The sequence below is a fragment of the Halichoerus grypus genome, chromosome 1, assembly GCF_964656455.1.
Source record: "Halichoerus grypus chromosome 1, mHalGry1.hap1.1, whole genome shotgun sequence".
Taxonomy (NCBI): Eukaryota; Metazoa; Chordata; class Mammalia; order Carnivora; family Phocidae; genus Halichoerus; species Halichoerus grypus.
In genome coordinates this window covers 195603349-195671772 of record NC_135712.1, presented here as the reverse complement: position 1 = coordinate 195671772, position 68424 = coordinate 195603349, and the positions used below count along the sequence as shown (strand labels likewise).

General features: G+C 48.7%; 1 protein-coding gene across 3 annotated transcripts; it reads right to left on the bottom strand.

The window, feature by feature from the left end:
* Positions 1-15574: 15574 nt before the first annotated feature.
* Positions 15575-67609, bottom strand: RFT1 (RFT1 glycolipid translocator homolog). Of its 3 annotated transcripts, none has more exons than XM_078077103.1 (13): positions 67483-67609; positions 63456-63541; positions 61294-61410; positions 59981-60170; positions 59267-59368; positions 55895-56032; positions 49713-49791; positions 46181-46231; positions 44411-44541; positions 43142-43286; positions 35059-35164; positions 29080-29329; positions 15575-17641 (listed from the first exon to the last, which is right to left on the bottom strand). In XM_078077103.1, the coding sequence occupies exons 1-13, from the start codon at positions 67543-67545 to the stop codon at positions 17525-17527; spliced, it is 1575 nt and encodes a 524-aa protein (XP_077933229.1). In that variant the 5' UTR covers positions 67546-67609; the 3' UTR covers positions 15575-17524. The 3 variants fall into 3 exon arrangements, with proteins under 3 accessions (XP_077933229.1, XP_077933231.1, XP_035958451.1); XM_078077105.1 differs by lacking the exon at positions 15575-17641 and adding an exon at positions 23860-24058; XM_036102558.2 differs by lacking the exon at positions 15575-17641 and adding an exon at positions 27506-28751.
* Positions 67610-68424: the final 815 nt, after the last annotated feature.

Below are 68424 nucleotides of genomic sequence, written 5' to 3'. Positions count from 1 at the left end.
TTTGTGATTTTATTGCTTGAATACTGACAAAATGAGCTTTCTTCCACCCATCTGATGGTCTCTTTTCTGCTAGTTTTCTAAAATTTCATTTTATATTTAATTCTTTGATGATAATCCATCCCAAGTTTTTTTCCTGTGTGGAATAAAATATGGACTTAACTCACCACCAGCATACCAGTTTTTATTGCTTATGCAATCATCATTTATTAAATAATTTTTCCCTTACCCTTTGTATAGTAAAATCTATTTTTACAGTAGGCTTTTGATTCGGGTCGATCTGTTTCTCCATTTCTTTTCACAGACCTCAATTTGAGCAGATACCATATGGATCTAAATATTGGTTCTTTAGAATGGGTTCTAACATCTAACAGGGCTATCTTGCCTTTCACAGAGTTTCCTGTTATTCAGAATATCACTTGGTAACCACACCAGTTTCTGTGTCCATACACATCCTAGTTAACATACAAGGATTAAGAATGCTGGCTTTGAAGATGGGACCATCCAGGTCCAACGCTTACCAGCCCCATGACCTTGTTAAGTTACTTATCCCATCTAGGCCTGAGGGATCTATAAAATGGGGATAAGAGTAACACCTGCCTCACAAGCTCAATGCTAGACACATAGTAAATGTTCAGTAAATGTCAGCTGTTGTTACTGACATTTTTAGTTCTAAAAAAAAAAATTGAGGTTTTTGCACGGAATTGCATTAAACTTATGAATTAATTTAAATAGATCAAATATCTATAATATGTCATTTTCCCACTGGGACATGTGCTATCTCTCAATTTATTTGAATATTTTAAAACTCAGAAACCAGGTTTCTTGTTGACTCCAGCCTCCCTCTACTTCTTGACCCCTGAGGAAGAGGAAGAGCGGAGATTTCAAGGAATCTCTATAGTGGAGGAAGATTTAAAACCTACCATTTGAGAGTCTGCCTTGTGCCTGGCTGGTGCGGGTGTGGGCGTGGGCGCACACGCACGAAATCTCCTCTAACCCTTGCACCATGCCTCGGGGTAGATCGTGGTGTTCCCAGTAGACAAAGAGCAAACCGGAAACTTCCAGGTCACTTAGTGAAAGGCAGAGCTAGGCCACAAACCAGGTATGCCAGTTTCTGCTGCTTGGAAATTCAGGTGGGAGTCATGCACAGAAGAGACCGCCCCCAGAAGAGCATGAAGAAAACGGGCTTCTAGTCATGGCACAGCCCTGCCCCAAAGCCTCCCAGGGCTTTCCACCGCTACGTCCAAAAGACCTACTTTAGCCTGTGAGACGAGCCCTGCCCTCCGTCCACACTTACCAGTTACCACTCATCTGCCTTGCTCGCTGAGGTTCAGCTGTATCTGTCTCCTTTCCACCCTGTAAGTATGTCTAGGTCCTTCCCACCACAGGGCCCTTGCACACATTGTACCCAACGCCTGGTACACTCTTCATTTCGCCTCCTGCACCCACCTTCACGTAGCTGGTACCTTCACCTTGTTCTCGTATCTGTTTAACAAGGTGGTCTCCTCAGAGAAGACGTCCCTACCTATCCCACATAAACAGGTTCTGTCTCTCTCAATCTCCTTCCCTCCCTTCCTCCCTCCTGATTGTTTCTTCACAATTACTTTTTATAATTTAATCCATATTTGTCATTTGTTTGGGTTCTGTCACCTTGTCTAATCCCACAGAAAGATGTCAGTCCCCTGAGGGCAAAAAGGAAGCTAGCCCTTTCCCTGACAGGCAGTGGGTGGATGAGAGGGGGTCTACTGGACAGCTGGTAGCATCTAAGACCAGAGTTTGGCACGCCATGAGGCACCTTGGCCATTTCCAAACTATGTATCTCTTACTGGCTCTGTGGGGTAGAGGTTTTACCCCCTGTCCTCACTGACCACGGGATGAGTGTTTAAACGTCCCATATGAATGCCCTATCCCTCGAACCCTTGCCTGCTGTCGCTAGGTGGGCCTGTTCTCTGCAGTTGTATTGCCGCCCAGGACCTTGCTCTGGATGAGAACATGAGGGCCAGGCCCGGACCGTAGGTACCAGGAGAGCCCTCGGCCATGGCTAGGGGCTGTTTTCAAGCCCAGAAAAACTCAAGTTCTGAAGCCTGCCAGGCCCTGCTGTCAGCCATCAGCAGGCCTCCATTGCCACTGGGCAGCCAGCTCCCTTTAATCATCAGCCCAAGTGAGACAAGTCCCATAATGACTCCCCGTGGCTAATTACCCAAGTGATCAAGTGATTACCACCACCAAGTCACCGCTCACATCATGCTACTGTCCACAGAGGCCTGGTCCACTTGTTGGCCCTGCTGCCTTGGGGCACAGGCCACCTGCCCTGCTCCACCTCCACGTCTTAGCTCCTGCAAATGTCCCCGTCAGGCATCCCTCTCTCCTATCCTGTGTTGGAATGGAAAAGACTTCCATCAAGTCCAGATTTAATCATCACTTCTTTATGGGACCTTCTTTATGGGACCCCTTCACCTCTCTGGGCCTTAGTTCCCTCATCTCTGTAAAATGGGGATGAAGCCACCTGTCTACCTGGGTCCCGACAATCCAAGGACATAATGTTTGTAAATACTCTTTGCGAACTATAAACAACAGAGTTATGAGAAATAATTGGCCTGGTCCCAAAGCCACTCCTCCAGGAGACCTCTCAAGATCTCTCCATTTCTTTCTCTGTCTACCTAAGTCACTTAGCTTGTTTTTCCCCAGTTGCCTATTTTGGGAAAGGCACAGGCCCGGACCCCATTTTCCAACCTTGAGTGCCACAAGCCCAGGGCCATGCCCCATTCATTCCCAGGGGAATCTCTCTGCCTCTACATCCCTCTTTTCGCAATTGATGGAGGAAAAATAAATTAATGGGCACAATGTTTTCAATTTTATATTATTGGGCATGCATTTTTGCACCTTCAACTTCTTATCTGCTAACAAGAGCTCACAGGTACCAAACAGGTGACCAAGGACTCTCAGCAATGCAAGGGCAACCGGGCTGGGGTTTCTCTTGGGGGTGGTGAAATGTTCTAAAATTAGATGTGGTGGTGGTTGCACAACTTCATGTTATATTAAAAACATAAAATTGTACAATTTAAAAGGGTGAATTTTATGGTATGTGACTAAGACCTCAATTAAAAAATTGTATGAGAGGGATGCTTGGTTGGCTCAGTCAGTAGAGCATGTGACTCTTGATCTCGGGGTCGTGAGTTCAAGCCCCACACTGAACATAAAGCTTACTTAAAAAACAATGTAGGGGTGCCTGGGTGGTTCAGTCGATTAAGCATCTGCCTTCGGCTCAGGTCATGATCCCAGGGCCCTGGGATCAAGCCCCGCATCGGGCTCCCTGCTCCATGGGAAGTCTGCTTCTCCCTCTCCCTCTGCCTCCTCCTGCTCATTCTCTCTCTCTCTCTCTCTCTCAAATAAATAAATAAAATCTTTTAAAAAAAATTTATGGGAAAAGTCTATAGTGACTGCCACAGAGAACAGAAACTGGTAACCCTTGGATCAGCTGCAACCCACATAGTGCATTGCTTGGGCAGCACAGTGAGGTTGTTCACAATACTCCTTTTTTTTTTAGGTATAATTTGCATACAATAAAATGCACCCATTTTATAGGTGTACAGTTCTCTGAGTGCTGACAGAGGTGACCACCAGCACAATCAAGATATGAAACGTTCCATCGCCCCAGAAAGTTCCTCTCATCCCCTTCCAGGGACTGCCCCACTCACAGGCAACCACTGGTCTGATTTCTATCTCTGTAGATAGATAAAAATTAAAAATTCGTCATAGAGTAGTACTCTTTCGTGTCTGTTTTGAGATTCACCCATGTTGTTAGGTGTATCAGAAGATGATTTCTTTTTATTTTATTTTTTTTAAGTAGGCTCCATGCCCAACATGGAGCTTGAACTCATGACCCCGAGATCAAGAGTCACATGCTCTACAGACTGAACCAGCCAGGCGCCCAGATGATTCCTTTTTCTTTTTTTCCCCTCTAATGTTTAACCACTCCTTTATTTCAGGTTAAATAATATTATTTCAATCATACAGAATGCCCAAGGAATAGAAGTTCAGCAGCTCCTTATTCTACTGGTCTTCAAAATATTGTGTCCACACCAGTGACATTTTGAGTACATATCCTTCAGTATGTTTACTTCTGTTTAAATCATATTATTTTATACATATATACTATTTTAGTAAAATATCACAGACATTATAAAACATATGCTAAATATAGAAATTTTAAAAGGAAGATGAGAAAATACTACTTTTAAATAATTTTTATTTGTCAAAGGATATAACCATTGTGCCCCTCCTAAAATATTATATTAAATGATTATATAATAATGATATTAAAGAAAATTATGAAATCAATGATATTGTTAAAGAAAGGAATGTGATTGAAAATCACATTTTTTACATTGCCAAAGTATATGAAGACATACAATAGATTACACATATTTAATTGTAGAACTTGATTAGTTGGTTTTTTTTTAAGATTTTATTTATTTATTTATTTGATGGAGAGAGAGACAGCGAGAGAGGGAACACAAGCAGGGGGAGTGGTAGAGGGAGAAGCAGGCTTCCCGCCGAGCGGGAGCCCGATGCGGGGCTCAATCCCAAGACCCTGGGATCATGACCTGAGCCGAAGGCAGATGCTTAACAACTGAGCCACCCAGGCGCCCCTAGAACTTGATTAGTTTTGACATATAACTATACCTATGAAACCATCAGTACAATAAAGAAAACACAGATTTTCATCATTCCCCAAAGTGTCTTCACATCTCTTTGCAATCTATCCCTCCCTCCACCACCCGCCCCCAGGCAGCCACTGGTCTGCTTTTTTAAACTACAGATTAGGTTGCATTTTCTAGAATCTTACATAAATGGAATGATACAGTAGGTACTCTCTTTTGCCTGCCTTCTCTCATATAGCATCATTTTGAGATCCTTTCATGCTATTGCATGTAGTAGTAGCTGATTCCTTTTTCTTGCCAAGTAGTATTCCTTGTATGGATATACCACAATTTGCTTATCCATTCCCTTATTGATAGGCATTTGGGTTCTTTCCACTGTAGGGCTACCATGAACAAATATTTAGTAATTAGTAATATAATATATTTATGAAAATAAATAATAAAATTTAATGTGAAATAATAAGTGAATATGTATATGTAATATGAAATATGTAATGTGTAAATGAAAATATAGTGTAATTATATAATAATATATAATATATGATAATTATATGATATATAGCATGCATTAAATATATTCAATATATAATAAATGCCTCATTAACAGTCATATATATAAAAATATATGTATACACACATGCACACATACTTATATATGTAAATATATAAATATACACACACACTTTTATTTAACATGTATGTCTTTAATGGGGCATTTAATCCCCATTCCTTGCAGTCCTCTACCCATTTGCTCTGGGTGGCACATTGAAAAAAGGCAGTCACCCAGGCTTCACCCCAGAGAGGCAAATTCTAAGACCCGGGGGTCAGGTTGGGGCTGAGGGGCTGGCATTTGAAACCAAGACACCAAGTCTCCCTATGCTGGCCAAGGACTCCTATCTCTGGCTGCTTGCAGCCCAAGAGCCAGGAGGGAGTCGGGAGCAGAGCCAGCTCAGCCATAGAATGTTCTCCAGGCCTGTCATGGCCCTCCTAGAGGGTCAAAGTTGGGAGATTCATGAAGAGAGCTCACTATTGGGCCCTTGGAAAGGAGTTGGCAGCTCAAGCCCACCAGGAGAGGAAAAGGTAAAGGGAGATATGACCATGGACCCTCCCTGTCTCTCCCCAGAGCCACCTGCGTGGCTTGGGCAAACATAGCCTGAATCCACCTGATGCTCAGGGTCCTCTCTCCACACCCTGCCTGCTTGCTGTAACTGGAGACCATGGTCCCCACCTATTATCGACCTTGTATCCCACTCCCCACCCCTTCCCATGCTGCCATTTTTCCTTTTTTTATTAAGGTTAGCTTATATATAATAACTGTTAGCATATCGGTGTGAATCTAAAATGTTAACAAGGACATTTAATATGTTTGCTCGATGCCCCTTATAGCAACAGGGCACCTTAATCTCCCTGATGAACAAAAGCCTCACAGTTACCCAGCTGGGCTTAGCGGCCAAAAGCATGATGCCACCTCTAGGCCCCCAATTTGGTCCCTGCTTGTCAGCACTGGGTCGATTTAGGAGGAAAGAATTTTCTGCATAATACAGACCAAGTCAGGAAAAACGCCAATGGACCTTGCTTTACCCAGTGACTTTGTACAAAATGAAGTATGGTCAATTGAATCCTAATTTTCTCATTACTTACTTTGTAATTCCTGAGATGTGTGCTCTTCATTCCTGCTGGGTCTTGCTCCTAAGGCTTCCAATTTCCACTCTCCATTGTCCTCCTCCAGGCAGATCTGGAGTACAAAACTCGAGGCAGTCACTTAACATCTTGATATCAATTACTTTATCCTTAAAATTCGGCTAGTAGTGCCCGGGCTACTAAGCAGAGCACGGCGCTCCAAGATGTCTGGAGATTCTTTTAGCTCCCAGATCCGGGATTGAGCTGTGAACACACTTGTGAATATTTCAGAGAAAGAGTTTTCTAGCATGTTCCCAAGCAGCAGAGCCAGACTAAACCAGTCATCCATCCTTCCTCTTACTGATCCCTGCTGTGTGCCTGAGCGGGCTGGATTGAGTCCTCACATGCCCTGCCCCCAGAGGTGCTCCCAGCTGGGTGACGCTCTCCCTAGGGCTGGTTCCGTGACAGAGGGGTATAGACAAAGCCCCCCTCCAAGGGAGGAGGCCTGATTTCCTATCCTGAGAAGGAAGCAGGAAACCTGAGTCGTAGCCCAGCTCTGCTTATAACTGTGGGGCCACAGTCCCTTCTCTCTCAGGGCCTTGCTCGTCCTCTGCGCAGGGGGGTGGGGTGGGCAGCTTGGAGAGAGTCTCTATAGACCTTCTCAGTGCCTTTGTGCTGGGTCATGTACTAGATCCAATATGGTGGCAGGGGAAGGGCTGCTAGGGACCGGCAGCCTTGGGGACAGGCTGTCTTCCAACAGCAAATGTCCTGTGTGCCTTTCCTGACAGGACGCCAGCAACCAGAGGATTCGGTAAGAGCATGTACCTAAAGGCCTTCGTGTGGTGCTTGATTTGTAGTTGGTTATCACATGTGAGTACCCTTCTCCCTCCCAGAGGGTGCAGGCCACACCTGCCCACATCAGCCAGACCCCTCCATTGCAGTAGGATTCTGGGTCCCCCTGGAGGATGTCTGCCACTCCTAACAGCCAGGCCCATCTCCAGATGGGGCAAGGAGGTGGGCTCTTTGAGGCACCTGAGGATCTGGAGCAGAAGGACTTCCAAGGATAAACAACTGAAATTTGCATACATCGCTATTGGCAATTTCTTATAAAGTTCAACACGTACTTACCCTGTGATCCAGTTTCTCCACTCATAGGTGGAGAAATGAAACCACAGAAATAAAAACATGTCCACACACACAGGCTTGCCCAAGAATATTCACAGCGCTTTTATTCATTATAGCCGAAAACTGGAAACCACCCAAATGCCCACCAACGGAAGCATAGATAAACACCTTGTGGTACGCCCATACAATGCAATACTACCCAGTGATAAAAAGGAATGAACAAATGTCACACAGAACAAAAAGGATGAATCTAAATAACATTGTACTGATCAAAAGAAGACAGACCCAAAAAAAGAACATACTGTATGACTACATTAACTTGATAGTCTAGGACAGCAAAACCAATCTCTGATGATAGAGGTCAGAATAGTGGTTAATTCTGGGGTAGGATATATTGATTGGCAAGGGACACAAGGGAATTTTCCGGAATGATGAACCTTGCTCAGGGTCACAGTTACACAGGTGTCTGTCCGTCGAGTTGTACAGTCATGATTAGTGCTCTTTACTGAATGTAGGTTATTCCTCAGTAGGAGAAATGAACCTCCAGTGTGTGCTGTTGGAATGGGGAAGCTCTAGGGAAAAGCAGGCAGGGGCTCGTGCCTGCACACCAGGACTCCCTTCGTCCAACACACCCTGTAGGACCCTGGCTGGGAATTCATCCCCCTGGTGCGGGTATCAGTCGCAACCCAACGCCTAGCCCACTGGCTGGCGAATGAGCTCATTAACAGGTAAGTACAGTTGACAGCATGGAGGCCTTGGAGGCTTTTCCCCCCGCCACGCCAGCAGATCACAGCCTGATGGGCCACATCCTGCCCTCAAATGAGCTGGGCCACCTTTCAGCGTTGGACCCCAGGGCCCTTCTGAGGCCCTCGGACTGCCTGACCGGGGTGGGACATGAAGGCCAGCCGTAGCCAACCTTGCTGGGAGGGGGTGCTCAACATGACCCTCTCCTGAGGGTCCACTCTGGTGCAGGAGGCCACAGGGCTGGACCCCGATAGACCTCAGCCACTGCACCCACCCTGGGGTCACCTGTCTGTGTTTATTTCTGCCCTGTTTTTCCCCCAGCTCGGCCTGTCCGCTCTTCCCTCCGCCTGAGCACCAGCCTTCCGCAGACCCCCCACCTGTTACCTCCTGAGCGCCGATTCTGCGGGAGAAATGATCCCCAGGGACCCGCACCCACACCTGTGCCGAGACATGGTTTCCTCACAGGGGAACAGACCCCCCCACACACACACCTCCCGGGAGGACCCCCAGGTAAGGCATGGATTTACAGGTGTACATGGGTGCCTTTGGCATGGGCCCACAGACAGCTGGCCCCGGGATGCCAGTCACCGCTTATTGGGCATCTATCTACTAAACCCCGGGCAATTTTGGATGAATGAGGGCTTGTGCCGCACCCCCCCCCCCGATACGTGTGCGGCACCGCACTGGGTGGTCTGTTCATGCGCCGGCTCATTCGGTTCTCACCACAGCCCTGTGACGTAGGCAGTATTCTGCCCCCTTTACAGATTGTGAAGCAGAAGCTCAGAGAAAAATCACCTGCCCAGACATTCTCTAACATAACCCCCAAAGTGCCTCAGGCAGGCAGGAGGCCCGTCCTGCCCTCCCCGCTGCTCTCCCTCTCTACCCACCCTCTCCCACGCAGGGCCTTCTTTGGACAGAAGAAAGTGAGCCCAGGGCCTCCTAAGAATGGCCTTTTCTGAAAGCCCATTTCCATTATCAACTGGCTTTGCCCTCTCTTGCCCTGGGGCCCTTGGTGGCTAGCCAGAAAGCTCCAGCGCTCTTTGCTGGCGGCATGGAAGAGGGACAACAAGCTCAGGGAGGGTCTGCAGAAACACCTGAGACAGGTCCAGGACACTTCAGCCTCTCCCAGCACCTAGCCTGGTGGATACTAAAATCCACACTGAGCTCCCAGGACCTGGGCCCCATCTTTCAGCTGCCTGAAGCACCCACCTGCCCATCGCCTCTCTACTCTTGTTCCAGGTCCCCCTTCACCCCATTTTCTGGAGGCCGAAAGTAAAGCCAGAGAGAATGAGATTGTTCATCCAGAGGCAGAAGTCCAGGAAAGGTTGACCTTTTCCAATGGGTCACTTTAGGCCCAAGCAAGGACCATGCCAGCCACATCTTCAGCCAGCCCTGCTGTCAGATGTCAGGGAGAACTTGGGGACGGGGTGTAGTCCAGGTCCAGCCTGGAGGAGAGGGCCCCTCAAGCAGCTGACCCCAATCTCCAGGGTCTCTTGGGCTCGGGGAAGGAGCCGAGGTCAGGAGTCGGCAGGCTGTGCTTTAGGACAGGGCTCACCAGATAGCTCCTGCCTCAGTAGACACATAAGACCTTTGGGGTGGGACCAGGTGCCTCCCACTCTGTAATCTGGGCACATTCCATGGGGTTGGGCAGAGGTCAGGCCGTTGGGTGATCTTCCCAGCTCTGCCCCTGCCCTTCCATGTGAGCTGAGTGTGAGAGGTAGTAGTAGTGTGAGGTTCGGTAGTTCGGGTAGGAGAGCAGGATAGGCTGCAGGCCCCAGTGAGATCTGCTGGTGGGCCAGAGAGCAGGGGAGGCTGACAGGGATGAGAGACACCTAGCTTCCATCCCCGAGAAGAGCACCATCCATGGGAAGACCAGCCAGGCCCCAAATCACAGTAGCTGAGGATCAAGGGCATGGGTGGGCCTCAGGACAGGGAGAGAAGTGGGAGAGGTCCTGGAGTGGGATGGGGTGAAGGGGCCAGGTCTCAGCCAATGGAGGGGGATGGAAATTTAGTGGGGGTAGATTAAGAAATTGTGAGAGGCTTGGGGCGGGGAGGGACAGAGAAGAAGAGTGAGACAGGCACCCCAAACCAGCAGCCGAGCTGGGTCTCCATTCTCATCAGCCTCATGAGCCCTACGGTCCACAGCACAGCAACAGCTCCACAAATAGGCCCCCAAGACCCCCTCGATCTCCGGTTCTCCCTGGCAGTATTGGGAAAGCCAGGATCAGCCTCACTGGGGATATGATGCCCAGCAGTTCCAGGGCCCGAGGGCCTCTCCCTCTCTGTCCCAGGGCAGGAGTGAGGCTGCCTGAGCCAGGAACTACTCATCCCCTGCCCTGGTCAGAGAGCTCCAAGCTTGGCTGGAAGAGTGAGGCCAACCAAGGGGCTCAAATGCAGGTCCTTGATCTCCATGGCTGCAGGCGGGGCTCATGAGGCCAGCAACCTGCGATTGGTGCCTTTAATGGGCACCCACTTCCTGATAACACCAAGTGGCCCTACATGAGCAGTGGCCAGGCATGGAGCAGCTTCTTGCACGGCTCCTCCTGCCCAGGGGAGGGGGTGGGCATCCTCACGGAGAGCATGGGCAGCGCTCCTTGGCCTCACGGTTGGTCAGGTCCAGATGAAGGCAGATGGCAGGTGCCTGGCACCCCGTTCCTGCCACACCCACCAGGGGCCCTGCATGCACATATTCTCGACAGGAGGGTCACAGGAGGATGTCTCTGCTCGGCTGTTACCCTGCCGGGGCTGGAATCCAGCTACCACCCTCGCTATGGGATCTGAGGCAAACGAAAGCCTGTCTGAGCCTCAGTTTCCTCATCTGCAAAAGCAGGGTGATTCCAACAGCAACGGCCCCGAGGAGTTATGATGGGTGCCCGGCTTATGGTCAGCCCTCAGGAAATGTCTACCCTAACCCAGCTGACAGGGTGCAGTCAGGTGAGTCCTTCCCTGCCTCACTTTCCTTAATGTGCCCAGAGGAGGCTGGAGGGCCTCTCCCGCTGATGTTCTAAGAAGGGAGAGTGACTGGGCAGGCTCAGGACTGGGCCAGCCGGAAGTGAAAGCCTGAAGGCATAGGGAGGTCTTGTGGGGTCTGGGGCCCAGGTGGACTTCTGGCCAGCGTCCCAGCCTCCGCTGGAGCTAAGAGCTGTCCTGCAGCCTAGGCCGTCCACATCCAGGGGCCCGCGGCGCCATTGTTTCCTTCCGGCCCTGCTCAGCTCTCGAGCCTTCTGGAGGAAACACACGGGAGAGTTCTGCCCTCTAGTGGCCACTGGTGGCCGGGCCGCTTCCCAGCTCCTGGGCCTCAGAGGAGCCCACTTCCCCTCTGCCTTCTCCAAGTGCCTGCTTGCTGCACAGAACAGGCCCATTTCACAGGGGCTGAAACTGAGGCTGGTCCCTGGAGCCAGCACCCAGGAATCTTAACCTCTGAGCACCTTTGAGCTCTGAGGTCCCTGCTTCCAGATGTGAGCCCCCCAGCCCGAGGCTCTGGGTGGTCCTAGGGTGACAGGGCCTGAGTGTGCCATGAGGGATGGCTGCCTGTGCCCAGCATGAGGGCATGGCACTCACAGATGATGGTCAGTACGAGCGCTCTAGGGGTTGGGAGAGCCTTAGCTCTGGAATGGGGAGTGTGTTTCTGCCTGGCTGGAGTGGGGCCTTCCCTGAGTACATACAGCCTCTGACATCAGGCTGTGGCCAGTGCCCATGGGTGGGGAAATATCACTGGAGTTGAGGATCTGGCCTAGGGCTTGACACAAAAGGTGCTTTGCCTCTGGACACCCCCATCTCTGCCCCAAGCCCCAAGAGAAAGGGGACAGGGGACATGGGGGAGGACGGGAACGTAAGGGGAAATCCCACCTCTCCAGGGAGGCAAGAGTGTGTGCCTGGGCAGACAAGCAAGTCTTTCCTTGCCTCTACTGGGCCATGGGCTGAGGCTAAGACCTCAGCCTCAGGAGACCCCCAGGCCCTCCGTGCCAGGCCCTGAGCCCCCCTGCCCTCCCTTTCCAGCATCTGAAAGTGTGAAGAGTCATGACTCTTGCCAGGCACAAGATTCAGCATGAACAAGGTGGGCCCGCCCATCCCTGGGGGCAGCTCGCACCAGGATAGGCAGTGGCCAGGACGCCCGAGCTGCAGCGGCTCAGAGCCTTCCCACCTGGGTCCTACAGGAGACCCCGCAGCTCTGGGGAAGGGCCTGCTCCAGGAAGCATCTAGGTTCTGCCCAGGACATCAGAGCTCCAGCTCCCCGCTCCCCCACGCACACTTCCTGCTCCCAATTAGCACTAATTGGACAAGAGGGAGAACCCACAGACCGTGCAGCAAAGCATTCATGTCTGCAGGGGCCCAGGGAGGCAGGCCCCACCAGGGCCCAGGTGAGCCAAGCTTTGGGGGATGGGCCCTGGGGTCTCTGTCTCTCTGAGGGGGGATCAAGTGACAAGGCCACATCTGCCAGGGACCCCAGTGGTCCCACTGGAAGATGCGAGCTTCTTCAGGGCTAGGGCAGAAGTTGGGGACGGGGAGCCTGACACACAGCCCCCTCTCAGCCTAGCGTTTGAGGCCTTCACACCAGCTACTCACGCCAACCTGGCCTCTCATTTCTTCTGCTTCTGGTCCTCACACATCCACCCATCCATTCATGTATTCACTCATTCCTTAATGCATTGAGTGTCCATGGAGCCCCTCCTATGGCCAGGCCCTGCAACCACAGAGGATGACATGCAGCCATCGGCAGGGCCTTGGAGGCCTGCTGAGGGCCAGGACCTCCTCCTCAGGGCCCTGGATGGTCAGAGGCAGACCAGTGATAAGGTGGGCCTCAGGGTAGGAGGTCCCTGTGCTTAACCCCTCCACCGGAGCAGCCCTCTCCTCTACCACTCACCCCCACCCAGGCCTGGGCCCAGGTTGGCATGGGCCACCCTGGCAACCCACTGGGCTGGCTCCATTTCATTCTGGGTGAGGAGAAAAGGCCAGGCCGGCAGCGTGGTGTGCTTGTGAGTGGAAGGATCGGCCCCATATCCTCCTCCATGCGGCCGTGGTTGGCCCTCTCTGGTGAGGCTGTTCCCTTGATCATCCGGATTGGACTCCGGGGCTCTGCCATCCATGAGCAGGCCTGAGGGCACAAGCACGGCAGGAAGGCCCAGGACTCGGGGGTCAGGAGGAGCAGGGGGCTCCAAGTCCAAGCTGCTACGCGGTGGGGCTGGAACACGGATGCCTGAGCCCCCTGAGCCCAGCCCCCAGAGTGCGGGCCCTGAGCCAGCCAGCCCCCTTGGCACTCCACCACATGGCTCAGGCCCGCAGTCCCCAGCTGGGGGGGGCCAGGAAGAATGCAGGTGGGTCCGGCGGGGCCCCCATTCCCCAGAACATCCCCACCAGGGAGAAAGAAGCTTGGCTCTGCTCCCCTTCCTTCCCCACCTTAGACATCACCCAGTCCTGGGCAATTTGGTGTTGCCATGACAACCACACACTTTCTTCTTCCCTAGTTAGCAGATTGAATCTGAGTTGCAGATTAAATCCTGGTGAGCTGTCTGTTTAGAAAGCGTGCGGCTGCTTGGAGAGATGTATGCATCTTCAATTTCCCAAGCGCCTCTGAAGCCCACTCCTTGTTTCTGATGGCTGAGGCCAAGGAGGTGCGCCCCGCACTGCTCCCTGGGGTGCTGCTCCCGGGGGTGGTCCCAGCCCAGTGGCAGACCCCCGAGATCTGGCTTCCCACCGGCACAACCGCATGGACACTCTGGTGTGTCGCCTCCGAGGGAAGCTGGACAGTGGCCGTCAGCGGCCCCAGACAATGCGCAGGCCTCTTTGATGGCAAGAGCTCTGGACTCAGGAGGCCCTCTCCGGCCCCTTCAGGGGAGTGTGGTGCTTTTAGGGACTCAGGCAACCATGGCTGACGGTTGCCTTTGTGTGAACAACCGGATGACTGGGCCCTCAGGCCCCCAGAATGACCTTAACCTCCGCACTTTCCCCAGAGCCGACCTTAACCAACCCTGACCAACAAAGATCAGAGCTCACCGGGAGTGGGGTCAGAGCTCAGCGCCCTGATGAAGCAGACCTGGGAGGGGGGACGAATGGCCCTGTCTGGAATGAGGGGTGGCGGTGCTGGTGGCCCTGGGAAGCATGCAGGGCACTTGGGCAGGGGCATCATGGGCACCGAGTCCTTCTCTCCAGAGGGCTTGGGCTGTCATTGGTCACCTCCTACCCTGGATGCCAGTTGTCCCCAGGGCCAGGCAGGCCCACTTTGTTCGTGCCGAATGCTCGGTGCCTGGTCTGGAGCCATGACTCGTCACAGTTTCAGCCTGGCCGCTGGAAGGGCAGGTAGCACGAGGGTGGGCAGAGAAAGGCGTGGCCCAGCCTGTGGCCAGGTCTGCCTGGGCTAGGGATGGAAAGGGCATGGGGAGACATTCAGGACAAGCAGGAGGACCTGCCTCTGCCCTCAGGACTCACGTGCAGTCCTGTTAAACCCTCCGCGTGGTCCTGTTCACGTGGCTGTCATCCCCTGGGCTGCGGCAGCCTCAGGCTGGGGGCTGTCTCCTGGTTTAGGCATTTATGGTGTTCACTCAGAGTTTTCTGATTTTGTAGGGGAGAGCATAAAGTACAAGAAGAAGAAGGAGAAGGAGAAGGAAGAGGAGGAGGAGAAGGAGGAGGAGGAAGAGGAGAAGAACCAGGAGGAGGAGGAGAAGAAGGAGGAGAAGAAAGAGGAGGAGGAGAAGGAGATGGAGGAGAACGAGAAGGAGATGGAGGAGAACGAGAAGGAGGAGGAGGAGGAGAAGGAAGAGGAGGAGAAGGAGGAGGAGAAGGAAAAGGAGGAGGAGGAGGAGAAGAAAGAGGAGGAGAAGGAGGAGATGGAGGAGAACGAGAAGGAGGAGGAGGAGGAGAAGGAAGAGGAGGAGAAGGAGGAGGAGAAGGAGGAGGAGGAGAAGGAAGAGGAGGAGAAGGAGGAGGAGAAGGAGGAGGAGAAGGAGGAGGAGAAGAAGGAGGAGGAGAAGGAAGAGGAGGAGGAGAAGGAGAAGAAGGAGGAGAAGGAGGAGGAGAAGGAGGAGGAGAAGAACGAGGAGGAGGAGGAGAAAGAAGAGGAGGAGAAGGAGAAGAACAAGAAGGAGAAAGAGGAGGAGGAGAAGAAGGAGGAGGAGGAGGAGGATGAGAAGAGGGAGGAGGAGGAGGAGAAGGAGGAGGAGCCGCTGGGCAAGGAGCCCGATGTGGGGCTCCATCCCAGGACCCTGGGATCATGACCTGAGCCGAAGGCAGATGCTTAACGACTGAGCCACCCAGGCGCCCCCTGTGTATTCCTTCTGCACAGTCTGAGGTTAGGTCTTACCTCAATGACTTCAGGCCTCTTAAACACACAGGCAACACTCAAAACCCTTTAGTGCTTCCTTAGGTCAAATCAAAAGGTGGAAGTATAGTGAAGTCATTCAAATGCAAACTACAGGATTCCTCACAAATTACTGGTATGAAGGTAGAAAAGATACAAAAAAGACCTTATAATATCATAGATTACCAAAATATTCTACAGTTTGCCCTAACAGAGAGCAGCTTTCCCAAGCTGCTGCAAAATGATCCTAAAATCACTAGCAAGAAGAAACAGAACAAGAATAAAGTTTATGTTTACATTGGCTCCACGTCATAATTTTTCTCCATGCTGGTTTCCTCAGAAAGATCTTTATGGTACAGGCAATAATGACAGCGATATCTAAATCTTTCCACTCTTGATTCACCCTCCTCTGTTTCCTTCTGCTGTAGATCTTTTTGAAGCTGGGACCCGGGGTTGAGGTAATGCTGGTATTGAATCATTCGAATCATCCTTGCAATCCTTTCTTTCCGAGCAGTTAACAAAGTCCTTACTCCAGTCCTCCTGCTGCTGCTAAGGATGCGCTCAACCAGCCCCTGTGGTTTCGTCTCTGTCCTGCTGTTGGGATGCCTATTCTGGTAGAGGGGAAGGGAGTTTGAAACTAGAGTCGAGAGTCAATTTACCAAGGTTCTTTGTTAATACTTCGGAGATAGTTTGAGAGGCACCTGAGCCTTCCTGGGAATTCTCTTCACTGGGCATCTGAGATAATCCCCGGGCCCAGGTTGGGTAAAGCTGCTTTGGCAAATCCATTGGAAGCCCAGTCACAGACCGAAGCTCCTCCTCGATCTTCAGGGTCCAGTGGGAGGTGATGCTCAAGACTCAACTTGCTACGAAGTAGCCTTGGAAGAACTTCATAGCCCAGGAAGAGCAAGAAAAACCCAAACTCCAACAAAGTGTGGAGTGGCAAGAGAAAGAACCAACCTCTAAATTTCGGTCGGGTTTCCTCTTAAAACTACTGTTTACATAGTTTTAAATACATAAACACTGACTATCCCTTCACCCCGGACTGTGCCATTGGAGGGATGGGAGGGAAGTGTGTGGAGAAGTGCCTACCAGAGCTCATTTTTCCATACTATGAGGTCTATGTTCTAACAGGGGAAAAATCAAGAAATAGCAATATAAGCAAATTATTGAGAAATGAGAAGGTAAACAGATGAAGAATTGGCCAAAGGAACTGAAAGGAGGGGCCAGGGAGAGGGAAGCTCAGGGTGGGGGGCAGAACCCACCAGTTTTGGGTTACCAGCCTTGTAGTACTGTTCAACTTTTAAAACTTTGGACATGTATTATTTTGATCCAAAGAAAAATTGAAAATAAAACCAGGTAGGGTTTGGATAAAGACTTTGTAAATCGCCCAGTAAATCATGAAGTCGGGAGAGAGCACAGCAGGGATCTGCGCTCAGGTCTGTGGCCAAAGGCATGAGAACTTGGGGTGACTTTGTCAAGACCATGGACTCAACCTATGGGCTGGGCAGCTCGCCAAGCCCCACCTCACAAAGGCTGCAAAAATGGGCTTGGAGCTTAAGGGGATGCACACCATGCCTCTGGGCAGGGAAACAAAGGCTCAAAGCCACCAGCCCGTGGAGGGCACGTCATGCCCGGGGTCAAGCGGGAGCAGCAGAGATGCCTTCCGGGCTGTTCCCTTCCTTTCTGCTTACTGGGGGCTTTTGTCCCCAAGTTCTCCGTGCAGTCAGGCTGATTAATCAGACGAGAGCTGGGGCATCAGTGACTTTCCCGACACTTCCTGGGAAGTGATTCCTTGGGGCAGACGCATACTCTCCTTCCGGCTGCAGGAGGCAGCGGAGCGTGGAGGGTCAGGTCCTCGTTGCCAGCTTGTGGTCACCAGGGACACCGAGGCCCGCTGTTCCTCCAGGGTTTCCCTGGCCTCAGCAGTGACTGGCTGCCGTGATACCCCAGCTAATGCTGACCATGGCTGGGTGCCTGACATCATGTGAAGTCCTTTCCAGATGTGGGACCCCAGTGCAAGGAGGGGTTCGGCCCACTGGCCAGCAGGTCCTGAGTGCGGGCCTCCAGGCTGGCCGGTCGGTCATGAATGTCGCGTGAGCTGGGCAGTCTTCCATCCATCCCGGGCTTCCTCGGGCTCCGACTGGCGCCGAGAGGCCGTGACCAGCTCTGATACAGCAAGTGTGCTGTCAGGGTTCATCTGCAGGTGAAATGCAGAAGTAGGTCCAGTACGGAGAGGTCTCCGTGTCAGGATACTGACCACTGTGCGGTTTACAACATAGCAAAAAATCGGAGACAACCTTAAAGTGTATACATGTGGTAAAAGAGAGCATCGCAGAGGGCAGCAGAAGCAGGCAGGGCGCATGTGCTACATGCGAGGTGACAAGAGGCATGGACAGGAGGCAGCCTTTTAAACTGTCTGCAGGGCACTGGCTGCCCGGGGATAATTTTTTTTTTTTAGATTTCGTTTATTTATTTATTTTAGAGGAGGTGGGGAAGGGGCAGAGGGAGAGGGACCAGTAGACTCCCCACTGAGTGCAGAGCCCGACGCGGGGCTCTATCTCACAGCCCTGAGATCAGGCCCTGAGCTGAAACCAAGAGTAGGATGCTTAACCGACTGAGCCACCCGGGCGCCCCTGCAGGGATAATTTATAATTTACAATTTAATATTAAGAAATATATAAAATACATAATAGTATCAGGAGATAAAATCACTTGTTATCAGGCCGAACAGTGCATGCAGACGTGTGACTCTGGTCCACTTCCCCTGTCTGAACACGGCTCAGGCTCCAGCCTCGGAGTGCACAGATACACCCACTCTCCAGCCTCCCCTCCAGCCCCCAAGAACTGCTGCACAGTGACCTTTCCTTGGCTCCCATGATGGCCCCAGAGCAATAGTGAGCAGGGATGAGAATCTTCTGGAGATGGAAAAGAGGTCAAGTTAACCCCCAGGGTCTGATGTGGAGACAAAGGCAGGGCTGGAGTTAGAATGTGATTCTCAGGCTCCCTGGCTCTGCTGATTATCTGGATCAACAGCTGGTTCCAGGGCCAAGACCTCATCTCCCAGGCTGCGAGGGCAACTGGAGCCCTGGCGGGGGTTGGAGGGGTGGCCCACGGAGGCAGATGGGAATGGGGGAATCTGGAGCAGCGGGCTGTGTGGGCCAGACCCAGGCACACCCAGGTCACAGCTCTTTGAGGAGGAGCAAGAGGAGGAAGAGGAAGGCCTGATGGACCCCCACCACTGAGATATGACCTAGATACCGAATGTCAACAGCCTTACTCCTTCCCCAAAGATCAGCGCCAGGCCCAGACATGCCTGGTGTCTGCGTGCTGTCTATGAGTCCTAGCTGTGGCCAGGACATATGTCCCTTCTTAGGAAACCCCTTCTTAACAGTAACACTCAAGACAGCACCCACTGGGTACCCCAAGAACTGGCCTTTCTCTTCCTCCCAACTGCTTCTGGAAGGAGAAAGCCAGTTGATCTGAACCTGGCACCGTCATCCCAGTCCAGCGAAGGAAAAAACAGAAGCAAACACAGAGTTTAGAGGTTAAGTCTGATAGGCTGACTGCAGAGACAATGCTTGGTTTTTGTTGTCTTAGGGTGAGGAGGAAGAACGCCACGAGTGTTCTACCAGCTGTGATGAGTGGGTTCGGCTGAGGACCCTGGCAAACTGGTGAGTGAGGCTGTGTAGGGGTGCCAGGGCCCCGGGCCTAAAGCTGAGGCCGGGGGGAGCCAGTGCCTTTGGCTGCCCGCCCCATGGCAGGACCAGCTCAGGCCTCTCCCTCTCCTTCCCACAGCGGCTGGCCCTCCTGGGACAAAGCCACGTTCTCTTCCAATCACCAGGGGCCCTGTTTCTTTCTGCTTTAATCCAAGGCTGTGGGGAAATCGAAACAACCAGCTGAGGCAATTTCTGAAATTGCTGAAAATCACTTAACCAGCTTCTGAAGCATCCCCTTATGTTCTGGGAAGCCGCTCAGGCTGAGCCTGAGAGAGGCATTTGCTGGCCACTCATGGCCGTCTCCGAAAGCTGGGCCTTTGCCTCCCCAGGCCTGGCCGCCAGAGCCTGCCAAGATTTAGGAGTCCCAGGGCCTGGCTCTGCACGGTCCCGACCCACGTTCTCGCCCTCGTAAGCTCCCCCAGGCAAGCTGGGCCGAAGAGGGGCTTTCATTTCCTCTTCAGTCGTAGCTTCACCTTCAAGGAAAGGGGAAAGAAGTATTTCTACTTGAGGAAGAAAGGACTCTCAACCGCATACATGTGACTTCTGTGGGCTGGGGACGGGGAGGAGGAAGCAGGCATGGGTGAAAGCAATGTCCCCAGAGCCACAGTTCCTCACTAACTCTGTTTGGCAGACTTACCATTTCACTCACAGGGCAAACACGAGGCTGGTGCTAGGCACCCCCCACTCAGGGCCCTACGTCCTCTCCTTGATTTCTGGCCACATCCTAGGAGGCAAGTGCTCTTACGCCCATTTTCAGATGAGTCAACTGAGGCTCAAAGGGAAAGTGCCTTGCTCAAGGTCACACAGTTTGAAGCGGGGCTGGATCACACCCTTCTCTGGAGGAGCCCCCCCCCCCCACCGCCCCCAACCCGCCTTCCTGATTCTCAAGGGAGAAGATCACAGGGCTGTTGGAAGAAAGGGAAAGGAGTGGGATGGGGACAGAGCAGCCTGGGAGGTCAAAAGCACAGGCAACAGGGCCTGACGGGGGTGAGGGCCCAGCAGCTGGGGAGGTGAGGACAGGTGTGAGGGTCGGAGGCCGGAGAGCAGGGTGGATGGCAGCCACACTCCCCAGGGCGTCCTTAGAGTCAGCCGGCGCAGGTGCGGAGCAAAGGGACGGGGAGCTGTGTTTCCAAGGCGACGCGCTCTGGATGAAGGCCTTTGGTGGGTGAGAGAGCCAAGGAGGAGCGGCGAACTCCCCGCTTCTCTCTCCTCTGCTAGCTCAGCCTGAAACAGTCCTGAGTTGGGCCCACAGGGCGGGAGAATGGGGCCTGGGCAGCACGGAGGGGGTGGATGGTGCCGAGGGAGTAAGCCTGGCCGCGGGATCCGGAACCCAAGAGAAAGCCGGTGGGGAGGCAGGCACTCGGGGTGCGTGGGAAGCCGCTCTCAGAGCTGCCTCCGCCGGCCTGCCTCTGCTCTTCCACCTTCCCTGGGCCAGGCGGGGTGGCTGGGGACAGAGGAGGAAGCTGAGCGCGGAGGGCAAGACCTCCTGCAGAGTGAGGAAGTGGCCTGGGAGTCCCAGAGTCAGCTGCCTTCCCGCTCCTTGCTGGCATCACCTGGGGGCAAGGACACACAAACACTGGGCGGGGGGGGGGGGGGGGGGGAGCTTTTTCTTTGTAAAGCAACATCAGTTTTTGGTAAGATTGATCTCTCTCAAGCATTTCTTATCCAAGCTAATGCTAATGCCTGTGCAAAGGCAACAAGCTCAAATTCTTTAAGATGGAACGAAGACTGACGGACTGAGGCAGGGCGGGACTTGTAGGGGAAAATGAGCCTTAGAAGGTCTGGGAAGAGCTTTAAAACATCAAACCCTGTAGATTTCAAAGTGTCTTTTTGTTTTTAACAAAAACACTCTTTCAAGCAAACTCTTAAACTAACCCCCAAATTTCAAAATGAATAAAAGAGGCACTGCTCCTCCTAGAACAGGAACAGAGCAGGAGTGGAGCCCTAGCAGTAGGAGCAGGGGAGGAGGAGGAGCAGGGGATGGAGGAGCAGGAGCAGGGCAGGAGGAGCAGGAGGAGCAGAGCAGGACGAGCAGGAGGAAGAGGAGGAGCAGGAAGAGCAGGATGAGGAGGAGGAGCAGGAAGAGCAGGAGGAGCAGGAGGAGGAGGAGGAGTAGGAGGAGCAGGAGGAGGAGGAGCAGGAGCAGGAGGGGCAGGAGGGGCAGGAGGGGCAGGAGGGACAGGAGGAGCAGGAGGGCAGGAGGGACAGGAGGGACAGGAGGAGCAGGAGCAGCAGGAGCAGGAGGAGGAGGAGGGGCAGGAGGAGCAGGAGGAGCAGGAGGGACAGGAGGGACAGGAGGGACAGGAGGAGCAGGAGCAGCAGGAGCAGGAGGAGGAGGAGAGGCAGGAGCAGGAGGAGCAGGAGGAGGAGGAGGAGCAGGAGGAGCAGGAGGAGGAGCAGGGGCAGGAGGAGCAGGAGGAGCAGGAGCAGCAGGAGGAGCAGGAGGGGCAGGAGGAGCAGGAGGGGCAGGAGGAGCAGGAGCGGCAGGAGGAGCAGTAGGAGCAGAGCAGGAGGAGCAGGAGGAGGAGTAGCAGGAGGAGCAGGAGGAGCAGGAGGGGCAGGAGGAGCAGGAGCAGCAGGAGGAGCAGAGCAGGAGGAGCAGGAGGAGGAGGAGCAGGAGGAGCAGTAGGAGCAGAGCAGGAGGAGCAGGAGGAGCAGGAGGAGGAGGAGCAGGAGGAGCAGGAGCAGCAGGAGGAGCAGGAGGAGCAGGAGCAGCAGGAGCAGCAGGAGGAGCAGAGCAGGAGCAGGAGGAGCAGGAGGAGCAGGAGGGGCAGGAGGAGCAGGAGGAGCAGGAGGAGCAGGAGGGGCAGGAGGAGCAGGAGGAGCAGGAGCAGCAGGAGCAGCAGGAGGAGCAGAGCAGGAGCAGGAGCAGGAGGAGGAGGAGCAGGAGCAGGAGCAGGAGGAGCAGGAGGGGCAGGAGGAGCAGGAGGGGCAGGAGGAGCAGGAGGAGGAGCAGGAGGAGCAGGAGGAGGAGGAGGAGCAGGAGAAGCAGGAGGAGGAGCAGGAGGAGGAGCAGGAGGGGCAGGAGGAGCAGGAGGAGCAGAGCAGGAGGAGCAGCAGCAGGAGGAGCAGGAGGAGCAGAGCAGGAGGAGCAGAAGGAGGAGGAGGAGCAGGAGGAGGAGCAGGAGGAGGAGCAGGAGGGGCAGGAGGAGCAGAGCAGGAGGAGCAGGAGGAGCAGCAGCAGGAGGAGCAGGAGGAGGAGGAGGGGCAGGAGGAGCAGGAGGAGCAGGAGGAGGAGGAGCAGGAGGAGCAGGAGCAGGAGGAGCAGGAGGAGGAGGAGCAGGAGCAGGAGGGACAGGAGCAGGAGGAGCAGGAGGAGGAGGAGTAGGAGGAGGAGGAGTAGGAGGAGCAGGAGGAGGAGGAGGAGCAGGAGGGGCAGGAGGAGCAGGAGGGGCAGGAGGAGCAGGAGGAGCTGGAGCAGGAGCAGCAAGAGGAACTGGAGCAGGAGGAGCAGGAGGAGGAGCAGGAGAGGCAGGAGGAGCAGAGCAGGAGGAGCAGCAGCAGGAGGAGCAGGAGCAGGAGGAGCAGAAGGAGGAGGAGGAGCAGGATCAGGAGGAGCAGGAGGAGGTGCAGGAGGGGCAGGAGGAGCAGCAGCAGGAGGAGCAGCAGCAGGAGGAGCAGGAGGAGGAGCAGGAGGAGCAGGAGGAGGAGGAGGGGCAGGACGAGCAGGAGGAGCAGGAGGAGGAGGAGCAGGAGGAGCAGGAGCAGGAGGAGCAGGAGGAGGAGGGGCAGGAGCAGGAGGAGCAGCAGGAGGAGCAGGAGCAGCAGGAGGAGCAGGAGGAGGAGGAGCAGAAGGAGGAGGAGGAGCAGGAGGGGCAGGAGGAGCAGGAGGGTCAGGAGGAGCAGGAGGGGCAGGAGGAGCAGGAGGAGCTGGAGCAGGAGCAGCAGGAGGAACTGGAGCACGAGGAGCAGGAGGAGGAGCAGGAGCAGCAGCAGGAGCAGGAGCAGGAGGAGGAGGAGCAGAGCAGGAGGAGCAGGAGCAGCAGCAGGAGCAGGAGCAGCAGGAGCAGGAGGAGGGGGAGCAGAGCAGGAGGAGCAGGAGCAGGACAGTGCCTGCCCCCACTCAGGCTCAGGCGTTACCACGACAGATTGCACGGGGCCCTAGGATCAGGGAGAATCCGATTGCCGAGGTAACGGGCAGACCCCCAGTTCTGCCACCTCCTTCCTGGCTGGGTGGCCCAGGGCAAATGAAGCGAGTTCTCTGTGTCTCGGCTTCCTCACCTGTAATACCCAGACAACAGATAGCGCTGGTGCAGAGATCTAGCCTCTGACACCGCTCAGGCATGTGGTCACCCAGTGCCTGGCACATGGTCAGTGCTCCATAGTTGGCAGAGCGAGAGGGGCTTGTTCAAGGTCGCCCAGTGAGTTAGGCAAGGGCAGCCAGGCTGCGCGGTAGAACGACGGCACGTGCACATTGCCACATGCCGTTTAGAGCACCCAACCCTGCTCAACCATGCTTCCGAAGGCAGAGGGGGACGCCAGTGGGTTTCCTCAGTGACCATGCAGAGGGAAGACACACGACAGGCAGAACACCTCTGGGGGCCTGCCACCCGGAGCCTGGCTCTCAGCCCTGTGCTTGCAGGTTTGCTGCAGGAGAGCTGAGAGGGGGCGACAAGTCGCCAGAGTGCCTGGGCGTCATGCCATCACCCCGCTGGGGAGCTGGAGCGACACATGATTTCACTCAAGGATACAAAAGAAAAAATGGCAAGGAGCTCTGTCCCTTTTATTGCCCCCCACAGCCTGACATCTGCATACCTGCAAGACATCCTCTTGTCACCCGAGAGATGCCACTCAGGGATCTCATGAGCTACACGAGGAAGAAAGGAATCTTGGACTCTGGTTCAGGAACATAAAAATGCACTCTGCTCATCTGGTTTGTTCATAAAACTGTGAATGCCCTAGGGGAAACAGAAAGCTATTTTCACAACATTCCCTAGTCTGGTTGAGATTATGTGTGGAGTAAAACATTCCCATTTTTGTCATGGCTACAGAGGTTTCCTTTTCCCGCGTTTTCATCGTGCCCCCTGCACAGCCAGGCCAGGCCCTGAGGAGGGCTGGACAAGAGCGTGCTCCGAGACTGGGGAGACGAGTTAACCAGTGCAGGGCTGGGCGGGGCGGGGGGGGGTCCTCACACCTCCGGGAAGGATGGAGGCACCTGCATCACCCGAGTTGTCCCATAATCCGCCTGGGCACGGGGTGGAAGTGAAAAGGCCATCTGGGAGAGGCCCTCTGGTCCCCCGTAGGCCATTCTCTCTCGTGTCGCCTTTTGTGATTTTCAAAAGCAGGTGCAAAGAAGTGAGTGAGGGGTAGGTGAGCCGGGAACAAACCCGGTGCTGCCCTCAGTGAGTCATGCTTTCATCCCAGACCGCCTTCTCCCCTGACACACGTGGCCTGGGGAAGCCACACATCCCTGGAAAGGGTGTCAGGGTCTCTCAGACACGAACCAGAAACACGCTGCTCAGCGGTCGTGTCCCTGCTCACTGCCTCCTCTGATGGCCTCAGAGCCCTGCCTCGAGGCCCCGGTTTGTGCCACATGGTACAGATGAGAGGCAAGGACCGAGACCCCCCAGTTTTCCCGGCTCCTTTCCCACCAAGCACTGTGAACCAGGTGGCCTCGGCCAAATGCATTTGTCTGGCCAGGGCAACACTGACACAGTGGGGTCAACAGGGTCATAACTTTGGGACACATCTATTGGAGGGAGGGAGGAAATGAGACAAACCAATGGTGCTTTAGAAGATCCCTTCACAAGTCAGCTGTTCTGTCGTGGGCCCTCATGCAGCTCCTGAGGCGGAGGGGCAAACCTGGATGGCGCGTGCCACCCTGCCCGGCGCCTACCCAGTGAGAGCTGACTGAACCAGGGCTCGGCTGCCCCAGGGCGGCCCAGCCGCTGGCTCACTTATGACTTTGACCCACAGCCTCTGCCCATTACGGATAATGTGGGCCAGCTCCCTTTCTCCTGCAGGGGCTTTGCGTTGGGAACAGAAGTTAAAGCTGAGAGGATTGGGGGCTGGAGACAAAAGAAGAGGTGAAAGAGAAGGTCTCATCAGTGGCAAAGCCCAGGCCTCTGCCCTGAGGCAGCACCCGGTTCTGAGGACTCCTGCTTGCACTGCCCACCAGCCTGACCCCCCCCACCCCAGCTGTCTGGGCCCCAGGAGAGGCGAGATCACCCCAGCATGAGGCCTCAAAGAGCAGAGAAGGCCGGGAGCTGCCCTGGTGCCCGTGCCAGGCCTCCAGCCTCCCAGTCAGGTGGCTTCACAGGCACCCCTCCCTCCTTCTCCAGCTCCCAGGGCCCCAAGTTCATTGGGCCTTATGGGTGCAGCATCCAGGGGCCCTCAACTCCTGAGGAACCTGACCCGGCAACAGAACAGCATGCCAAATCACCCACCACAACTTTGTGCACGCGTACGAGAGTTACGTTCAATTGCGGGGGGGGGGAGGGGCGGTGCAGAGTGCACAGCACTAGCTGTGACAAGCTGTGGGGAGCGTCTCCATGAGGCTGCTGGAGCCCGCAGAGGCTGGTGCAGAGTTCTGGGTGCACTGACTCTGGTGAGGACCTAGTCAGGAGGGGAAAGACCAAACTCCCTACATCTCACCTCCAGCCCCTTCCGCCTAAGCCACACTGTCCAGGGATGATGGAGGAGTTGCTGGGCAAAGAACCGACTGCACTTTGGGACAGGGGCACCCAGCAACTTCTGTTAATTAAGAAGTATTTATAAGCCTTCATTAGGCCCCTAAAGGAGGCCGAACGACACTAGGAGCCCAGTTTTCCAATTTTGCTGTGATGGACCCAGATAATTCTGGTTAAAAAGGAATTGACATTAAATAGCAGGACTGATAATGCCATGGTAATTGGGGTCAGACAGATGACGCAAATCAATAGAAGTCTTCCTTCCCCTCAAATTCTTCCCCCAAAGCATCTTTTTCTCCCTACCTTTGAAAGTTAATTAGCAAATGAAACACTGACATTAAAAGGTCCCTCGCCCAGGTACAGCAAGCACAGGCAGAACAGAACAACAGCATCTGATCGGCTCACAAGTCCAATGTCCAAAGTAAATACAGGGTCCAGCACCTGATAAAGGTGAGAGCGTACCCTGGACTCCCCCAAATCACACTAAAATAACACACTTGCCCTACTGGCCCAATATCTGAGCCCTCACCTAGGGAGCCAGCAAGGGAAAGCTCCAGAGGCAGCGGTCAGGCCCACCTGCACTTCCAGGAGGCGGCCAGGGGGTGGAGGCAGAGGTCGGTGAAGTGCAAAGAGCCGGCTGCCTCCGCCCGACAGCCCAGGGGGCAGGCGCTAGTGGCCAGTAAACAGGCGTTCGCAGGGACTTTTCCTACAGACAGGGAAGCAGGTGGTGGGAAGGAGCCCCGGGGCTGCCGGCCTAGCTGGCCACCTTTCGAGAGGAGCGGCCCTGGGCTGGCAGCGGCGCCAGCGGGACGGCACGGGACGAGGAGACACAGGGCAGGGGCTGTCAGGCCCAGCCGCCCTCCACGCTGGAGAGCAGAGCAGGAACCGGGCTGGGCCTACTCCCGAGAGCTGGGGGGCTGGCAAGGTTCGGGCAACAGGGACTCTTCCTGGAGCAGAGAACGGACATCGTGAGCTGCTGGTCTCGGGCCCTGACGCAGGTGAGGGCGATGGGGTATGCCAACCTTGGTTCGCCAAAAAAGCTGATCCCAGAGCCCTGCCCGCAGACATGGTCCCGAAGGTCTGGAGTGGGTCCTGGGAACCCACATTTCTGACTTGCAACCAGGCAATTCCGAGGCAGGTAGTTTAAAGGCCATGCTTGGCGTCTGGGGTCAGGTGGGCATGGGGTGGGTAACAGGGCTCTAGGGGAAGGAGTGGTGGTCAAGGGCAGCAGAGAAGGAACTTGTGAGGGCTAAAGGCCCATTTCTGTGCACTCAAGAGACAAAAGTGCATGAGACGGAGGGAGGGCTGCCTCAGTGTGTGCCGCACCCCCTCCCCCCGGCTCCCCACCATGGGACAATCGGTTCTTCTGAGACAGCCTGACCGTGCCTCATAAGCACATAACCACGGCCATGCTTTTGGAGGGTCTCTGACTGACAAGTGATATCTTACATTTAGTTACTTTTCCAATTAGTGGGATGCATTCTCCCTTTGAATAGATAAAAGGCCCAAGTGCCTGGGTGCTAGTCTCAGTGCACTGGTGGGTCTTGATCCTTGGCCCTTCGGCTCTGGCTCCCGGCCAGTGGATTTACACGTGTGCATTTTAGGCAAACCACCATCTGATGCAAGGTGCCCTGCTCTCTGGGTGTAAACAGAAAGCTTGGGACATCAGGGCCAGATGATCACTGTTATCCAAGATACAGTTTGCGCAGGTAGCTCTGAAGGTCAATCACACCCAAAAGGAATTAATATATTATCGAAAGAAGAAAAATGCTTTGTCACCTCAGAACAATGCCCGGTGACGTTGCCTGCTGGGTGTAGGGAGCTGGGCCTCGGCCTGGAGCAGCCAGACTCCCAGGCTTGCCACGCTGGTCCTGAAGCTGGCATTCGGGGTTACTGACCAGCGCTGGAAGCAATGGGTCGGTGGGAAGGGCTTGCCTTAAGCACATACCCCATTTTATTCTGAAGGGAAATCGTACATCACTTCACCGTGGGCTGCCATCTGTGCAATCTTCACATGAGCAGCGTTCCCTTCGGGGGCCAAGGTAGCTCACACTGGATCGCTGCTTCCTTCAGAGCCTTCTCGTTCAGGTGGCTGGGCCAGCGGTCTCACACCAGCCTGCACTGGCTCTGGGAAGGTGGTCCGGGGCATGCAGCAATGACGATGAGGGGCGTGACTCCCCCCAGCTAACTCTGGGAAACGTGACCCACAAGACTCCGCATTTCCATTTCCTGGACTTCTCATTGAGAAATGTTGTTCCCTCTCTAAAAACCCCAACCACAGTGTTTGCATGGGAGCAGCCACAACTCCTGGGCCACCTCTGGTCTCATCCGGTGCACAACATCAGGTCTCCTTCCTGCTTTTACAGAGTAAGTGACATGTTCCTGCGACATGTAATATGGCTACATCTCTCTTTCTGGGCCAGATCATTGTTAACTATTTCATCCAAGATATAGCTGGTTGGCTTACGGAGCTCCTTAGGTCAATCATGCCCAAAAGGAACACATTAACCAAAAAGAAAAATGTTGATGAGAACAAAATGGTGACAAAAATAAGGTATCTATTTTAAAAGAGCTTTTGGTCTTCCCTTAAAAGTGGAACTCCTCCTTCCTGTTTGTTTGAGGCTTCAAAGGGATGGCGTTTGGGCTGGCGGTTCTCTCCGACGTCTCACCTGCCGGGGTCGGTCCTCCCCCGCGGCAGACCCCTCAGCAGGGCTCTCCTGCACAGCTCATGCGATCCGCCCACAAACCCGCCCCACAGCTGGTCCACGTGCCACAGGTGCCAATGCCTCTGAGGTCACGAGGTTTTGTCAGCCAGTCTGGACACACCTAACTGAGTCCTCACAAAATGGATCAGCTTGGTCTCTGTGAAGAACGCTGTCCCAAGAGTCATTCCCAAACAGAAGGCCCCCACGGCGACATGCGCCAGCCTGGCTGGCCAGCCCTGCTCACAGCAGAGGAACACCTGCGAGAGAACCCACCGTTACTGCCCTGGCCCCTCCACCTGCACCTCCTACCTCGGGGGCAAGCCAGGGGGAGCGAGGCCATGCTGTGCCAGCTTTGAGTCAGATGAAAGGTGTGACAGCTGTGTACTGAGGGGCTAACTCTGTTCCCACTGGTGACACTGTTTAGCCACACCTATCATCACACGCTGTCCTCGAGCCTTGCGGAAGGGGGAAGGGGAGGCAGACACTTGCCCAGCTGGTTCAGGAAGAGCAGGAAGGGAAGCCCAGAGCCAGGGACAGTGGACAGCCTGCAAAAGCATGTGGTGTGAGGGCTGTGGGGATTCTCACCTCGGAAACGCCAGTAATCCCGCCACTGAGGGCGAATGCCCCGAGGAGGGCGGGTGATAGGTACAGGCCCGCCAGGGGCCTGTGCGGGCTCCTTTCATAGTAGCGGTGGATGAAGCAAAGGCTCTGTGTGATGCGAATGCCCATGTTAAAGCAGTTGGCCAAGATGAAGCCCACGCTGCCGCACCATCGAGTCAGGAGGTAGGATAACACCAGGAATGAAGATGAGAGGGCCAGCATTGTGAAATTGTACCTGGGGAGAGGGAGACAAGCAAAGCAGGGGAGTGGGTACCTTGTCCCAAACAAGCCTGCTCCAAAACAAGTGACCATGAACATGGAATCACAGAAAGCACCTCTGAGTTGCCATAACCCAGCTGGTTTTCTTAGCTATGAACACCATATGGATGACATGGGAATGTCACTATCCCCCTTCCCCCCTGAACAGAAGAGTGAGGAAATGAACTCAAAATATTACGGTTTTTAAGCATAACTGGTTAGTTTAAGTGACACTTTGTGATCCAAACACATAAAAATCCTGTTCAGCCCAAGTCTTCAAGGTGAGGCACAGCAATATGACACGGGTAATAATTATATGTGAATGCAAACTATGCGACAGCCATGGTCAGGGTCACAGGCATACGATGATGAGTGAACACACGTGGCCCTTGCCCTGTGAGGTCTGGATGTGTTTTACAGACAAGGAAAACCAGGCACAGGTAGGCTGAGTAATTTGCCTAAGGAGTGACCTCACTCTGGTCCCTAAACTTAGGGAAATGCAGAAGCCCCATAACCTTGGCCAGTGGATTTCACTTAAAGTAACGAGCCTTCAAAATGACATGCACACGGGGAGCAAGCCCTGAACCACGTCAGTGTCCCCCAGATTCTTACACATCCTTCTTCCCTCTGCTCTCCACGTCCCCAGAGCTCTCTGGATTCCTCACTGCATGGATTACGCTGCCCTTCCACTTAGTCAGCTTAGTTACCTTCAGTTCTCAGCAAGGGAAACTGAGTCTCAGCAAAGACAAAACAGCTGCTATAGTCCTCACCAAAAGGCTTGTGGTACAGCCACGAACAAAATTTTCCAGCATCTGGTTTCTGCCTAGTGAGCAGCAGGCATTCTAAGTACATAGTTGTTGAGGAAACCAAACCGTTAGGTCCCCCAGCCCTGTCTGCTGGGTTAGGGAGGCCACTCAGGTTCTGCAAACGAGGGGTGGTAGGAAAGCCACGTGTCTGCTGAATGCCCAGGTACTGGTCCTTGGGCTGACCAAGCCCAAGGTGCCTTGGAGATCAACTTTATCAGAGGGAGTAATAATAATAATACTACACACGCACACACTATCCTCCAACAGGGGAGGTGTGCTTTTCACTAACTACTGACCAATGATCAGAAGAGCCAACTTCACAACAAGCCACTGAGGGTGGGGACCATCACAGACCAGTTAGTTATCTGACCTCTTTTCCAAAAAGAAGTAGAGATGTATGATCGTTTCCCGCCCCCCCAGAAACTATCTCAAATCCTTGGAATTGAGGTTATAGGTTCACAAACTTTCAAAGTCATCCTCACCCAACTCCAAGTAAAACATCAATAACAAATGAAATCAGTAGCTAATTCATGCTAATTCAACAGTGTGGCTTCTTTGGTGTGGCCATCTGGGAAGAGCTGATAATGACAGGGGTCCACTGTTTTTCACTAGAATAGGGCTCTGCAGCTCTTGAACTTTCCAGAACTCACAAATCTAGAGCCTTAAAACCAAATCCACTTCAGGAAAAAAAGAAATTTAAAGACGCAATTAAAATACCACTTTTTAAATTGAATAAACCTGTTGCAAAAGGGTTCTCTTACAAACGAAAATAAATAAATAAAGCTAAGCAAAATTGCCTTGGTCTCCACAGTACAATGAAGTTTGCATAAAAGATGGAGGTTCCTGGTTCTATCCCACAACTTCATGGGATCTGTAGAATACTGAATTTCATACAAAGTAGTCTGTAATGGTATTTATACTGGTGTATGTTAAAACTGACGGAAACTGAACATTAGGTAAAGGAGAAGAATTTACCTCGTAAGCTAGTAACTAAAGTTAGGATTGAGAAACTGGTGGCCATCAGATAACCTTTTAAGTGTAAGGATAAAAAATTAAAGTTGGCTTTGATCAGAATTTTAAATGCTTTATCTGTGGTGTCCATGATCATTATGAAACCACTAGCCACCTTAGGGGAAAAAATATGGTTGGCTTTATTTAAAAGTACACCATTGCTCATTCCAAGTCTTAAGTCATCTTGGGTGAACTCATCTTATCCATTCCCACAGGCTACTGAGAAAAATCATGTAGTTGGTGTCAATACCAGTTTATAGTTTCTGATCTAACCTTATGTGTTGTCAACAGTCACTTTTCTCATTGCTGTTCAAACCCCTCAAAATCCTTACCATTCCACCATAAACTGGCCAGCCCATCAATGGTGCCACTTTGATGTCAAGCACAGCACCACACTGTGTTTCCATCCTGTCTTCCAGTAGACGAGGTTTCTGTTTCCCAGGGCGAATCTGAGTGTGGGCAACACAAAAGAGGAACTGCCCCAATTCTAACTTTACTGACCTAACCCACAGTTTGATTTCAAAATCTAATTGCTGGTTTCCTTGAACCAGTTTTTGTATTTTTTTTTCAGGGGTCTTAAGCTCAGTTAAATGATTTCCAGAAAACATAGCAGGCTCAAAATGTCTTGAGACCTAAATTCTTTCCACTCAGAAAGAGATCCTAAGCCATATATATTTTGTGTATCTTATTATACTAAAAAAAAAAAAAAAAAAAAAATGCCACTTTTAAAATCAATGCAAAATTAGTGACAATAATGACTATTCTATAAGGTTTGGTTAACATAAACAGTCAGTTATTTATGAATGCTTAGTTTTTCCATGGCCCCAAGAAGATACTGGGCTTAAAATTAGGCTTATCAAAAGATGGACGGTCAAGGATGTTGACTGTGGCAGCAACTGAAGTGCCCCCCAGTGGGTGCTGGTTGAATACAGCAAGGCACGGCCATCAGTGTAGCCTCGGCAGCCACGGAAGGGATGGCGCCAGTCTCTTATCGCCAATGTGGGGAGATCGCACTCATCCTTCACTCGACAGTTACGGAGTCCAGCTCCAAGGTGGACATTCATGGGCCAACAATCAGACAGTCTTAGGCTTTTGCGTCACTGACCTCTGTGCCAGACAGACTCTGCTTGGTGATCCAGCCTCAGCCTAAATGCCACCTTCTCAGGGGGGCCTCCCAATCTAAAAGAGCCCCACTCTCACTGCATTACCCTGTTTTAGTTATCCGTACTGTGCAATATTTCCCTATTTATTTACTTGTTTGCCGTCTGCCTCCCCCACCATCAGCTCTAGGAGAGCAGGGATCTCGTCTCTTTTTACTGCTATATTCCTGGAACTTAAAATGATGCTTGGTAGAGAGTAGAGGCTCAAAAAGCACTTGTCAAATGAACAAAAGAAACTGAGATATCCTTAACAAAACAGAACAAAAATTCTTCAATAGGGCAGATTGAAAAATCCATCAATCATATTCAATATATATTATGCAGTTATTAACAAAAAAGCAACTTGGAATTCAAAGGATATTCTATTTTTTTTTAAGATTTTATTTATTTATTTGACAGAGAGAGAGAGAGCACAAGCAGGGGGAGCGGCAGGCAGAGGGAGAGGGAGAAGAAGGCCCCCCGCTGAGCAGAGAGCCCAACATGGGGCTCGATCCCAGGACCCTGGGATCATGACCCAAGCTGAAAGCAGACGCTTAACTGACTGAGCCACCCAGGCGTCCCAAAGGATATTCTAATATTTCACATCCAACCAAATGCCCCATTTTTATTTAGAGAAACACTGATTGACCTGAAGTTAAGTAGATTTTATCAATTTTATCAATTTTATCAAGATTTTATCAATACAGTATTTTTTTTCAATTCAGAATCTGAAATGTCCAATGTAAATCAATCATGACATTTAACTAAGCTACCCAATCCTACCATAAAAATCCTTACTAGAGTTTTATGTCTGGTTAAATTCACAGAGATGAAAAACTGCTGGAGTCTGTGATGAGCCCAGGGGCCATGTGCTCAGACCAGGGCGGAACCTGGGCTGCTATGGTTAATACATGTAGGAAGACCATGCTTAAAGTCACATTTAACTCTTCAGGGAAGTGCGTTACTGCAGATAAGAACTGCGTTAGAAGGCGCTCTGGTTCTGTCTTTTCTCTATGTTGACTACTCATACCATGAAAATAATTTTCCAGATGTTTATATATCGTCAAAATCCCATTACAACTAACTTAAAAAGTTGTTTCTTTTCGTTCAATGCTATGTAAAAGGAAAGAAAGCAACTAGTCACTGTGTTCCCTCATGATTTGATTGTAAGATCCATTTTAACATTTTTAAGCAGGCTTAATGCTGATTCTCCCCCTCCACACTAATGCTGAAATGATTACAACAAAATTCCTTTCAAAGAGATAGATTCCTAGTCCAGAGCTCTTTCCACCATGGCTCAGTGCCTCCTTTAGTATGTTTTACATTATATCTAAAAATTATTTCATGTTTGAAGCACCTTTCAAAAAAAAACACATTATCTCAAAATCAAACTTAAATTCAACCTTTGCATCCATGAAAAAGATAAGGGATAGGGAGGATGGCCTCCAAGTAGTTTTACACCTATACATTTAACTATCTGAAGTAAAAACCCTATCTGGATCAATATTTGAAAATTACGGGCTATGAGCTAAAAGTAGGTGGGGAAATCAACTGAGAGGGTCATGACATGGCAGTTTGAAAAATGAAATATAACAGAATTAAAAACCATCAGTGTGTCTCGCGCATAACGGGGGGTATTTCCTGCTTCGTGAAAGCTTCGCTCGGTCACGCCCACCTGAATATGTACAGCATCACAGGGCTCCATGTAGTTTTACTTATAAGCTGGTCTGGACCAGTGGTTCCTAAGGCCCTATCATCAGAAATCTCCTGGGGCTGTGTGATGACAGATCCCTTGGCCCAAGCCTCTCAAATGCTAGTTCAGTTGGTCTGGGCACTCAAGGCCTTTCAGAGACAACACAAAAGCCCCCAAAGGACCCAGGCGTCAGGGAGCAAAGCAATAACAAGGACCACTTACCCCATTACCTACAGCCACCCCTCTACTGTCTTTGCCTTCTCTTCCTCTCCTTTCCCCCCGTCCATTTTATCCTTCTCCTCAACTTCATCTGGTAGTGGTGCCTTAGCATACTGCCATGTTTCTTCTGGCATTTGGGACACGCCCTGGGTGTGGGCTGGAAGCTCTAGACTAGTTCGTGTCAGAATCACTGAGGAGCTTTTAAAAAACACACACATGCTTGGGGGCTGCGGTCTGTAGGTGTGCTAGGAGAGAGCGGTGGAGGAAGGGCAGACAGGAATCTGCACATCTAACAGGCTCCATGGGGGATTGTGACTGATAACCAGTGTTAGGAACCACCGTTTGAGGTATCAGGGCAGAGGTCCTGATCTGGGGTCAACGGATGGGAAAAAATGGTGGCAAAACGGTATGTGCACTTGGGCCTTTCTCTCAGGAGAGGTGACAAAGACCTCTGAGCCTCTCTGGGGCCTCTGAATCAGAGTCTCGGGGGTAGGACTCTGCATCTTGAAGAAGTTCCACGGTAACCCACTGGGGCGCTGGGCAAGGAGGTGGAGGAGGGGAGCTTGTCTTGGGCCTGTCTCTGCAAACCTAGACTAACAAGGCGCTTCAGGGCCCGGGTTTCTTCCTCCTACAAAGGGAGGCAAAGGGTGGTTGCTGCCCCCAGGATGTGGGGAGGACAAGCACCGGAGTACCAGGGACGGTGCCACACTAGTGGGGGAGTGCTACCTCTAAAAGCCTTTCTGGGAATGCGCGTTCAGAAGGAAAAGAAAGAAGATTGGCAAGTTACTTCAGTTTGGCCGAAGGCTGGGATTAAAGGCGGGTCTTTACGGTTACCTACCTGTCGACCTCCTCTTTGCTCATGGCAGCAAATGTGAAACACTCGGTCACTCCGTTGACGGCAAGCAGGAGGACGTAGAGACAGTAGGAACGCAGCAAAACAGGACCTAAAAGGAAACAACCGACCGAGACTCTAGAGCCCAAACAGGAGGCCTGCATGTACCAGAACCGGGTCAGGAGTCCAGCCGGTGTCGTCAACAGGCAGACACACACTTGAGCCTATGGCCTTAATTATCTGGAAGGACTTCCAGTACTCCATGGCACTGATTAAAATAAACAGCTAAAAAAGAAAGGGCAATTAAGAATAAACCTACAGGGGCACCTGGGTGGCTCAGTTAGCTTAGTGTCCGACTCTTGGTTTTGGCTCAAGTCATGCATGATCTTGGGGTCTCGGGATTGAGCCCTGCTTTGGGCTCCCCGCTCAGCATGGAGTCTGTTTGTCTCTCTCCCTCCCCAACTTAAGTGCTCTCTCTCTCTCTTAAATAAATAAATAAAATCTTAAAAAAAAAAAAGGAATAAACCTACAAATGTCTCACTTAACTAAAAGCTTATCTGGCCAGGAAGCAAATCTTCTTGCTTTTTAAATCAGTATAAAGAGACCTGCTGGTTTGAGCACTCAAGGGCACCAGTGGCCTTGCATGGTAAGAGAACTTGGCTGAAGAGGTCCTGAAGACAAGACCACGGGGAGAAGCCCAGGACTTGGGAGCAGCAAACTACAGACAGAACACACCCACAAATCTGCAGAGAGAATCAGAATAACCATGATGTTTTCTTCTAAAACACAGTGATGCAGTCCTATAGCTAACTAATAAGCTTTGGAAAAATCTGCTAACAAAAGACTGGGAGCCTTAGAAATGGAATTGATCTCCTCTTTTAGGAGGACCATTACCAAGAGGTAGCCAAGCAACTTCTAATAAAACAACCTATGACCCAGCAATCCCACTCCTAAATATACATCCAACAGAAATAAATGTACATGTTCACATAAGCATTTGTACAAAATGCAGTTTTGTACATAGCAGTTTTACTCATAATAGTCCAAACTGACCATCAGTAAGAGAAAGGATAAACAAACTGTGGGCATCCATATAAAGAAATTTCTCAGAGAAGCAATCCAAGAGAAAAAAAGTACTGATCCATGTAAAAACATGGATGAATCCCAAAAACTGTATATTGAGAGAAAGAAGCCAAACACCAAAGTGCCCATGCTGTATGATTTCATTGATATGAAGTCCCTTTTAAAAGCAATACTAAAAAGCAAAGAAACACATTGATAACAGTACAATAATAGTGGGGGACTTTAACACCCCCCTCACTGAAATGGACAGATGATCTAAGCAAAAGATCAACAAGGAAATAAAGACTTTAAATGACACACTAGACCAAATGGACTTCACAGACATATTCAGAACATTCCATCCCAAAGCAACGGAATAAACATTCTTCTCTAGTGCCCATGGAACATTCTCCAGAATCGATCACATCCTAGGTCATAAATCAGGTCTCAACCAGTACCAAAAGATTGGGATCATTCCCTGCCTATTTTCAGACCACAATGCTTTGAAACTAGAACTCAATCACAAGAGGAAAGTCAGAAAGAACTCAAATACATGGAGGCTAAAGAGCATACTACTAAAGAATGAATGGGTCAACCAGGAAATTAAAGAAGAATTTAAAAAATTCATGGAAACCAATGAAAATGAAAACACAACTGTTCAAAATCTTTGGGATGCAGCAAAAGCAGTCCTAAGAGGCAAGTATATAGCAATACAAGCCTTTCTCAAGAAACAAGAAAGTTCTCAAGTACACAACCTAACCCTACACCTAAAGGAGCTGGAGAAAGAACAGCAAATAAAGCCTAAACCCAGCAGGAGAAGAGAAATAATATAGATCAGAGCAGAAATCAATGAAATAGAAACCAAAAGAACAGTAGAACAGATCAATGAAACTAGGAGCTGGTTCTTTGAAAGAATTCACAAGATTGATAAAGCCCTGGCCAGACTTATCAAAAAGAAAAGAGAAATGACCCAAATAAACAAAATCATGAATGAAAGAGGAGAGATCACAACCAACACCAAAGAAATACAAACAATTATTAGAACATATTATGAGCAACTATATGCCAGCAAATTAGATAACCTGGAAGAAATGGATGCATTCCTAGAGATGTATCAACTACCAAAACTGAACCAGGAAGAAATGGAAAACCTGAACAGACCTATAACCACTACGGAAATTGAAGCAGTCATCAAAAATCTCCCAACAAACAAAAGCCCAGGGCCAGATGGCTTTCCAAGGGAATTCTACCAAACATTTAAAGATGAATTAATACCTATTCTTCTGAAACTGTTCCAAAAAATAGAAATGGAAGGAAAACTTCCAAACTCGTTTTATGAGACCACCATTACCTTGATCCCCAAACCAAACAAAGACCCCATCAAAAAGGAGAATTACAGACCAACATCCTTGATGAACATGGATGCAAAAATTCTCACCAAAATACTAGCCAATAGGATCCAACAGTACATTAAAAGGATTATTCACCACGACCAAGTGGGATTTATCCCTGGGCTGCAAGGTTGGTTCAACATCTGCAAATCAATCAACGTGATACAATACATTAACAAAAGAAAGAACAAGAATCATATGGTCCTCTCAATAGATGCAGAAAAAGCATTTGACAAAGTACAGCATCCTTTCTTGATCAAAACTCTTCAGAGTATAGGGATAGAGGGTATATACCTCAATATCATAAAAGCCATCTATGAAAAACCTACAGCGAATATCATTCTCAATGGGGAAAAACAGAGCTTTCCCCCTAAGGTCAGGAACGCGGCAGGGATGTCCACTATCACCCCTGCTATTCAACATAGTATTAGAAGTCCTAGCCACAGCAATCAGACAACAAAAAGAAATAAAAGGCATCCAAATCGGCAAAGAAGTCAAACTCTCACTCTTTGCAGATGATATGATACTTTATGTGGAAAACCCCAAAGACTCCACCCCAAAACTGCTAGAACTCATACAGGAATTCAGTAAAGTGGCAGGATATAAAATCAATGCACAGAAATCAGCGGCATTCCTATACACCAACAACAAGACAGAAGAAAGAGAAATCAAGGAGTCGATCCCATTTACAATGGCACCCAAAACCATAAGATACCTAGGAATAAATCTAACCAAAGAGGCAAAGGATCTGTACTCAGAAAACTATAAAATACTCATGAAAGAAATTGAGGAAGACACAAAGAAATGGAAAAACGTTCCATGCTCATGGATTGAAGAACAAATATTGTGAAGATGTCAATGCTACCTAGAGCAATCTACACATTCAATGCAATCCCCATCAAAATACCATCCACTTTTTTCAAAGAAATGGAACAAATAATCCTAAAATTTGTATGGAACCAGAAAAGACCCCGAATAGCCAGAGGAATGTTGAAAAAGAAAAGAAAAGCAAAGCTGGCGGCATCACAATTCCGGACTTCCAGCTCTATTACAAAGCTGTCATCATCAAGACAGTATGGTACTGGCACCAAAACAGACACATAGATCAATGGAACAGAATAGAGAGCCCAGAAATGGACCCTCAACTCTATGGTCAACTAATCTTTGACAAAGTAGGAAAGAATGTCCAATGGGAAAAAGACAGTCTCTTCAACAAATGGTGTTGGGAAAATTGGACAGCCACATGCAGAAGAATGAAACTGGACCATTTCCTTACACCTCACACAAAAACAGACTCAAAATGGTTGAAAGACCTCAATGTGAGACAGGAGTCCATCAAAATCCTAAAGGAGAACACAGGCAGCAACCTCCTCGACCTCAGCCGCAACAACTTCTTCCTAGAAACATTGCCAAAGGCAAGGGAAGCAAGGGCAAAAATGAACTATAGGGACTTCATCAAGATAAAAAGCTTTTACACAGCAAAAGAAACAGTCAACAAAACCAAAAGACAACCGACAGAATGGGAGAAGATATTTGCAAATGACATATCAGATAAAGGGCTAGTATTCAAAATCTATAAAGAACTTATCAAACTCAACACCCAAAGAACAAAGAATCCAATCAAGAAACGGGCAGAAGACATGAACAGACATTTTTCCAAAGAAGACATCCAAATGGCCAACAGACACATGAAAAAGTGCTCAACATCGCTCAGCATCAGGGAAATCCAAATCAAAACCTCAATGAGATACCACCTCACACCAGTCAGAATGGCTAAAATTAACAAGTCAGGAAACAACAGATGTTGGCGGGGATGCGGAGAAAGGGTAACCCTCCTACACTGTTGGTGGGAATGCAAGCTGGTGCAACCACTCTGGAAAACAGTATGGAGGTTCCTCAAAAAGTTGAAGATAGAGCTACCATATGATCCAGCAATTGCACTACTGGGTATTTACCCCAAAGATACAAATGTAGGGATCTGAAGGGGTACGTGCACCCCGATGTTTATAGCAGCAATGTCCACAACAGCCAAACTGTGGAAAAGAGCCAAGATGTCCATCGACAGATGAATGGATAAAGAAGATGTGGTATATATATACAGTGGAATATTATTCAGCCATCAAAAGGAATGAGATCTTGCCATTTGCAACGACGTGGATGGAACTGGAGGGTGTTATGCTGAGCGAAATAAGTCAATCAGAGAAAGACATGTATCATATGACCTCACTGATATGAGGAATTCTTAATCTCAGGAAACAAACTGAGGGTTGCTGGAGTGGGGGGTGGGGTGGGAGGGATGGGGTGACTGGGTGATAGACACTGGGGAGGGTATGTGCTCTGGTAAGCGCTGTGAATTGTGCAAGACTGTTGAATCACAGATCTGTACCTCTGAAACAAATAATACATTATATGTTAAGAAAAAAGAAGAAGATAGTAGGAGTGGAAGAATGAAGGGGGGGAATCGGAGGGGGAGACGAACCATGAGAGACGATGGACTCTGAAAAACAAACTGAGGGTTCTAGAGGGGAGGGGGATGGGAGGATGGGTTAGCCTGGTGATGGGTATTAAAGAGGGCACGTTCTGCATGGAGCACTGGGTGTTATGCACAAACAATGAATCATGGAACACTACATCAAAAACTAATGATGTAATGTATGGTGATTAACATAACAATAAAAAAATAAAAAAATAAATAAAATAAAAAATAAATAAAAGCAATACTAATCTGCGGTGCCTGGGCACCTCAGTCGCTTAAGCATCTGACTCTTGGTTTTGCCTCAGATCATGATCTTGGGGTCATGGGATTGAGCCCCACAATGGGCTCTGTGCTAAGCATAGAGTCAGCTTCTCCCTCTGCCCCTCCCCCGCTCATGCTCGTTCTCTCTCTCTCTCTCTCTCTCTCTTGCTCTCAAGTAAATGGATAAATAAAATCTTTAAAAAAAATTGTAAAAGCAATACTAATCCATGGTGATAGAAATCAGAACAGTGGTTGCCTCTGAGGTGGAGGGGGGGCAGTTGACTAGAAAAAGTCCTGAAAGAACCTTCTGGGGTAATGGAAATGTTGTAGATCTTTTTTTTTTTTTTTTTTTTTAAAGATTTTATTTATTTATTTGACAGAGAGAGAGACAGCGAGAGCAGGAACACAAGCAGGGGGAGTGGGAGAGGGAGAAGCAGGCTCCCTGCTGAGCAGGGAGCCCGATGTGGGACTCGATCCCAGGACCCTGGGATCATGACCTGAGCCGAAGGCAGACGCTTAACGACTGAGCCACCCAGGCGCCCGGAAATGTTGTAGATCTTAACCAGGATGTTGGCCCCCACCGATGCTGCATCCAAGTCCCACACATGGAGATGGTAGCACAGGGGATGGGGGGTCAGAGGCCAGTCCAGGTCACAGGTAAGTCTACTTTCCAGGTGAGGACAAAGACTGATATGCAACTGGGACAACTGAGGCAGCAGTGTTGCAAGTTCCACTTTCAAAACTCAGGTGGTTCAGTTGAGCCACAGAAAGTTGCCATTCTTTTCTGATTAAATTCAGGCTAGAGACAGTCAAGTTTTGTGCAGTGTTGTTGTTGTTGTTTTTAGATTTTATTTATTTATTTAGAGAAAAAGAGAACACACAAGTCAGGGGAAGGACAGAGGGAGAGGGAAAGAGAATCTCAAGCAGACTCTGTGCTGAGTGCAGAGCCCCATGCAGGGCTCAATCCCACCACCCCTGAGATCATGACTTGAGCCAAAATCAAGAGTCAGAAGCTTAATCGATTGAGCCACCCAGGCGCCCCAAGTTTTTTGGAGTGTTTAAGTAAATGAAGAAGACTAGCGGGGAGGGGAGAGCAGCACTGCTCATCTATTCTGGCACAGCAAAGGTATTCGGATCCACAGCACTAGTCCAAGGAGTCAGGAGCAGGGCAAGGAGACGCGGGGTGGCATGGAGGCGAGGGAAGGAAAGCAGCAGGGGCCCAGCAGGGACGGACTACCAGGAGCCACTATGGGCTTTACAGAGAGCTCGAAGTTTGCTCAAAGTGTAAGGCAGCTACAATGAGGAGACAAATGCTAGAAGACCCTGTTGGGACAGTGACACTGATGGAGCTCTGGGCTAGACAGAGACGACAATGGTCCTGGCTCACCAGACAGCACATTCTTGCCAGAGACTGAGGAACCAGACCATTCTTAAGACTCCTCTTTCAGAAGATGATACCAAGAGAATATCTTTTTGAGTCTAAAATTATTTATTCTTCTTATAGGGTTATATTATTTCAGGTATATAATACAGTGATTCAACAATTCTATACATTACTCAGTGCTTGTCGTCGTGTTGATTCTAAAATTATTAATGGCTCTGACAATAAGCCATTAGAAACAGAATTTACTACCTTAGAAATCAACTACCACTGACCCTTTTAACTGATAACTCTTACTACCAACGCTGAAAACGGGCACCAGCCTCTCACTCACGCCAAAGGCCGACATAGTCGCAGCAGTCTGCTTCTAGACCTTCTATGACTAAGTACTTCACCAGGTGAACACTGTGCTAACGGGACAGCCTTCTCCTCACGGCCATGTCCTGTGACTGCGTGACAATACAGGCTGTTCCTTGGCGATCACCTTTCTAGAGGGGCCGTGCTGCTGTGAAATGGTTGCGTGCCCAGTCTCTGCACATGACTTACTAACGGCTTCCTAATGAGCCTCCCCGCCTGCCTGATGGAAACGCAGGCCTCACAGTACCAGCCCCAGGCAGCTGCAACCACATCACGGTTTTCATAGCAGGGGTTTCTCCAAACTGAATGACCTTTGCTCTTGGGTAGAAACTTCACCCCTCCTCCCCTAACACCCAAAGTTTGGGCCCGTTATAGTGGAGACCAAAACATGCCAGTGAACTTGTAAAATGGCCTTTGACAAAGCCCTTTACATTGAGATGGAGCAGCAGAAAGAAGTCTTCAGAGTTCTTGTCTATTGACCCGAGGAACTGAAAAATCTTTGCTGAACCCAAGATGAAACGGACTGCAAATGGACTGCCAGCCTAAGGCCCAGCACATTTTGAAACTGGTCAAGTCCCCAGGGCCTAACAAGTGCTATGAGATGTTCAGTGGCATGGGCACCAGGTGTTTCTAAGTTAGATACACTCGATACTTTTGTCCTTCAAAAACCAAGAGTCACTGGATTAAATATACCGTTCTGCTTGCCGAGATCAATTTTGTTCTCTGCAAATGGCTCTGAGTTATCCTTCAGAGGCTCATGCATCAGGCTGTGAGATTTATGTGGCATTTACTACCTTCAGACGTGTTTAGTATCAAGCGGAGACTCATTAGAGCCTGCTCTTTGCCTTCTTCCCTCACCCCAGAGGGTGCACAGGGAAGTGCCCAGCAAAACACATTTTAGGCCTGGGAGGAGAGCCAAGGATGAATAATGACTTCTCCAAGTGAGACTGGGGGACTGACTGCCCTGGTGCCAAAGCCCCCCGACGGCACTGAGCTGTTTCTGACCTCGTGCGAGGGCAACGGTCTCAAAGCCCCAGCCATGGGCAGCACTCCCTACACTGACAGATACCAACGTGTGTGCACACAAGTTCTTGAATTTCACAAGACTCTTCTATTTCTGTTCGGAAATTAGAACAAATCTGGCAAAACTCTTGTGCATACCTGATCCAGAGCTAAGCATGGCCCCTCCATAGATATCCAAAGCCAGCTGAGAATAGGCAAAGCCAAAAATGGTGATGGTTAGGCCGGTCAGCAGGGCCAGCTTGAGCAGCGACTCCAAAACCACAGCGGCCACGGCAATGTCCTCCTGGGGCGGGGGGCAGAGGGAAGGAAGTTGGATGAATCATGAGCTAAAGAAAAACTTCACATCTGGCCTTCTCTCTCTGCTGTCTTACAGATCACTCTTTCAACTGCTGAGAGGCATCCCTGTTTTTCTGCAGCCTGTGTTTGTTTTCATGTCAATTAGCATGAAGGAAATGAAGGGGAAAAGCCAATCTGTGCCTCCTTAGGTAGTGCAGGGGAGGTATGGTTTTTAGCTCATTTAGGATCCGTTATTTCAAAGGCTGCTTAGGAAACACTCACTTTCTCTCCGATATTTATTCTTAAAATGGAGAGCAAGTTTTTACGTTGCTAGCTAGCTAGCTTTGTCAGAGTGCTTCTCCTGACAAACGTCTCCAAATCCTGACATTCCTGTCGAAGTATGCTTAGGAAAATATTCCTAAACCAACCGAGAACCAGATTAGTTCATTTTGAGATATTGTGCATAAATTATATTTTGCAAAGTGTCTTCTAAGACATGTAAGAGGCCAACTTAGCTTCCTTTTAATTCTCCGATAAGTCACACATTTTCAATGGTTTTAGAAAAAGGGAAGTTTCTACAACCAAATACACCTGGATTAAAATCTCTTCTGCATTTGCCAATCAGAGTAGGTAGATTCTCACGGTCAGAGTGCATCTGCACACTTCACTATCTTTAAAAAGCTTAAACAACTGGTGTGGTGAGTGAAATCAAATGACCATGTCCTTTACTCCCCAAGCTGTACACGAGCCTTGCTCCAGCCCCTACGTCCTTCGGCTCACCTTTGGTTCTTGAGAATCTGAGGATGGAGGAGGCAATCTCAATCTTCCAGCTAAGCCTAGACCATGGAAAGGGGGTCTGTGCCACACTGGGGATGGCTGCAGAGAGTTCTGGGTCAAGAATGAGGTCACAGAGAAGGAGTAAGGGTAAGAAGGGAAAGGCCAACCAGGGCAAAGGGAGGAGGCTGCGAAAGAAGTGAGCTCAGAGTCCTGCTATCATTCAGAAGGTGATGGAAGAATGAGACCTAGAAGGAAATTTCAAACAGAGGGAAACCGACTGCTCTACATTTTAGTCTATTTATCCTGCAACTGGAGAATTCACTTGAGAGATAGTGACATTAGAACCAAGACTACCTGCTTCTGAAGTGTGGCATCCTTTCCTCTCTCCAGCACCTTAGCAAAGAATATATAAAAACTCTCCTCTATTGGCTGGAAAATTAACCTGGCCACAAGAGAGCCAAGATTATTCACTATATCGTATACACCTAGAAGACAAAAAGGAAGAAACAACAATCCTTCTGGTTTTTCTATTTGAATTTTCACAGCACCATTAACATTTTTTTCTGATTTAATTTTTTAAATTAAACTGTTTGAGATACTTATAGACTCACATGTAGTTCTAAAAAATAACAGATCCATTACCCAGTTTCCTGAACAGTAACATCTTGTGAGAGTATTGCACAGTATCACAGCTAGGACACTGACATTGATACAGTCAAATACAGAACATTTCCATCACCAGCACCTTTTTATAAAAATCATTAATTCTCTAAAAATTCTTTTTAGGTCACTGAAACTATTTTGCATGATACTATATTGGTGGATATGTGTCATTATACATTATATATTTGTCAAAACTCATAGAATGTACAATACCAAGAGTGAAACCTAATGTAAACTATAGACTTTAGGTGATAATGATGAGTCAATGTAGGTTCACCAGTTGTAACAAGTGTACAACTCTGGTGCAGAATATTGATAATTGGGGAGGTTGTGAATGTGTGGGGTCAGGGAGATGTATGAGAACTCTGTACTTTTCACTCAATTTTGCTATGAACCTAAAACTGTGCTAAAAAAAAAAAAGGTTATTAGTTAAAAAAAAAAAAAAAATTAGGGGCGCCTGGGTGGCTCAGTCGGTTAAGCGGCTGCCTTCGGCTCAGGTCATGATCCCAGGGTCCTGGGATCGAGTCCCACATTGGGCTCCTTCCTCAGCGGGGAGCCTGCTTCTCCCTCTCCCTCTGCCTGCCACTCCACCTGCTTGTGCTCTCCCTCCCTCTATCTCTGTCAAATAAATAAAATCTTTAAAAAAAAAAAAAAATCATTAATGCCGGGTGCCTGGGTGGCTCAGTCAGTTGAGTGTCCAACTCTTAGTTTTGGCTCAGGTCATGATCTCAGGGTCCTGGGATCGAGCCCTACATCGGGCTCCATGCTCAGCAGGTAGTTAGCTTGAAGATTCTCTCCCTCTGCCCCTCCCCTCACTCTCTCTCAAATAAATAACTAAATCTTAAAAAAAAACATTAATACCAAGTTGATTTTTGAAAATTTTCTTTCCTCTACTGCAGGATTACAGTTAAAAATAAATATGAAGAGGGGCTCCTGGGTGGCTCAGTTGGTTAAGCATCTGACTTCTGCTCAGGTCATGATCTGAGGGTCCTGGGATCAAGCCCTGTGCTCAGATGTGAGTCTGCTTGAGGATTCTCTCTCTCTCTCCCTTTCCCTCTGCCCAGCCACCGCTTGTGCTCTCAAATAAATAAATTTTAAAAAATCTTAAATAAATAAATAAGAAGAAAATACTGAGACCTATCTAGCTGCACAAACACAGGGCGGATCTGTGATTGTGATGACGAAGCTCCCTCTTCTCTCAACCCTGCAATGGGCACCAAGCCTCTGCAGAAACCAGGGGAACTCAAAAGAGAACCTGCCACCCAAGTCACATGAGAGGGCGTAGTCAGAACACTGTAGATATTTGCAGAGACCTGCAATTTTCAATCTTCAGGAATCATTTTATTACAGTCTTCATCTTTTAGAATCATCAGGCTTATTTTTCACTAAATGTATCACACTGCTGAGAAAAATATTAGAAAGTATCTACTAATGGTATTCACTACAGAATTTTCATCTTACCCTGATCGCCAAAATTTAACACGTTCAAAAACGTCATTACGTATCGCTCGCCTACAAATAGAGAAGCAAAATAATTAGCATTTCAAGGGCACATTATTCTCTTGTTTCCTTTTTTCTTATCGTCTATCAACTCTCCAGCTGGCAGATACTCTCAAAGGAGAAAAATTACATAATCAATTAAAGATACCTTCCTTGTCCTAATGTTGATTTCAAATAATCTCAAAACAGTAACAATTGGGAAAGTGCTGGGGGATTTATTGACAGCAAATCTCCAAACCAGTTAAATTAAAAACAAAACAAAATGAAATAAGACCAGTCTAATAACTTAAAAAGGGAGGGGATTACAAAAAATGTTAATAATGAAAATGATTGTCCCAAATTTTAAATGTAAGTTCTGCGAAATGAGAGGTCCATGGTCATGTGCACAGACTCATCAAGTTGTCTCCCTGGGTGGAGAAAGCTCCATGGAGGCTGGAAAGGCTCTGGAGCCCAAGCTCATGATTCAAATATAAGACAGGCTAATGCCTTCAAGGTGAAGACACCAACCCAGAGCCCCACCCCCACCTTCCATACATTTTATTACCTGTCAGTGGAAAACACAACCCACCATGGAGACAGAGCTCTGGAGTGACCACAGCCCTAAAGGGCAAAGTTTCACCTCCTAGCAACCTGCTCAAAAAGGAAAGCAATATTCGGTCCTGGCCTCCCTGCACTCTCCCAGACTGCCTGCGTCTGTGGCAGGGGCCTCTGCAGGCCCTCCCAGGCGTGGCCCACAGGACAGCACTCACTCCTATCTGCATCTCTGCACTGCTCTGATCCATCCTCACTGCTAACAGTCCTGGCTTCAGCAATACAAATCTTAAGGCAACCCCTGCTTCCACACCTTTAAATTGCTCTTTGCTGTTTGCAAAAAGTCCAGGCTCCTTAATTCTGCATTTGAGGCCTTTTATAAGTTGACCCCAGGCTATCTTTTTGGCCTTTCTTCACCAACCTCATCCCCACCTCCCAGCGTTACATTGTCATCCTCTGCTTTACCCGATCAGGTTTTAGCCCCTCCAGCTGCTCTGCTTCAGGCTGGGCCCCTCCTGCTCCCAGCCTCGGCTCTTAGCATGCTAGCCACCTAGACTGGCTTCTCCGTAGGGACCTCCCTGTGCTCTGGTACAATCGGCCTCTCTTCCCACACTCTGTAAGCTCCCTGGGGGCAGGAACCACATCTCCCTCATTTCTCTGGCCCTGGTTTCCTAGCAGAGCTTCAGGAAATGCAAGGGCACTTGAGAGACGCTAATGTTTCCAAGTACAGCCCTCACAGCCCTGATTCAGATCTAACCACACAAAAGTCTGCGTCTTGGGTAAGTAAGAGAATGAGCTCCTTGAGGCTGTGGCCTGTAACTCATTCATCTGTGTATTCTCAGCACCTGGCACACAGTGTTCAGGAAATGTGGGGGCAGAAGGTAACAGCATCTATATTTTTGCTATTACAATGAATGATTTCAACTTTTTTTAGAGTTGTAATTTTTAGATAAAAAGAATTTGGGGGTGGGGGGTTCTTGTCCAGTCACTTCCTTATTTCACAACGATGGAGATGGAAGCCCTGTGAGGTTCTTAACAGCCCTCTGCCAGTCAGGCCAGGGTGGTCCAGCCATGGAGAGAGCGAGCAACCGGCACCACACTGAGGCCTGGCCCACTTACACCTGCTGCCGTCTAGCCACTGTGGTCCAGACAACCAATTTAGGGCCATTGCTGGGACTGGATCCATTCCTCAACTCATTTAAACTGCTCTTAAAACTTTGGGAGGAAAAGAAAGTGCATAAAGCAAATGCCCTTTCCAAGTTCCCTCTACTGGTTTTCCTGTTCTAACAATGTGAACTATCACAATATACAATTTCACTACAGATACCTTTCTTTATCAAAAGATACTTGTTGAACACCAATCATGTGCCAGTTCCAGCAGGGTAGTGGGGAAACAGTGGTAAACTGCACATCCTGCTCCCAAGAAACATGTCATTAAGGCACCTTCACTCAGCTCTCCAAAGGCTTGTGACCCTTACTTCCCCCAGGGGTCCTGTAAACAAGTTCCACTTTAGTAATGGCAACGTTACAGGCTCAGGCTAGAACTAAGCACTCTCAAGGCTCAAGGCTCAAGAGCCCTCAGACCCCTCCTGGTCCTATCCCTTAACTCACAGACGGGGCAAGTGAGGGTTAGGGGAGTTACTCCCCTTTGGAAGCATAATTAACAAAAAATAAAGACAGAGAGGGGAAAAGGGAAATAATAAGGTAATAATGATGGTTGTATTAGAATGCTAGAATCATAGGGAACTTTTTTCTATTTTCCAAAATTTTTGTAATGAGGTTATACTATTTTTATAATTAAAAGGCAATGTTTGGGATGCCTGGGTGGCTCAGTGAAGTGTCTGCCTTTGGCTCAGGTCATGATCCCAGGGTCCTGGGATGGACCCCGCATCAGGCTCCCTGCTCAGCGGGGAGCCTGCTTCTCCCTCTCCCTCTGCGAGCTGCTCCCCCTGCTTGCTCTCTCTCTCTCTCTCTAATAAATAAATAAAATCTTAAAAAAATAAAAATAAAAAAATAAAAGGCAATGTTTGAGGGGTGCCTGGATGGCTCAATCAGTTAAATGACTGACGCCTCATTTTGGCTCAGCTCAGGATCTCAGGGACATGAGATTGAGCACTGCATCTGGCTCTGTGCTGGGGTGGAGCCTGCTTAAGAATCTTTCTTTCCCTCCCTCTGCCCCTGCCCTGCAGCTCATGCACACCACGTTCCCCCTCGCTCTCTTAAAAAAAAAAAAAAAGACAATTCTTGAAAAGATTTAAAAATATGTTCAGTAATAGATATATGGATGTATAGACATATGAAATTTAGAGAGAAACCACTACCTTTACCCACTTCTAGCTACCTCAAATCTCATTCTTTGAATTAAAGCTGGGCATAAATAAGCCAACACACATACGCAGAAAAACGAGATGTACTTTCAGCTCCATGCCAGCCCTCTGTATAGAGAGCTCTGTCACTGTTAAACTGGAAAGCCTTAAGAAATTGGAAGTCTGGCCAAAATATCACACAGATGAATCTTATTATTTAACAAAATAAAATGATGAAAACCCAGTTCTTAAAAGTTATGTTCAAAAAAAGAAGTGTACAAAAAGTTAGAATAGGATAATGAGATTATGGATCATTTTCTCTATTTTCCAAATTTTCTCAAATCGATATAAAACTTCATAATACATTTCTTTAAATGATAAAACATGGGGTTTGGGAATTAGACTTGGATTCAAGGTAAGTTGTTCCTCATTACTATAGGACCCCATAGAAGTTATACAATAGCACTGCCCCTCACTATCAAACTAAATCAATGTTAGTTTCTCTCTCCCTGTTTTAAAAGCTTCCATTTCTAAGGTTCCTCTGCCCACAGGGGCTCTAGAAAGCAGGAAGTCTGGGTATAGGTAATCTGCAGTTCTGTGGAATCCCCTCACTTATACTGTGGTGTCCTGACTGCTCAGAGTGACCTTTTACTTACCTTCTGTCAAAATCTGCTTCAAGAAAGACTGTTTGAAAAAACTCCAAGTCAATTTAGCCTCTTTCCAATTTACAAAAGCCTAGAAGAGAAAACAAAACAAAAACAAAAGCTCCCAAGCACTGCAAGTCTACGAGTACAAGAAGCCTCCACAAGAGGCAAACTCATCTTGGTCCCTAAATCCCAACTTGGAGAGTCCCCACTCATTTTTCATTTAATGCTAAGCACACAGAAGGCATCCAACGAATCCTGGCAAAGGGTTTCCATCGCTAAACACGAAGACAAAGTCTCTAGGTGGAAAGAGCGTCGGGGTAAGGAGCCTGCCCAAGAGTCATTCACTGAGACCCCTAAGGAACTGCACTGTCCCCTCACTGCCCAGATGGTAAGCTGACCATATCTAACACACACAACTCAGAGTCATTTCTTGCCTTAAAAAATGTCTGAAGCATGCCAAGCTGCAGAACAAATTCTGCTCCATACACCCCACATCTTAATGCATTTAGCCACCCAGGGTCCCTTTACACACAGTATATGAGCTTTGTTTGTGTATTTCAAAAGGAAGCCAGGCTTCCTAGGAAGGTCAGTCAAACCGCTCAGAACTGGTATGACAGAAGAAAGGAAAAAACAAACCCAGAACTTTTGATATGGCTCTTCCAAAACTGTCCCATTTCCTAAGGACAAGGAGGGTAAGAAGAAAGCAAACACTTAGGAAGGGCAGAGGTCAACCTGTTAGAGGCAGGTGGTCTCAAAGCCAGATTGCTGACCACAAAATGGAGGAGTAAGGCAGCTAGCTGGACAAGACTTCTGTCTTTCTATCTCCCGCAGTCCTCTCTGGAGGCCCCTCCTCTCTCATGGAGGCATCCTGGGATCCCAGAATATTTAGTCTAGGTGTTAGGTGCTTCAATCTCAGGGTACCTGCATTTTGAAAAATTCTTATTAACTCAAAATGATGACTTTGAAAGTTAGGATTTCAGGGGGCTCTTTGGGAGGAAAGGGGTGAATCACAAAGGCCAAGCCCACTCTACCTCTCCAAAAGATCAGTTACAGCTATGGAATTTGGCCGAAGGGCAGATGTAGAACCTATCCCAGTCACATGGGCCCCTGATCTTGGACCAAAGCCCATTTGTGTAGAGTACTGCTGTCCAGTGGAAATATAATGTAGGCTACACCTAGAATTTAAAATTTTTTAGCAGCCACAGTGAACAGTAAAAAAAAAAAAAGGTAAAATTGTTTTAATATATTTATTTAACCTAAAACACGATCATTTCAACATGTAAATAAATATTAGAGGCATTTCATATTATTTTTTTCATACGAAGTCTTTGAAATCCAGTGCTTGGGGTGCACATACAGCCCATCTCGATTCTAAATGCTCTAGAGCCCCACGTGGCTGGTGGCTACCATTTAGGATGGAGTAAGTCTAGAGTATCCCTTGAAAACAAGGTCATATTCAGTGTTCAAATCTCTTCACCCCTCGGTTTCAGAGCCTTTCTTCCAGACACTGTGAAGTCAGGCCTGAATCCTCCCAAACCATGCTGCCCTCAGAGCCTCACTGGACCTGCAGCAGATGCCACTGCGAGCTCTAGGCCAGAAGCAAATCTCCCCTCTCGCTGTATAAGAAAATTAGGCATCTCCTTTCCTCAGAACAAAGGGTGCCAGAGCATTTACCACCACTAGGGGGCACTGTGAACCACATCATCCCCAGCACTGATCCCGCCCTTAGCTCCAGGGGAGGCTTGGGCAGCAGCACCTTCTCTGTCACACTCTGCGCCCCCACACCAGGTGGTCCCCTGGGGGGGCCTGGGCAGCAGTCCTGTGCTCTCTTCCAAGGAAATGAACAGTTACAGCTGGCCAGAGGGTCTTCGTGGAGCCTCCTTGCCAGAGGTTGCGAATGGGTTTGGGAACATGACGGAGCTCTCTAAAAAAAGGTTGTTTACCAACGTGTAATCTTCACAATGTATCTGACCTGAGACCTCATGCGGGAGCATTCCATTCTCCTAATGCCTTCAATTTAAGTAGACCCATGGTTTAGAAGGAATGGTCACACTGCTTATCTCCAAAATGCTCACTCAGGACACAGAGGCAGGAAGTCTGATCAGAGATTGGGTTTCTTCTCAGAGGTGTCTGCTAAGTGGTAGAAAAGAAGCAGCATATTCTTTGGGCTTTTACCATTTTCTTTAGAATGGATTTGTCACTTGGGAGGTCAAACGAGGCCTATTTCACAAGAGCTAGGTTGATACTGCTTAGCTGGTCTTCATGGCTGTGCATTTCTCTGGAATCCTCTGACCAACAAGCCATTCCACTGCCTCGCTGTACTGGTGGAGAAACTGAGGCATGGATGGCAAAAGGTGATGGGTGGTATCTCGGGGGAAGGTTTGCGGTCAGAACTCGGGGACTCATGATGGAGTGAGTCAGTCTTCCCCTTCCCAAACTCTTCTGCCCCAGGATGGTCCAGTAGCCATGTGCCTCCCACACTGACAAGAGTCATGGGGTGGGGGTGTGGGGTGGTCTGCAGCCATGGTCCTGTGTCCTGCCCCATATCACCTCCACATCCCACACAAGACCCCTTTCCCTCCCTCTTGCTCTGGGGCCATCGACTCTGCCCCAGCTGTGTCCACACTCACACATCCACCCACCCTCCCACTGTCCTCATCACTCTCATTTGGACAACTACCACTGCCTCCTCGTGAGTTCTTTCACCTCCAACCTGTTCTCTAGCCCATCCTTCTCCTGGGAGGCTTCGGGCTTTGGAGTCAAGCTCAGACACTGAGGCTCAAGCTGCAGCGATCAACTTCTAAGTGCAAAAGCTATGGGTAAGACACCTAATTTTGCTAAGGCTCCATTTTCCCATCTTCAAAATGGGATAAGGAGTCCTATCTCCTGGAGCTGGTCTAAGGACTGAATGAGAGAAAACGAGACACTCGATAAATGTGAAACAGGTGGTAAGCGCCTCAATATAGGCAATTGGATCATGGCACTGTTCACAAACCTTTCATTAGGCTCCCCTACCCCTGAATCAAGCCTGTACTCCAGGGCACTGAGGCCACCACTACCTGGCCCTAGCCCTGCAGGCCATAACCTCCTTCCCCCTTTTGTTTCCTCGCCCCTCCCCCACTGTCCAGCCAACCCAAGTACCGCAGTCATCTCTGCAATCCCAATGCCAACACAGTGGTGGGCATATAATGGGCCCGAAGCAAACATTCTTTCTTCCCAAAGCCGCAAATGCACATTTCTACCACATGTGCACATTCACCTCTGCCTGTCCATGTCGAGGCCCAGCTCAAAAGAAGCTTCCTCCAGGAAGCCTTTCTCAATGTTCCCACATGGAATTCATGTCCTTTCTCTGGGCTTCTATTTTGTTAACACTACACACACACTGTCTTGCAGTGGTTAGCTGAGTACACACCTTATCTCCCCTCCACAGTGCAAGTTCTGAGGGTGGGGACCCCACTCAGGGCACCTGGAATAGTGCTTAACACAGAATACTGCTTATTACATGCTTGCTGTTTAAATTCCTCAGCTTTACTTGAATATTAGCACCTCTCTCCTATGAAATCACTCAGAAATGTCAAAGAATATAAAAGGCAGCCATTATTTGAGGTATCATTTATTTTAAGGCTAAATAAATCTCTTTACAGAAGATGGGATTCTATAAGCACAGGAAACAAATCTCCCAATTTGATCAAATCGGTTTTGGATGTAACTGCTTGAGCAGCTCTGTCTGAGGGAGCCCCCAGGGCACAAAGCTGCTCCCGAGAGTCAAGTTGGGCACACTGCTGGTGGTAAAGTCATCCACTGCATTCAGATTCACCTCATTTCTTTTCTCTTTTACAAAAACTAAACTTGAATAATGAGTTGTTCTACCTGGAACTTCCCAATTGTTAAGCCAACAAATAACTACTTTGGGCAATAAGCCAATTTCTTTTGGAGGACTACACAGCAGAGAGACTAAACACGAAGACTAAGGACAGTCCACAGACACAAGTTAGAAGTAGGTCCAAATCAAGTGTGTGATGTTGGTTTGGTCATTTAACTCCTCTGAACCTCAGTTTTCTCATCTGCAAAATGGAGACCATATCTCACAGGGTTACTAGGATGGTTCAACATACAAGTCCATGTCAAGTGCTCAGCATAGTGCCAAGCAAGGGTAAACATGCAGTCCATGGTAGTTATTATGAACAGCTTTGTCCAAGTTCAAATACCTTCACAATTCCTTAAGTTTTCAAAGGGGCCTCATGGGTCGGGTAGACCAATAATCTCACCTTAAAAATAAGGACCCTGAGGTCTGGAGAGAGTCCTACAGGCTTTATATCTGCACTCACTGCCTCCCAAACGCACAGGAAGCTCCCCGAGGCCCAGCAATCACCTTCCTACATGTCTGTATCCCAGATGGCACCCCGCATGGGGCTGTGCTCTGTCTGTCAGCAGGAACCGTGCCACCGTGTAAGACAGGTACATCCCTTCTCACGGTCAAGGCTTCTGTCCCGGCAGCAGGAGCCTGGGTCCTTGCAGGATGGAAGGCCAGATTCAAGCACTGAGCTCCCAGCCCAGTGCCGTCAGACACTGCTGGGCTGGGCTCTGCCGTGGAGCCTCTCGTCACTCGTGGACAGCCACTTGTGTCCGCCACAGCATTAAGTACCTCCCATGCCCCTCTGCATCGCACTCCCACTAGCACCTTAGGAGAGAGGTACTCTTAGTATCCCCACTTGACAGATAAGGAAACTGTAGCTCGGAGCTGTGAGCCCACCACTGAATTAAATACACACTTAGGCTCTTCTCACTACCCTCTGTCTCCTTGCCTGTATTAATGGTCCAAATGCTCCTTTCCAAAATACTGCTGGGCACCGGGGCTGGCCCAGTATGAAAAGCTGGCCAGGCCTGGTACAGATGAACACTGGGGAACACTCTCAGACCTGCTCTGTGGGCAGGCGGCCGCAGCTCCGGGCAGAAGTGATCCCAAGTCCTTCTCCTCTAAGCCTGCAGATGAGGCACTGTTGTATCCCAAAACTGCCATGTCGATTTAGGTTAAAGGTGAGATCTGTTTGATCAGAATGGAGAACTCTTATCTAACAAATGAGAACATATCTTTCTTTACATAATATCTGGTCTTCTTGAAAAGCTGTATAACAGGATTCCGTAAGTTCTGAAATTTACATCTCAAATATTTACTACTTTCTCAAGTAAAAAGAGGAATAAGGAGAAGTCCAGCTGAAGCCTTACCTCAGCTACGTGCACCGCATCTAGCCGGCAAACAAGCATGGGAAAAAGGGAAAGTGGGTCGGCCCCGTTCACAAAGCATCTGAGCAGAGGCAGTGAGGCGTAACGTCACGTGTACCACTCCGGGGCCGCAGACAGTAGCAACGACCCCACCAGAGTCAGGAAATAAAAGTCAAATGGACGGAGAGCTGAAGAGTTCAGAAGAAGAGGGTTATGCCTCGCTCCTACACATCAGCACCTAGAATCCTCAGTGGTCTCCATGGGAGAGTGGGTCACCGGAAAGACCAGCCTGACTCTAGGTAACAGAGCTTTGCAGGGGTCATCCCTGCTTTGTCAGCGCGCTGGACTCTCTGTGTTGGAAGTCAACCCTGGGAAAAACCAAGACACAGCCGAACAGAGAGACTGGCACGCGGTGGTTACAGCCTGTGCTCTGTGGGGATCAAGCCACTCCAGGCCCCTACCCTCACTCTGACCCTCACCTTGGGCAGAGAGTTAGTCTCTAACCCTCAGTTCCTCAACCCTAAAACAGAAATAATAAGGTCAGCCTCACAGAGTTGGTATAAACTTTAAATATAAGGCATGTAAAGCATTCAGCATAGTGGCTACACGGTGGTTCTAAACGGGGTCAGTGTTGTCCCCCCTGGGACATTTGTCCCTCATGGAGACATTTTTGGTTATTATAGCTGAGAGGTGGTAGCTCCTGGCATTTAGTGAGTAAAGGTCAAGAGTGCTGCTAAACATCCTACAATGCACAGGACAGCCCCCACGACAAAGAATTATCCAGCCCAAAATGTCGGTAGTGCCAAGGCTGAGAAGCCCTGGCCTAGCACACAGCGAGCACTCCATAAATATGAGCTATGAAATTATCCTTACTACTTTAGCAATAAACAAGAAAGTAATAGTTTCCTTCTTTCCAGGATAATCAGCATCTGTGATTAAAATGATAAGAGAGAGAGTATATTACTTACTCTACTTCTTGTAATGTTGGGTAACAGATCTGTTATTCTGGAGACAGGAAGAGTCTGTAGCTTGGTTGATTCTGAGGAGCCCAATAACTTTGTGAAATAAATAACATAGCAGAGCACCAGAACTGCAGTATACAAAAGCTGAAAAAAGAAAATAATGGATTTAAATGGCATTGTTTTAATATAGGCAGAATTAAGATATGCCTGGAAATTTGACCTCAAAGGCCAAACCAGAAAGGGAACTGTCTTTATGAACCGCACCTTCTAGTGAGCAATGCCTCCCACTCTGGGGAAGAGCGCTGCGCACGAAGAGCCCCTCCACTGCAGCATCCCTGGGGAAAGTGCTCCAAGCACGTCACCTGACCGGGAGAACGGTTCTTCTGGGCGGGCAGAACATCATGTCCCTGACAGACAGCCCCTAGTGCCACCACCACAGCAATGTCAGACGTGTTCTCAAAGGAAGGCCTCTCCCGCCTCGACAGCACCCTGCAAGGACCCTCAAGTCCTGTGCTAATATGCAGAGACTTGCCGTCCTAGATGACAGGGGCCTTCCCATAAACCCATAAGCCGTGACAAACTGAGCTGTTGGCTCCCTCCTCTGCCCAGTGCATGGGCAGGGCAAGAGCCACTCCAGGATGGGGGAGGGCCTGGAGGGTGCGGGGGTGATAAGAGGGCCCACCCTTCCCTCCACACAGCCAGGACAAAACGGTGGCTTTTGGCCAGGAGCCGAAGCCTGGGGTTTTGTTTGCAGGTTGGGAGGAGTATCCAAACAGCCCCTTTTCACAAGCTCCCTTCTGTCTTCTCTCCCTGCTGGGAACAGCAATGCACACTAGCTCAGGAAGGAATGGGACCTCCATGTCCCGCTTTCAATCTGGAACGCTAAACCTGCTCCTGTGGCAAAGGCAGGGAGCAAGGAGAAACGGGAGCCTTGTTTAGCAGGTTCGGGCTCCTCGGCTCTCCACCCTTATCCGTGCCTGAGGACAGAGCCCACCATCCACCGTCCTCTTCCATGCCTCAAGCCCTGTAAGAAGACACAGCAGCTCTGCTGTGAGCCATACCACCAGATGCAACATCCTCTGTGACAAGAGGACTCCCTTCCCCATCTCCCCTCATCTTCCCACAGACCAGCACCTGGGGAAATAGTAACAACCTATGGGTAGTCTTCATGCAGGGTATCCTAACTACGTGATCCTTCCCCCATTTTTATTGAGGAAAAATTCACATAACACTGACAGTTTTAACCATTTTAAAACATACAATTCAGTGGCTTTTAGCACATTCACAGTGTTGTACCATTATTTCATTCCAGAACATTGCTTTCTTATTATAAGAAATTATTTCATTCCAGAACATTTCCATCACTCCAAAAGGAAATTCTGTGCCCATTAAGCAGTCACTCTCTGCTCCTCCACACCCCAGCAATCAAAATCTTCTTTGTCTCTATGGACTGGCCTATTCTGGACACTGCATATTAATGGAATCATGCAATTGGTGGCCTTGTATCTGGCTTCGTCCACTTAGTATAATGGTTTCCAAGGTCATCGTGCCGTGGCACGTTATCATTTTTATGGCCGAGTAATATTCCATTGCACACATATGCCACATTTTGCTCATCCCATTCATCAGGTGATGGACATCTGGCTTGTTTCCACCCTTTGGCTGTGGTGAATAGTGTTGCTGTGAACATCTGTGTACAAGTTGTATGAACACGTTTTCAATCTTTTGGGTATATACCTAGGTGCAGAATTGCTGGGCATATGTCAGTTCTACATTTAACTTTTTGAGGAACTGCCAAACCGTTTTCGACAGTGGCCGCACCATGTTACATCCCCACCAGCGATGTGTGAGGACTTCAATTTCTGCATATCCATGTCAACACTTGTTATTTTCTGGTTTTTTGATAACAGCCATCCTAATGGGTGTAAAGTAGTATCTCATTGTGGTTTTGATTTACATTTGTCTAATGACTGATGATATGGAGCATCTTTTCATGTGCTTATTGGCTATTTATTTGGATATCTTCTTTGGAGAGATGTTTATTGAGGTCCTTTGCCCCCTTTTTGGATAGTCTATCTTTTTGTTGTTGAGTTGTAAGAATATATATTCTAGAGTGACCCTTTTATTTGATATATGATGCCATGTGGTAAGGGGCTGTTTAAGGAGGAACCTGGAGGTGGGTTGGACAAAGGGGAATCCCAGAGCCCTGGTGGGGATTGCCTGCTGATATGAGGTGCTGTTGGCTCTTAGACCTCTCACACAGACACTGATAAAGACTGTACCAGAGAAGAGCTCTCTGAAGTCTTATAATAAGAAAGCAAATAAACTCAGAATGGGCCTTGCTGACCTAGGATGTATCCTGGGTGGGAGCCTCAGAAAGACATAGTGCAAGTGTCTTTCCCAAGAGGAATCAACCAGTAACTGGGCATCTTCATGCCCTTCTGTCCTATTAGGGAGAGTATATAAAAAACATAATGAATGTGGAGAACTGTAGTTCCAGATCTAATAAACATGGCAAAAATAATCACAGATAACTCCTCTAAGATACACAACTATTTGCAAACTGCTTTTAGGAAGCAATTCTCATTCTTATAATATTGATTGGAAATCTACTTTTTCTGTGTTTCTCAACAATTATTTGTAGTTTTTGCTCAGGACACGGGAAAGACTTTCACATAAATCACTACTAAAAATTTTAACTTATCTTCCCATACATTAAGAAAAATTGCAAAAACTGCTTTGTACTATAAGCTGTTCCAGTAACTATGTGATCTTAGGTTTCATTTTTTAAAATGAGCACTGAACTCTAGTTGTACTTTCATTAGAGCCAGGGATATGAACTAGAACTAGAACACGGGATGGCAACGAGGCCGGGCCTGCCAGAATTGAGAGTGTGCCTGCCAGGACCTGGTTCCTGTGCTCTGCATTGTGTGAGATTGCAGTCCAAGTTCCAAACAGGCTTGGCAGAGTTTCCTCCTATTCTGAAAACACCTGATTGCAATCCAGGGAAAATCACACACATTCAGTTCGATTCCCACCCCACCCCCTCACTGCTTTTTCCCCTCCTCCATAAGACAGTAAGACAATCAAAGGTGAGTTTTGTACGGGCTTGCCCACAGAACATCTAAAGGAGTCACTATGTTTGACAGCGAGGCCTGTGGGGCCCTCACCAGGCCCCTGGGGACACCAGTGGCAACAGCACATGGAGCAGGATGGACAGCCAAAGGAAAAGCACTGTCAAGACCATCTTTCTAGAGTTTCCAGCGTGCCCCACATGCATGAATACTGCAAATGTAAATCACACAGTAATGGGAACAAGAAGAAAAAATCAAATGGAGAAACACAGATTATACAATAGTGAAAAACTGTAACTCCTACCTGGGCCAAAGAGAATATGTAGAGCCCCCAGTGAGGCAACCATAGCACAAAAAAAACTGTCAGGACACTCTTGAGGATGACTGACAGGCTCTCGGCAATCACCTGCAGAAACACGGTAAAGGGTGCACTTCACGTTATTAAAAACTAAAGATGCACAGGAATGATGAGTAGGAAGCTGGGAGAGTGGTTACCCTGGGAGCGGAGATGGGGCACAGGGTTAGACACAGCTCTGATAATGTTCTAGTTGGGCTGGGCGGTAAGTTCATGGATCTTCAGTATACCATCATGCTTTAAGATTTACACATATGCTATATACTCTTTTGTACATATCAAATTACATATTTTGAAAGATGAAAAATTACTATTAGTATACAATTAAAAATAGAATTACTAGAAAAATCTGAAAAACCTTTACAGTCCTCTTACATTCTTATCTAAACTGATAACTTCACTATAAGTAAACCTGTTTTGCATTTAGAGTATAGCAGAGGTAAACCTAAGCCCAGCCCATCTGCCAAATTTCAAGGGAATGAACTAAACTGATCATGTTACCTTTTTCCAAATTTCTTTTTAGACGCATTCTAAAAAAAAAAATCATTCTCTCCTAGGAAACATTTTTAAGAAACCACTCTTTCAAAATAAAAAAAAAAAAAAAAAGAAACCACTCTTTCCCTTATTCTTCACATTTCCCATCAAAGCAGAAGGTACACTGACCTTGAGTTTGACAAACATCTGTGCTTGTGCCAAGACCCAGAAGGGCTCTCCCAGAAGCTCTACCACGGCCGAAAGGCCAAACACCACCACTCCAGTTCCATAGTGGGGGACGACATTAGGATCAGGCACTTCAAGCAACTGTAACCACACCCAGCCCAGGAGCAAGGACCAAAACACACCCAGGGGGACTCTAGAAAAGGGAAAAAATGTTTTTTAATATGCTAAATATAAAAATAAATGTATATTAAAATAGTAGCACTGAACAGAAAGGAAATATAATCATAAAAATAGCTACTACTTATTAATGCACTTCCTACACGCCAGGCACTAGATCCACCCCCTTTACTTCTCGGACACCTCACAACGATCCTGTCATTATCCCCATGTAAGTGATGAGGGAACTAAGGCTGATGACAAGCACTGGGTAATCTGGCCAAGGTCATGGACAGCTAGTCAAGGGCAGAAGCAGGACCCAATCCCCATCTAATGCCAAAATCTCCACTCCTATCCACTGTTACGCTGACGAGATAAGCAAAATTCCCAGAAAGTACGTGCCTGTCGTTGGCACCCTGAATGACTAAAAGACAGCATCCAGTTGGTTTTTGCACCCAAATAAGCAACAGTCCAGTGCACAGTGTCCCTTTGCATGTGCACCACAGAGCACTTCAATATGACTGAGTAGTTAACTGTCATGCCTTGAATAAAATGAACACCTACCAGCCTCACAACAGTCATTTCCATGAGGCAAGAAGGAGTTATGTAAGGCAGCATTGAGAAACAACCTCAAGCACCAGTCCTCCCAGCAGGGATCTAACTGCAGAAAAGCCATTACAAGTTTTAGCTGATGTACTTGGCCTTCAAGAATATTCTAAAAGGCTCAGAACTGAAATCAACCTAACAAAATTGAAGAAAGATATAATGAAAGCCCTAAAAGGCTTTCAAAAAATACTAAGTGGTGGTTAAAAGCTCAGAAAAGACTATGGGGGAAAGATTAGGAATAAAGAAGATGGCACAGGCCCAGTGAGGCCCAGAATGGGCATCGGGAATGGCAGAAACAATCTCCCGAGAGGGTAGAAACAGGACTAGAAACCTGGCCCCGAAACCCCCACCCAGAGCTCTTGGCCATCCACAGAGAAAACAGCCAACAAACTCCTTCTACGTGGACGCTCTCTCCTTCCTGTCCCACGCCCAGTCCTCAGAAACACCCATGAAACCGAAGCTGGAGACAGTTCAGCTTTGGGCAAGGTTGCTGTTTAACCATTTAGACTTAAGACACTTGCTCTCGCACTGTCTCCTGCCAAAGCACGACTCACGTTAGCCACAAGAGGTTGAAGGTCTGGCCCCAGTCTTGCTGGGCGCCCCCACTCAGACATGCCCTACGGAAGGCCTCTCTGGCCAGGAAGACGGTGGTCGAGTAAAGCAGTGTCAGCCTGTAAAGGAAAGGCAGAAATCAGTAATGACTCTAGTTTTTTTTCACAGAGAGAATTTCTGAGATTTTGCCAGCGACAGGAAGAAAAAGCCTCGGGCATAAACCACTGGTGGCGATGTGAAGGGCAGTGAGTTCCTACAGGGCCCCGTACTAATCTGATCCACTTGAACAACAGAGTTAGGAACTGAACAAGGGACACCTGAGTGTGTGCCTATGGAGCATTATGCCCGGAGAGATACTGCCGCGGTGGCCCCCAAAACCAAACGCTTCACAGCAATAGGCAGAGGTGTGGCTCTGACCATAAGGAGGAGAAAAGGACAAGATATGACCACACACGGCAAGGGGACCTCTTGGTCATCCTGAGACTGGTGACCCAAGAGTTCTTATAAGAGAAGCTGAGGCTCTACTGAGTGGAAGCTCTGGCCAAAAGCATCTCAGGACAGGCAACAGACTTGTTACAGAGGTCACTGCAACCGAGGTCAGCAAGGCTTGTTTGCATACTTCCTGGGTGGGCAGTACGTAGGTGGACCCTCTTGCACCTGGGTGAGTGGTAGCTGAGGTTTTCCTCATCAACAGGCTGTGGCTGATGAAGCCAGACTGGGGACAGCCCAGGGCTAAGGTCTCTCTGAGGTTGTCCAAGGATCATGCTGCTACCCAGTGCTTCCGTCCACCACTGCCAATGAGGATACTGAACCACATGTTAAGTAGGGGGCAGGCCTGACCACGGTTGTCAAAGCAGAGACCTGCCAATCTGGAGGAGACCAGATGGCAAGAGGCCCAAACTATTTTCAAATCTGAGCACGTAAGAGGAGATTTGGTCTTCTTCCTTCCTGCTTTTTTTTTTTTTAATTTTTTAAAAAGATTTATTTCTTTATTTGAGAGAGAAAAAGAGATGAGCAGGGAGAGGGGCAGAGGGAGAAGCAGACTCTCTGCTGAGCAGGGAGCCCCACATGAGGCTCTATCCCAGGACCCCAGGATCATGACCTGAGCTAAAGGCAGATGCTTAACTGACTGAGCCACCCAGGTGCCCCCTCTTTTTAAAATTTTTTTAAAAGATTTTATTTTTAAGTAATCTCTACACCCAACGTAGGGACCGAACTCACAACCCCAAGTTCAAAGTCAACATGCTCCACCCACCGAGCAGCTAGGCACCCCTCTTCCTGCTTTTAAAACAGTATTTCTCAAAGTATGGTCCCTACTCTAAAATTACCTGAGGAGCTTGTCAAAATACTGATTCCTGGGCCCCTCCTCAGTCCCACCTAGTGCAAAACTCCCCAGATGATTCCTTTGCCTGTCAAAATTTGAGAACCTTCTCCAAGCTCTGAGAACAGAGCCCAGAGCATATGTTTGGTGGGTATTCGATGGGAAATGTTGTCTGGAACACACTGTCTTGTTTATCAGGACATGAGGATACACCTGAGAAGCTGAGCTATTCTGAGCACTCACATCACTTCATATACTTTTGTGTCATTTGTGAATACAGAATATGTGTGGGTGCCCCTGAACAGAAAGGAGAGTAGAAAAAACAAAATGGAGTCTAAAAGACAAAGCAAGGCAGCTTTCTAAGAGCCGCCGAGGGACTCATGACAAGGACTCAAGCTCTCACCCTAACTACCATTTTCCAATTATAAAATTCACTGATGAGGGAAGGCAGCCTGCTCCAGCCCTGCAATTATGAAGCACATCCTCATATACTGCAGAATTCCTGCTTCCTTTGCTGTCAGCAGGACAAGAACACAGGATTAGACCTGAGACAGGGCTTGCAAGGAATTACTCCCACTCCTCTCCTGGGTTCTCAGAGTAGGCAAACCGGAACAGGCGGCAGAGAAGTGTGCATTTGGAGGCCGATAATGGCAAACGTTCCATGGGGCCATTAAAAGCAACATCGCCTGCTCATTCCCCCACCCCGGCATACTCTTCCTCAGCCCACTGCTAAAACACTCTGCTTCTGGGAAAGGCCTATGCTTCTAAAATCCGAGGGTGACACACAGGTGCCCTCACTAGAGGCGTGAGTTGTGGGCAATGCCAGGGCACGTCCCTTCTTACCTGACATTCACTATGCCAACAATTTCCTTTGACAGGAAGCGAAGAATAAATGCATTCAAGACAAAGGTGATCAATCGAAACAACACCTACAGATAAAGAGGAAAAATTTGTGAGATCAAATTATGTTGGGAATATTTATTTGTGAAATGAAAACAATGTGGCTGTTCTTCCTAATGACGTACTGACATACAACAGCTTTGCCATAGAGACCCTCTCAAAAATGCGCCACCGGTCTGCATTTCTTCTGAAATTGTCCTTGAGGTCCTTGAGGTCCTGAGCACATCTGTGCGGTGGCCAAAGAGCCCACAAAGGCACTTGGAAGGCTCTCTAATTTATTGATAAGAGGGAGCCCCTGACATATTCAGTGAATTTCTTTAGGTTCAAAGTTAGGCACTCCAGAAGACAGAGGATTCTAGTTAGTGCTTCACATTGGCCCTCCCTCCAGCCTGTTTAGAAATAGCACACGCTTAGCAAGTGGGAGCCTGCAGGGTATGGCAGAATCTCTAGGAATCACAGGGTCTAATTTCTCTTTTTTTCTCTGCCTAGTAATATCTGGGGATTCTGATAATGACATTTAATCTCTTTGAACTTGTCTTCTCAATTAGAAAAGAAAAAAGCCTGTATTTATTTACTAAATATTTGCCACTTTCCTGAGAGGAGCTGAAATATCTTTTTTTTTTTTTTTTTTTTTTAAGTACAGGGGCTCCTGGCTGGCTCAGCCAGTAGAGCATCTGACTCTTGATCTTGGGGTTATGAGTTTGAGCCCCAAGCTGAGTGTAGAGATTACTTAGAAATAAGATCCTTAAAAAAATTTTGAGTACCGTTGACACACAATGAAGTAACTTGCAGTAAATGACAACTGCAAATAATAAGATAATATAAAATGGGGAAGGAGAGACAGAGTCCAGCTATTGCCATCTGAAGGGGATATATCCCAAGATTTCAAACCTGTCAATTCAAGAAAACTACCTGAGCAAAGAATTCTTCCAGGAGACAGAGAACAACAGGGTGCTAAGCAGGGATGCTAAATGGGGATGTTGACCAGGTGCAAACCTCAGCCCCCCTCTGCATCCAGGCAGCACGGCAGGTGTAACTCAAGTGCACTCCACAGCAAATGACAAATCACTCTCAGAGTTACCTGTGAACAGCTGCAATTTGTTTGGTTTTTTGAGAGAGAGAGAGAGAAAGAGCACGCACCCTTGTGGGAGGGGGAATGGGGAGGAAGAGGCGGGAGCAGAGGGAGAGGGACAGAGAGAATCTTAAAATCTTAAGCAGGTTCCACACCCAGTGTGCAGCCAGACTCGGGGCTCGATCTCACAACACTGAGATCACGACTTGAGCCGAAATCAAGAGTTGGACACTTAACTGACTGAGCCACCCAGACTCCCCCCAACAGCTGAACTGTGAAAGATTCAATCAAAATATGTCAAGGGGCCATGATGGTTTGAAAATCTCTGGGGAAAGGTATGACCAAAAACGGAGAGTACAGTTTAACACTGTCAGTGTCTGTTAACACTGAAGTGTCACAGAGCAACCCGGTCTCTAAAGCCGATCTTAACCTTTATGGAGTCAAAGGTGACCTTTTGAGAAAGGCCTGGTGAAAGCTCTGTAGCTCTCTTTGGACACATGCAGATACATACATACCAAATTCTTGACTCAATTTTAGACGTTTGAAGCCAATTCATGGAGCCCTGAATGGAAAAAGCGCTCTGCTGAGTCTCAAATCACCATTTAGCTGTTAAACCCATCATCTCCTAACTCCTATGAGCCTCAATTTCCTTCTGTCAAATGAGGCTACCTATCGCATAGGGTTGAGAACAAGGATCAAACAAGATTGTGAAGGTGAAAGCATTTTTGAAAAATACATACAAATGAAAGACCTTAATACTTTCACTATGGCCAGCTCAGAATTAAGACAGAATAAGCTTTCAAATTCTTGCAGAATACAATGTAATTGCAAACCTATCTTAAGTGTCTGCATTGTAATTTGAGAAGGCCTAGAAGATTAAACATACACGGATTAAAACACTCAGGAAGCCTAGATTATGGCTATATTTTTAAAACAATGTACACCTATTTATGCTAACTTAAACGTCAAAGTTATCATTGTCTAAGTAAATGTCTCGGGCTATATCCCTATCTCCTAATTGGTTTGAAGAAAGGGTTGAGTTAATGATGCTCTGAAGTTGTTCATGCTACCCAGTATTTGCTCCATATAGTGGCCGTTATTAGCAACACAATCTTCATTTAACTTTGTAAAGGACTTTACAGTTTATTTTTTATATTAAAAATGAGGGATTTATTACATGCGTTGTATATATATTGTGGGTTTTTTTTTTTAATTTTAGTTAACAGACAGTGCCCAATATTGGTTTCTGGAGTAGAATTCAGTGATTCATCTGGTACACACAACACCCAGTGCTCATCATAAGTGCCCTCTTTAATACCCATCACCCATCTAGCCCATCCCCCACCCACCTCCCTCAAGGGCTTTACAGTTTTAGAAACAGCTCTTTCACATCCGTTAATCATTTGATCCTTCAAAGCAACTGGGTAAACCCACAGGAAGCAAGACTCAGAGCAGTGATTTGCCCAATGTCACACAATAATCATATGACCCAGCTTCACTTTATAGGTAGGCCACCTGACTCCCAGTCCATTGTATTTTCTGCTAAGATGTGGTCTGTTTCTTTTTTTATGAATCTAATCTGGGTGGTAAGGTATCATCAAAGCCTTAACAATCAGCATTGTGGATAAAGCACTGAACTCAGTTATTTATGTTGTGGAATAGAAGAAAAAAGACTTGGTAAATTCATAGTTCACCTACTTTAGGGTTAGGTGAATGTTTATTAAACACGTATCTTGTGCAAGGAACTCTTCTACATGCTTTACGTGATTATTTAATTTCATCCCTATAATGACCATTTTAAAAATCCTTATTACCATAATAAAAACTAACATTTACTAAGTACTTATAATGAGCTAGGCACTTAACAGTCATGCCATCTAATCTTGCTAATGACCCTAGGAGGTTGCATTATTGTTCTCATTTAAGATAAGGAAAACTGATGCTCAAAGTAAAGTGATTTTTCACAAGGGCAGGGATCTGCCAAGTAACAAGGACTAAATGAGCACAAGTGTGCCGGGTTCTCGTAATATCCAATTGAAACACTGCCTCTAAAATAAGGGGGAGGGTGGATTCAGGACTTCTCTGAGTAAGGGCTGAATGGCTTAAGGGTGTAACACAGAAAAACTGAGCCACTCAGAATGACCAGCTCCTAGGGTTAATACAATCTTTAGAGACCATTTGGACCAATTGGCATGTACCTTATCTGAAAGATGATGAAAATTAAGGCCAAGAAGGGGAAGTAACTTATCCAAGGTCACACAGCCAGAAGGAAAATGCAGCCAATATTTACTAAGTGCATACTAAGAGTCAGGTACAGCATTAAGTACAATTATCTGAATGACTCCAGTCAAGCCTCATAGCAACTTTATGAGCTAGGAACTATTATGACCCCAATTTTCCGATGAGGAGCTGAGGCATAACAGAAGTCCTTTGTCCTGGGTCATGGAGCAAGCACAAGGTAGAACCAGGATTCCTACACCCAGATATCTTTTTCTTAGTTATGCCATACTGTCTCTCTAAACTCAGTGGGAGTCAGAAGGTTTGAAAAAGGTGTTTGAGGGTCAGCGATGGGGCATGGAGAAAGTGAACCCCTTCCCTTAAAAGCATGAGATTCTAGAGCACCAAAGGCAGCCCTGTCACCTGACCTGTCTCCTACCACCATATGGGAGATACAACGCTCAGAACCAAAGTGACTTGTTTGCAGTCTCCCAGCTAGGGCTCTGCGCTCCAGGCCCAGGCGCCCCTTCTCCGCCGCCACTGCCTCCTGTCCAACCCCTCTGTAAGTGGGGTCCACGCCGGGACTGGGTGTGCCCCGGAGCGCGCACTCAAGGGCCCCAGGGCCGCCTCCCCGCGCATCCCAGCTGCGGGTCAGGCTGGGGCCGGCCGGGCAGAGAGTACCTGCAGGAGCAGACCGGAGGAGGCCAGGCGGGCCGCTTGACCCAGCACCTCCCGGCTGCCCATAGCTTCGGTGCCCGGCTTCGCTCACCGGGAAACGCCACCACCAACCGGCCTCGTCGCAAGAGGATAGCGTCACGGAGCTCCTCGCTCTCTGATTGGTGATCTTGGGGCAGCGGAGGCGGAGCACGAGAGGTTCTGGTCCATTAAGCGGCCGGCTTGAGTGACGTCAGTGTGCCTGCGCCGCATCGCTCCTCTCGTTTGGGTTGAGCTTGTGAGCTTTCTGTCCCTGTCCCTCCCCGTCCCAAGTAAGTTAAGAGAAGCTGTTAAAGTAGCCCAAATCCCTTCCCTGAGGCTCTCAGCCTACCAACCAAGAAACACTAACTTCTCCGGCCTCCTTCATAAGATTCTTGCCTTTTGGCCTGGGTTTACAAGGTTGCGCCACAGCCCCCAGAATTAGGACGGGAATTGTCAGCATTTTACACAGAAAGGACTGAAGGACCGGAAGTTAAATCCGCATTTTCACGTGTGTGGTTTTGTGTAATCCTTTCTAAAGAGCTGAGAATTGGACCCTGTTGTCAGACGAGTAAGATGAGATGTGGAGATGTGAGGTGACCTGTTCAAATCTAAACAACTTGTGCTTGAGTGGAGCCGACCCTGGGCTTCAGATCCTAAACTTTTGCTTACATGCTACCAGTTGTGAGGACACAGCAGAGGAATGGCCGGGAAATGCTTTATAAAACGTAAAGCACCCAACACACAGCATCAGCTGCTCTGCCATTGTTCTTATCTTCTATGCAGTCGTAGGAAGCCCGCTTGCCCAGTTTCTTTTAGGCCTTCCCTGATCTGACCCCAGTCTACCTTCTGAACCATCTTTCACACCACCACTGCCCTTTTCCAATGCTCGCCAGGCCTAGCCATTACGAACCCTTACCATTCCTCGAA

What these genes read in the sequence shown, in the direction of transcription:
- RFT1 (XM_036102558.2), bottom strand. Translation starts at nt 67,545, where the DNA reads ATGGGCAGCCGGGAGGTGCTGGGTCAAGCGGCCCGCCTGGCCTCCTCC. An exon ending in GTTAAATTTTGGCGATCAGG is followed by an intron (nt 44,542 to 46,180) that starts GTAAGATGAAAA and finishes TTTGTCTTCTAG; the next exon opens with GTGTATACGATATAGTGAAT. An exon ending in GGATTACTGGCGTTTCCGAG is followed by an intron (nt 28,752 to 29,079) that starts GTGAGAATCCCC and finishes GTTCTCTCGCAG; the next exon opens with GTGTTCCTCTGCTGTGAGCA.